The 72089-nt window shown below is 35.9% G+C and overlaps 2 protein-coding genes across 3 annotated transcripts; one reads left to right on the top strand and one right to left on the bottom strand.

Annotated features, from left to right (window-relative positions):
* Positions 1–11196: 11196 nt before the first annotated feature.
* On the top strand, positions 11197–14616 carry LOC145157922 (tubulin alpha-1 chain-like). Of its 2 annotated transcripts, XM_079076899.1 has the most exons (6): positions 11197–11455; positions 11939–12153; positions 12237–12436; positions 12540–13048; positions 14139–14259; positions 14345–14616. In XM_079076899.1, exons 1-6 carry the CDS (start codon positions 11343–11345, stop codon positions 14465–14467), a joined length of 1281 nt encoding a protein of 426 aa, XP_078933025.1. In that variant the 5' UTR covers positions 11197–11342; the 3' UTR covers positions 14468–14616. The 2 variants fall into 2 exon arrangements, with proteins under 2 accessions (XP_078933025.1, XP_078933021.1); XM_079076895.1 differs by having other exon boundaries at positions 11208–11455; positions 14139–14616.
* A 14124-nt stretch (positions 14617–28740) lies between these two features.
* On the bottom strand, positions 28741–34244 carry EMB2734 (ARM repeat superfamily protein). Its single transcript, XM_079076891.1, has 19 exons — positions 32850–34244; positions 32395–32703; positions 32253–32318; positions 31988–32152; positions 31810–31884; positions 31578–31729; positions 31363–31498; positions 31204–31273; positions 30983–31110; positions 30815–30871; positions 30528–30713; positions 30327–30419; positions 30140–30225; positions 30000–30066; positions 29864–29930; positions 29642–29778; positions 29471–29562; positions 29309–29375; positions 28741–29214 (listed from the first exon to the last, which is right to left on the bottom strand). The coding sequence occupies exons 1-19, from the start codon at positions 34068–34070 to the stop codon at positions 29050–29052; spliced, it is 3339 nt and encodes a 1112-aa protein (XP_078933017.1). The 5' UTR covers positions 34071–34244; the 3' UTR covers positions 28741–29049.
* Between the last annotated feature and the right edge of the window lie 37845 nt (positions 34245–72089).

Genomic DNA, 72089 nt, shown 5'->3' with positions numbered 1-72089 from the left:
GGGGAAGGGTTTTACTAGACCGAGTAGCTCACCATGGGGAGCGCCGATCCTTTTTGTCAAGAAAAAGGATGGTTCACACCGGGTGTGCATCGATTACCAGGAGCTGAACAACCTGACGGTCTTTAACCGTTATCAACTACTGAGGATCGACGATTTGTTTAATCAGTTGCAGGGGGCGTCTTGGTTTTCCAAGATTGATTTGAGATCCGGGTATCGTCAGATGAGAGTCTGTGAGGAGGACATTCAGAAGACAACTTTCCGAACTCGTTATGGGCACTACGAGTTTGTGGTGATGCTTTTCGGGTTCACCAATGCACCGACAACGTTCATGGACCTCATGAATCGGGTGTGCAGGCCCACGTTGGATTGGTCGGTGATCGTGTTCATCGACGACATTTTGGTATACTCGAGGTTTAGGGAACAACATGAGGAGCACCTGCGGGAGATTCTTGGAGTATTGAGGATGGAAAGTGTCACAACTAGCATTTTTAGCTAGGAAATTATGTCCTCATGTAAACATCAACTATTGTAAGACTTATACTCTAAGTGGATATCATACTCTATGCTCAATCAAAATCATCCATTTGAATAAAAACTCCTGGGGGAAGTTCAAAATCTAATACAATGCATCTCATATACTTAGCTATGGATCTGAAATCCTAAATATCCCGGTTCGAATCTAGTATGGACTAGGATCCTCTTATTGGGCCTAATGGGCCAGTAAACCTTCTATTTGATGATTTTGGGCCAATGAAACCCATTTGGGCTCTATTTGGACCCACATTCGTCAAACCATAGCAATTGGGCCATGTTGGGCCTAAAATAACTCACTTATTTTCATGGGCCTTTATGGGCCGTGAACCACCCTATTGAACTATGATGGGCCGTAAACCCATCTTCTCATGGTGATTGGGCTGTAAACCCCATCCCTTTACCACCTTTGGTCCGTGAACCCACAAGAAGGGCCCAATGGGCCGAGAACCATCATTATGGGCCTCACAATTTCGAACATAATCAAGAAAAAGGCCCAAACTCCTCTTCTCTTCTCTTCCCCTCTCATTCTCGGCCCAACTTCAAAAAAAAATAATAATAAAATATCAAGATGATAATTAGAGTATTGCCACCTAATTATTGTTTAGTGGATAACTAAGCAAATTATACACCATGTCTCTAGGAAATCTCATGTTTCCATGCAACAATCTTGTCATCTCTCTCTTCCCTCCCTCTTCTTCTTATTCTCGGCCCAAACAACCTACCACCACCTTCATTTTACTCTCAAACCCACTCAAACACTTCTCTCTAAGAACACTCAAAGAAATCTCCTCTATTCTTCCTAGAATTCGTGTGTACTTGTGTGTGTCTCAAGGAAAATCTCTTCAAGCATCATACTTAGGTAAGATCATGTAAACTCAAAGTGATTTATTTCATTTTATGATAGATCCATCCTCATGAGCACATGTTTTCATGATCATGCTCTTAAAACTTCTTAGAATTCGAAGATCTCCTCTCAAGAAGACTTCTAGGGTCGAGATCCTTCTCAACCTTCATCCAAGACCAAAAACAACAACCAAAGTGAGTTCATACCCCCTATTTTCGGTTTTTACTATGTTTTGGGGGAGAATACAAGTTGTTTTGTGTAGATCTATGTGTGTATGCATGATTTTGTGTGTTTTTCATGTTATATATGTGGTTATGTGTTATAAACTCCATGAACTTAAAGATCTACTAAAAGATGAAGCTATTTGTAGAACATAACACTCATTTCAACTTATCTTACAAGGAAATGGTTTTAAAATACATACAAGTTACTTAAAACCAAGAAAAATTGCATAAAAGGGCCAAAAGTGACAAAATGACCAAAAATGGGTATAATTATGTAACTCACGGTTAGTAGGGGTTCAAAAAGGATTATTTTTCCTAAACATGGTTAGTTACGGCATTTGAGACCCTACAATGACTAAAAATGTAAAAAATTTCATAATTGGGCTTTATTTGGGTTTTTCACGGCCTTGGGCCAAAATTGTAACTTTTTGGGCTTTTGTGGGCTTAATTGTCATTTTCAACAGAGTTGTGTCAAAAATGTAAATTTTTGCTAAGAAAAACTAAAAATATGAATTTGTTAGAACTTGGGCCAAAAAGATAAAATTATTTACAAATGGGCCAAGAATTCACATTTTCATAAAAATCAAGCCAAAAATGATATTTTGACAAAAGGGAGTTGAAAATGTTATTTTTACAAAAACTAGCCTTAAATGCAAGTTTCGTTCTTAAAAGGGGCCTAAAATGTTATTTTTACCAAAAATGTGCCTTAACTGTAAATTTTCGGCTTAATGGGCCAAGAATGTCATTTTTACAAAAAGTGAGCCTTTTATGTCATTTTGGTAAATAAATGAGCTAAAACAAGCAATATAATAACAAACGGGCTAATTACGTCATTCTCATGTTTATTGGGCCTTAGTGACCCATTTATATGCTTGATAGGTCTTGTATACTCTTTACATGTTTATTGGGCTTTGTTGACCCATTTACATGCTCGACGGACCTTGGATTCTCTTTACGTGCTTATTGGGCCTGTAAATAATATACATGTTAAATGGGCCTTAGTTGTCCTTTTACATATATATTGGGCCAGGGGCATATATATAATCTCATTCCTTTTGAGCCTAGAAATGATTTACATGCTTAGTGGGCCTTAGTTGTCCACTTACATGTTCATTGGGCCTGGAATGTACCTTATATGTTTCTCTTCGCGTAAATTTCGATTAAGGATCTAGTGAGACGTGTCAGTTGACATCTATTGAGTGTACGATCGTAGCCTATAGTTATAACCAGAGTCTCTTGGAGGGAGAGCGGAGGTTTGTGTATAGATCTATACGACTATACGGGGGTGACACCCCACACCTGAGTTGTTCGCTATAGTTAGACTAGGGGTCCGTTTGATAGTGGAGTGACTAGGTCCGGTCAGCCATTTTGAGTGACTCGGTCCGAGTCAGCCCGTTTGATAAAGCTCAAAAATGACTGACTCGGTCAGTAATAACTGACCAAGCTCCTTATTCGGTCCGCTTAAAAAATATGGCTGACTGAAAAAATAAAACCTTCGCTGCCCTTATCCTTCTCCTTTCCTTGTTCCTTGTTCTTGCCCAACCCCGACATCAGCGACATCATCTGCGTCGCTCTTCCCTCCGACTTCGCCGTCCCCTTCCAGCGCCACCTCCATGAGCTCCGGCCTCTTTCCAAATCATATAAGATTGGGAAAACTTCTTATTATCTTCATCAGGTGAGTGTTTTTTTTAACAAGATGTCTCGCCACTCTGTCCTGATCAGCACTACTAATATATTGTGTTTTTGTATTTTATAAACTCTAAGATAAATTCTATCTCTTAGGTATATCTGTATAATCGAGATGTTTTCAATTGAACTTCCATATATCTCAATCGAATGATATCACTGGTAAGCTTTCGAGTCTCTTCACCTGAAACCTATTTCTTTCTCCAATCATCCCCTGTGTGTTCTGATTTTCTCTCTTTTCCCTGAAAATGATTTCTTTCTCTATAAATCTGATTGGTTGCTGAACTTTGATTATGAATTTCTTAAATCCATTGTTTGATTATGAATTTCTTAAATCCTTATTTATCAAGTGCGGTCTTTAAAAATCTTTACTATCAAGTTGTTTTGCAATATTTTAATAGATTATAGCCATATATTACACTGATTATCTCTTTGTCAAATGTGTTTTAACTTTGATTGATTGGAGTTTTACAATACTTGTCCAGATATAATGGTGACTGATGAACTTACATAAGCTTCAATTAGGGACCATTAAGATATAATCCCATGGTATCCAGTGAGAGTTAAGGGTGTGTTTTACATCAATCAAACTATGATACTGATATTATTTGTAGTGAAATTGATGTTTGTTTTTTTAATAGCACTTGTAGGCTGCCTTCACTGCTGTATTCAACAAAAATATGATTTTTATTTATTTTTTGCAGAAAAAGATTTGTTTTTGGCAAAACAGCGTATTAAGACAAGATTCATCAAGATTCAAGCAGAGAAAATCTTGTTCTTCATAACAGTGTTCTAAAAATCTATTTTGTTTTCTTGATAATAGTGTTTGATCTTGTTGTAAGGGTAGAACTCTACATTGACACATTGTGTAATTGGTAAAACTATATCTATAAGCTGTCAACTTAAACGTGTAGATGCAAGAACTCAATTGTGTAATTTAATTTTTTGTTTGTTATGAGATTGCATTCAGTTTTATTTTTGATTCATGGAACTTGAAAGGTGTTTGCTCTTATGTAATGTTTATAAAAAATGTAATGTTATAAATTAAATGATAAATCAAAAAGGAATTATTATAAAAAATGTTGTTTGAGGGTAAGATAGTCATTTTGCACAGTCAGTCAGATGCAAAATCAAACAACAAGTTTCAGTCAGAAGTTAACTCAGTCAGAACTTCTAACCCAATCAGCTTCTAACCCAGTCGGTTCTAACCCGGTCAGCAACTATCAAACGACCCCTAGACCAGTTTAGGATGACAAAAACCTTATTCTATTCCGTCGTCGTCCAACAACGCCATGACAGGCGAAATTGTCATTATCTAGTATGGTTATAACGACTCACTTAGAGGAATTAACATTATAAAATTTACGGGAACCATTCTCTTTTCTCTTTGGATTACTCGGTAACATACTCGCGCTGGTACTCAACCTCGGGGGTTTATAATACCAACATTCTCTTTCACAGACAACATCGGGTTGTTTGGGGGCATTCTCTTTATATTCTCTTTACATTCTCTTCGTCATTCTCACCATTCTCTTTTTGCATTCTAGTAAACATTAACACACATGCATTAATACAAGATCGGACACAAACATACTAAACTGTTTTCAGAAAATATAGGATTTTCTGGTGGTTACAGAGTTATACTAATCTTTTTCTCAAACATGCTTATGAACTCACCAGCATTTTTATGTTGACCTTTTTAACTTAACTTGTATTCTCAGGAAACCGTTGAGCAGGTTGGGCAAAAAGAATTCATGGATATTTTGTCATATTTTGTTTCATCATACTTTAACTATTTTGGCATGTAATATTGAAATACAATACTGGATGTAAACTATGAATGTTGTTATATTACATGTGTGATGATGATGATGTTATGTTTCAATTATATACTCTGTGATGATACTACAAAAATGAAGTCACACCAAGCCCCCGGACGTTTCCACCGTCTGGTTTGGGGGTGTGACAGAAAGGCTTTATGCCAAATTCTCCAAGTGTGATTTCTGGTTACGATAGGTACAGTTCTTGGGACACCTGGTTAATCAGAATGGGAGGTGTCGAGATCCCCATCTGAGATCAGGAGTTTTCTGGGTTTGGCAGGTTACTATCGGAGGTTTATCAGAGATTTCTCCAAGATTGTCGTTTCTCTCACCAGGTTGACCAGGAAGGGTGTTACTTTTGTCTGGGGGCCCGAGCAGCAGGCCTCATTTGAGACTCTTCGCCAGAGATTGTGCGAAACTCCAGTGTTAGCCCTTCCGGAAGGAGTAGAGGACTTCATAGTCTACTGTGATGCATCCATTTCCGGGTTGGGTGTCGTGTTGATGCAGAGGGGGCACGTGATATCTTATGCATCGAGGTAGCTGAAGCCTCACAAGACGAGATATCCCACCCATGATTTGAAGCTGGGGGCGGTGGTATTCGCCCTCAAGATTTGGCGCCACTATCTCTATGGTGTCCGATGTACCATATACACGGACCATAAAAGCCTGAAGTACCTTATGGATTAGCCCAACCTGAATATGAGACAGAGGAGGTGGCTGGATGTAGTGAAAGACTATGACTGTGAGATTTTGTATCATCCTGGCAAGGCTAATGTGGTAGCTGATGCCCTGAGTCGTAGAGCAGCGAGTGCTCCGATCTGAGACGTGTGCATGAGCATGACGGTGATGACTCCAGTCTTAGATACCATCCGAGAGGCCCAAGCGGTGGCCATGAGACCATAGAACCGTAAGAGAGAGCGAGTGATCGGGCAGATTTCTGAATTTGAGACTGATAGTCGTAGACTTATGACCTTCCGTGGGCGGATATGGGTGCCATATTCGGGTGGAGCTCGACAAATTTTAATGGAGGAGGCCCATAAGTCGAGGTTTTCCATTCACCCTCGGGCCACTAAGATGTATTTGGACTTGAGAAGGGATTATTAGTGGCCCTATATGAAGAAAGATGTGGCATGGGTAGTCGAGAGATGCTTGACCTATCGCCAGGTCAAGGCAGAGCACCAACGTCCTCATGGCAAGTTGCAGCCTTTGGAGGTTTCTCTATGGAAGTGGGAGCAGATTTCCATGGATTTTATTACCAAGTTATCGAGGACTGTACGAGGTATTGATGTGATATGGGTGATTGTAGACCGGTTGACGAAGAGTGCTCACTTTCTGGCTATAAGTGAGAGCTCTTATGCGGAAAAATTGGCCGATATCTACGTTCGAGAGGTGGTGGCACGACATGGGGTGCCAACATCGATAGTGTCAGATCGGGATGTGCCTTTTACTTCCAGGTTCTGGAAGAAATTTTACGAGGAGTTGGGTACCTGGTTGCATTTCAGCACCGCTTACCACCCACAGAAAGACGGGCAAAGCGAGCGGACGATTCAGATGCTCGAGGACATGCTACGCGCATGTGTTATGGACTTCAGTGGAAGTTGGGACACTTACCTGCCCTTGGCTGAGTTTTCATACAACAACATCCATCACTCCAGTATCGGTATGCCTCCCTTTGAGCTTTTATACGGGAGGAGGTGTCAGACTCCCATCTGTTGGGGAAAGGTAGGGCAGAGAGTGATGGGGAGCACTGAGATAGTGCTGAAGATGTCAGAGCAGATCCAGCAGGTCAGACAGAGGTTACTGATGACCCAGAGTCGTCAGAAGAGTTACGCAGACCGGCGACGTTTAGAGCTAGAGTTCCAGGTCGGAGATTATTTCCTCCTGAAGGTATCCCCATGGAAAGGGGTGATCCGATTCAGGAAACGGGGCAAGTTGGGCCCTAGATACATCAGTCACTTCAGAGTGATCGCTCGAGTGGGTAAGGTAGCTTATCGGTTATAGCTGCCTGCAGAGTGGCGTCAGATTCATAACACCTTCCATGTGTCCCAACTAAGGAAGTGTGTAGCTGATGAGACGACAGTGAGCCCTAGATGGCATGCATGAACGTAAAGCTTGTAGCTTTACGTGATACTTCAGCCTTGGAAGGCTAGATCTAGAGTATGGGGCCTTAGTTCTGCTTAAAAACGTCTGAATGAGAAAATGGACTAAAGGGACTCGACGAGTGCATGAGCCAACTCGACGAGTCGGTTAGGGTTTTCCCCAATAGTCTGGACACGCGCAAACTCGACGAGTTGATGAGACAACGCGGCGAGTTGAGTTGAAGTTTTCCCGATTTTTTGAGAATAAGAAGAACTTGACGAGTCACATAGATGCACTTGACGATTTGGGTCAACAAGGACTGTTGACTCGAGTGTTGACTTCCGTTGACTTTTAGGGTTTGGTCAAGTTATGGATATGGAGGCCATGAAGGGGTAAAATGGTCTTTTCACCCTTTCTAAGAGTTAGTGAAGGGGTTAGCTTAACATCTTTAGAGTTGTTATTATAAGTGTTAATTAGAAGTGATTATGACATATGTAGGCGGAGTCGAGACCGATCGTTGAGTACGAGACATACTTGCTTTGCTTACGAGGTGAGTCTTCTCACTATACTTACCTGAGTGGTAATACTGTGTGACCGGAGGGTCTTATATGAGTTATTGACCGGAGGGTCTTATTTGAGTTATTGACCGGAGGGTCTTATTTGAGTTATTGACCGGAGGGTCTTATGTGCTTATACTGAGTTATGTGATATCATGCATTTTGTCTTTGTGATTTATGCTGTATATTATTTATGTGCCTTATTGAGCTAGGACCGGAGGGTCCAAACCGAGTTGTGAGACCGGAGGGTCTTTACTGAGATACCGTACTGGAGGGTCCGACCCGAGTTGTGAGACCGGAGGGTCCTCACCGAGACACATGACCGGAGGGTCCTTATTGAGATTTAGCCATGAGAGGCTAATTATTTGTGCATGGTATTTTGGGGAACTCACTAAGCTTCGTGCTTACAGTGTTGTGTGATATGTGTTTCAAGTACCTCTCAGGATCGCGGGAAGGCGCATGCTTGATTGTACACACCAGCTTGAGATTATGTTTTTGAGGATTCTGGGATATTATCAAACATTTTGTGGTCTTTTGCTTTGAATAATTTGTACATTTGCGTTTTTGAGAAATGTGATATTGGGTTTTATGTGGTTTTAAAAATTAAAAATTTGTTTGAAAATTTCGAACGTTACACCTGTGCTAATTGCTATGAGATTAGGAAGGCGGATGGGGTAGATTTGTATATAGTTTAATGGTATTGTAGGAGGCATTCTCTAGAAAAAAGTTATAAGTAAACCATTATTAGAATAATAAATCCACACCAAATTTTTATCAATTTTATTCTTATCGAGGTCCAGACATACCTTATGAGAGCTAGGACGGTACATTAATGTCGTTGGGAGGCTGATTTGGCACTCATGCAACGTTGTTCCTTGTTGCCTCTCAACGGCAAAAAAAAAAAAAAAACAATGGTCTGTCATCCTTTTTTTTGTTGATGTGAGTTCTTATATTTCTAAAAAAACAAAAAAATTATTGTTTACCTATAAAGTGGTGTGGAATTTATTTCCTAAAAAAATAATGTGATGTGAAGAATGATATGACATATTATATGATATAAATTTGGTTTATTATATGATATAAATTTGGTGTGATGAGATGACTCATACCCATTAACTTGTGGATGTAGGTCTGAATTATGAGTCAACATCAACAAAATTTGATGATCATTTCTTGATTCATCACTCTTATATACATGTTCATTGTAAGCAATATGTGTACTTTTCCATACAGAAATGCATAATTTCCATCTTCTTTTCTCATGTTTTGTACTCTACGTCCATAGTCCCCATAATAAGGAACAACTCACACATTTTATTGCTTAGAGCACCATACCATTTTGTATTAGACCACTTTTCTTCAGCAGATTATTACTAGCCAATTGATTTATGGTTAAAATAAAATATCAATATGTTTGCTACTAGGTTAATCTTATTATTGACAATATGATTAATAACAAACAATATAACAATATAGCTAGCAACACTTACATAATATTTGACATTAGCATCATCAATTTTCTACATAAAACAAACCTTTGTTCTTGGACCTTGTAAAGATAAACAAAAGACAAATCTTAACTTGGAAGCCACCAAGTTAACCAACATATAAAAATTGATATGAGAAGTCAATTTCACATCGTACTATAATCTAATGTGATACTCTACATGACATTACTAATTCATTCACACGACCCGTTTGTGCAAAAAGAGACTAAAAAAACTAGTTAAATGAACTCCATTTTGAACAAAATAAGTATATATCTAAAGTGCTTGAGATAAATTGTTAAAATCCTAACTCGTATATAATAGTAGAACACCCTCTACAAATTCTAATTGTAGTTTGTTTGCAATATGTGGTTAGAAAATTCTGATTGATGGCTATGATAATCGACGTTCAGATAAATGAAAATAAATGTAGTCTGAAATATACGGATCATATTTAATGATTAAAATGTTAACTTTTAGAAATATCTATGTTACATTTCAACTGATTAACTTTTAGAAATACTTATGTTACATCTTCGTAACCATATGACATTCTGAAACAAAATTGATTTAGTTTGAAATCTAATTTTTCAAAGATATAGTATTTGTTTCGGTGTATATAAAAAAGTTATTTACTCTACTTATCCATAATCACATATGGTCATTTTTATAAATATCCCTAAAAAATATCTACCATCAATAATCATTTTATTTCATCGTATTTAAACATCCTTTGTAAAACAACTTAAATTAAGACAGTTTTCTCCGTTTAATAAAACAAATTATTTACTTTTTTCTAAGTTGTAAAACAATTAAACAATTTTCTTCCTCACTACTTAATCCGAATCCATATATTTGCAACCGTACAACTTATTAATAAACTTTAATTGTGATATGCTCATGTATTTTTTTTAATTTAAATTTATAACTAATCGCAAATATATTCAAAAAACATAATATAGTTCAATACATATTGATGGAAGACAAACAGGCAACAAGCTGCGCCGCTAGCCCTTTCTGGATCGCAAAACTAATCCTTTTGAAAACAACATCTGTGGATCTAAGAGATATGACATTAGAGTCCATGATCCGTTGGACTTTGTTGAGGAGCTCCACCGCCTCTGGTGCAAGAATATTTTAAAGGGTGTTTGAGATTGTTTTTAAATAGCTTATTATACTAAGAATATTTTAAAGGGTGTTTGAGATTGTTTATTTGAAATGCTTATTGACTCATTGCGCTTTGATGCTGATAATAAAAAGTTTTAATAGTTTGGATATGAATATTTCATAAGTATTTACTGACTTAAATAATGAGTTTACTTTCTTACTTATTGACTTATTTAAAGAGTTTTTTTATAAGTTATCTTCTAATTCTATATATAATCACAATTTGCCAAATACTAAAAAAATTAACTTATCACTTTATTATGTTTTGCTACTGAATAAACTAAATCAAACGTTTTTCTAAGCTTTGTTTTGACACTTGATAAAATAATAAACATTTTTACTAAAAAAAATATAAGTTGTTTAAATAATCAGTCCCAAACACCATTTTAAGTATCAATTAAAAACTTCTATTAAGTCATATACCAAACCAAAAGTTGCATTTATCAAAATAATTATGTTATTTTCGAAATGGATATCGTATATTTTGGTCGCATTGTCTTTTACTAAATGTCAGATTTTTTAGTAAGTTATGTCAATCAGATAATACATAACATATCTTGAAGGTAAAATATTATTTCTTTTATTATTTTAAGGATTTTTATAATGCATTCGCTTTAAATGATATCAATAATTCAATATAAAAATTTGATGGGCCAACCAATTCATATGGATAAGTGGGCTAGGTGAAAAAATTCGAATATAAGTTTTAGAAATTTAGGGCAAGAGAGAATATTTATTTTGGAAGTTGGAGGGGCAAAACGGTAAATTTGCGTAGCCGGCTGGGGACGGGTGAAAGGCTGGCGGGAGTGGGTGGAGCCACACTTGCTGTCTGTCGAATCTTATCGACTACATTTCCCTCTTTTTACAGTCTCTTCTTAGATCGAAATCAGAGCATAAAACCTCAACTTTTCTTCCAACTGATTCACACACACTCACAGAGAGATATGAGAGAGATCATAAGTATACACATAGGTCAAGCTGGGATTCAGGTTGGAAATTCATGTTGGGAGCTTTATTGCCTCGAACATGGCATTCAGCCCGATGGTTTGATGCCTAGGTTTGTTCTTCCTTTTTCGTTCTTCGATTCCCTTTCATTAATTTTCAGTAAATGTATTTGGTTGAATACATCTACTTTCAGTGTTCGTTGAATTCTGCTGTTTTTGTAGCTTCATTTAACACATCTACTGCTTTACTTGATGTTTCTATCGAATCTCTTTCCTGTTTACCTTTTCTTCTTTCCTACTTTGCTAATGTTCATGATTCGTACTCTGTTTTAGTTCTATGATTTCAATTTCTGATTCTCGATGGATCTGAATTTATGGTAAACTGTTCGTTAGGTCATACATTTAGGGATCTTACTTCTTATGTCATTAGAAATAGAAAATTCTCCGATTAAATGCGTTTGAAGTGATCCAAACTTGGATCTCAAGTTCATAAGCTAAAATTCGATGGATCTATCTCTTGATTTACTCAGATTCCGAATAGATCTTTACAATGCACAATGCAGCTAATAAATCAAACTCGTTCTTTCTTTTTTCAGCGACACCACACCTGGAGTTGCAGATGATGCATTCAACACGTTCTTTAGTGAAACTGGAGCAGGAAAGCATGTTCCAAGAGCAATATTCGTTGATCTTGAGCCAACTGTGATTGATGAAGTTAGAACAGGAACTTATCGCCAACTCTTCCACCCTGAACAACTTATTTCTGGAAAAGAAGATGCTGCTAATAACTTTGCAAGAGGCCATTACACAGGTACTTACGATTCATCCAAATTCTATCTTATATTTATCCAATCATATACAAATACAATGATAAAAACACAACTCTTTTTTCAGTGGGAAAGGAGATTGTTGATCTATGCCTTGATCGAGTAAGAAAGTTAGCAGACAACTGCACTGGTTTACAAGGATTTTTAGCATTCAATGCTGTTGGTGGTGGAACTGGTTCTGGACTCGGGTCTTTATTGTTGGAACGTTTGTCTGTTGACTATGGAAAAAAGTCAAAGCTTGGGTTCACAATTTATCCTTCTCCTCAGGTACCTTATTATCAAAGCATCTTCAACGTGATGTTTTTTTTTTTTTTGAGTTAGTTAAACATAATATTTATGACAACAAGTTGTTGTTATCATCAACTTTCAGGTCTCAACAGCAGTAGTAGAACCCTACAACAGTGTCCTTTCAACACACGCACTACTCGAACACACAGATGTCGCAGTTCTATTAGACAACGAAGCAATCTACGACATATGCAGGAGATCACTAGACATCGAGAGGCCAACATACACGAATTTAAACCGATTAATTTCTCAAATCATATCATCTTTAACAACTTCTCTTCGATTTGATGGAGCAATTAATGTTGATATTACTGAGTTTCAAACAAACCTTGTCCCATACCCTCGGATTCATTTCATGCTTTCCAGTTATGCCCCTGTGATTTCGGTTGAGAAAGCGTATCATGAGCAGCTTTCGGTGCCTGAGATTACAAATGCGGTGTTTGAGCCTGCGAGTATGATGGCCAAGTGTGATCCGAGACATGGGAAGTATATGGCGTGTTGTTTGATGTATCGGGGAGATGTTGTTCCTAAAGATGTTAATGCTGCTGTGGCAACAATCAAAACAAAACGCACTGTGCAATTTGTTGATTGGTAAGAAATTAATTTTATTATTATCATTATTAGGGAAATATACAGAAAAGTCTCAAACTTTTGGGAAAAGTTTCAAAAAAGTCCTAATTTTTTTTTTTGAACAGAAAAGTCCCATTACTTTGAGAAAATCATATAATTTGTCATTTGCTGTTCAAATATAAAACAAGACTTTTTCGTTAATTTGGGCAAAATGTTAAATAATCGGGACTTTTCTGTTAAAAAAAAAACTTTTAGGATTTTATTGAAACTTTTTTCAAAAGTTTGGGATTTTTCTGTAGATTTCCCTTATTATTATATGATGATGATATATCTAGATTGGTTTATTGATTTATGAAATTAAAACTAACTTTTGTTTTTGTTTGGGGTTGATATCGTAAAAGAACTTGTATTTTGGGTTTTTTTACGGATTAAACCTCAACTTTGTTTTTTCTTTCTTAAAAAAGACCTTGCATTTTTTCATTTTTTATATTTTGCACATTTAGCAGGTTTTTGGTAATCTTCCGGTTTTAAACAATTTTTTTTCTGGAAAAACCCTCACTTTTTTTTTCTGAAAAAGAAACCTTCATTTTTTATTTTATTTTTCGAAAAAACCTCACATTTGACTAATTTTTTGGATAAAAAAAGAAAGGGTTTTTTTCGGAAAAAAAAAAAGTTGAAGAGTTTTTTTCCGAAAATTTTGTCTAAAACCGGAAGATTACCAGTAAACCTAGTGAGAGAACCAAATTGGAAAAAATGGAAAAATGGAAGGACTTTTTTAAGAAAAAATAAAGTCGATGTTTAAAAATTTTAAAACTTAAGTTTTTTTTTTTTTTAAGTTTCCAAAAGTAACTTTTTTAATTACAATTTCATGGTATTTAATTATTTAAATTTGTAAAAAAACAATTTTTAGATGCTATATAATTCTTTAAATGAAATATGCAATTTACAACGATATACCTTTATATATCACAAAAGTTCATTTTTCTTCATATATCAATCTAAATTTTTATCTAGTTTCTACTTATACATAACAAAACAACAATCCATTCCATTAATTTTGCTTTAAATGATTTGAAATTTAATATTGTTAATATTTGTTTGACTTTGACAGGTGTCCAACTGGTTTCAAATGTGGTATTAATTACCAGCCGCCATCAGTTGTGCCAGGTGGTGATCTAGCAAAGGTCCAACGAGCGGTTTGCATGATCAGCAACAACACAGCAGTTGCTGAGGTGTTTTCACGCATTGACCATAAGTTTGACTTGATGTATGCAAAGAGAGCATTTGTTCATTGGTATGTTGGTGAAGGGATGGAAGAAGGAGAGTTTTCAGAAGCACGTGAAGATCTTGCAGCTCTTGAGAAAGATTATGAAGAAGTTGGTGCTGAAGGAGTCGATGATGAAGGAGAGGATGAAGAGTATTAACTATTCAAAATGGTAAATGGCGACACTCTTGTTTTGTGGAATAATGGATTGTTGCATTTTTTTAATGTTAGGGTTAATACTCTTTTGTGATGAACCATGTTATGTATGTGTGCTTATATTATATTCTTTCTAATTTGGGAAATATACCAAGTGATTTGCAATGAATTAGGAAAGAAAGAAAGTGTTTATGTTGAGTTTTTCTTTTTGGTAGAAATGCCACATTACCACTTCCTTAACTCAAATAAAGCAAGTAATTAAGTACTCCCCTCTCCACACCAACATTGATGATCTATTACAAATTAAAATCGTAAATAATTATTTACTTATATAATGATATTACTAACGATACCAATGCGACTATATTTAAGAACTGTTTACAAAAATGACCATATATTTACAAAAATGACCATATATTTCAAGAATATATTTTGGGGTAGCCATTATTTTTTGACACTTGACAAAATGACCACGAGGCCCACGAAAAAGAACTTGCAAACCGTGAAGGCAAGACAAAAGTCTTGCTTGCATGTCTCTACTTTTCAAAAGTTTATTTTTGTTAGTTTCCGATCTTTTGCTGCGAAAAATAAGCGAAGGTCGTCATATTGTTTGCGTCCGTGGATAATGGATTGAAAAAAACACTATGCAAATAGGTAATCAATATACCTTCATTTTTTGTTACAATAGTCGTAATTGCTACTTGATCACTCTGCAAAGTGGTTTTAGCGTTTTAAGTTATTTGTTTAGTTACTTGGATTTGATAAGCATATAATACCATTTCCTTTAATGAAATTGCAGTAGTGTAAAGAGGATTGACACCAATGTGAACGATGAAGCTATCATGAATGGTCCATGCAGGTCCGCAAGACCTTCACGACCGTCCACTAACCATGTGCTGAAACTTTAGACATTGACATTCTCGTAACTGTCTGTGCGCAAATGTGTAACTATATTTTTGCTTGTGATTAAATAACATTGTCTAAAATATCATTTGATATAAGGCTATTACCCAACCCAAATTGACCATCAAGTCGAAGGTGCACTCCATGACTGAAATAAGGGAGAGGTTGTCTCCTCCTCCAGCTTAAATGACATTTTATAATCTCTGAAGTCCTCTGATTCTGAGAAATCCTTCAAGACCTGTAGTCAAACTCAACATACCCCGCACTCCCATTGGTCCACGTGGTACATGAGAGATCTTCCGTGGCTTTGATTGGTAAGGACGCAATCTCCGTTAGTGGGACATAATCGCTTCTTTTGCTGACGTCTGTGTTCTACATATCGAGTAATTCTTTCAACATGCTCCACTCACGTGCCAGTGAAGCGTAGGCCCACAAGAGTGTGCTGCCTCGATGATCAGTCAAATCGACACATGACAAAGCTTAGCCTGCGTTGTCTGTTCTGGTCCGTCGCGACGTATCTGAGGGATACATCATTAAGCCCCCTAGTCTAGTAATCATGGAGTTGATGTAGTCTAGCCATGATGTTCTAGACTCTAGCGGCATGTGTCTGCCTTGGGTTCATTTGATGCTTGCTAGGTTATTTTCACGTGACAAAGCTTACCGCTTATATCCTTCCCTTATATACTGATGCTTGCTAGGTTATTTTCACGTCTTTCATTCGCTTCTTCCATCTTGTCTTCTTGTTCTTTATTCACAACTACGCTCCCAATCACCATCGTTTCTTCTTACGTCATCATTCCAACCCCAGAATATGTCGATTCCCTAAGAGAGAGGTATGAATTCTAGCCTGAATATGGAGTTATCATTCCGCTTGAAGGGGCGTTGTTCTCTAATCCTCCGTCGGGCAAGGTGGGTGTGTACGTCAAGATTTTAGATGCTGGTTATCATCTTCCGACGACCAATTTCATGACTGACCTTCTTCAGAAAGATGGCATCAACATCTACGAGTTGATCCCCAATGTTGTTACCAAGGTTGTGGCCTTTGAGATCCTTTATCGATCTCAAGGGTTGGAATCAAATTTCTGGGTTTTCAATAATTACTTTTGTTTTTCGACTACCAACGATAAGTACACCTTTTACTCTCGTAAGAACAACTATGTTCTTGTTCCGGAGGGGAGACCTAGCCTTAAAAACTGGCAAAATCATTAGTTTTGGGTTGATGGATCTCATGTTGGAGGGCCTTACTTTTGTACATAATCCACTTCTGATGGTGCTCCTAAGTTATCACCTCGTAATCAAGAAGTTGTTCGTCTGCTTAACGGCTTCCAAGTTGTTCCTGACGATTTCCCTGAATATGTCTTAGTCGGAGTAGGAATGAGCACCGAGTGGCGTTGTCAAGAAATAATGTTTGAGTTATATGTTGTCAATGGTGGTTAGTTTTCCTTCCTTCCTGTGTAACTTATGTTCTTTGTCTTATTATTTCCTCCTCCCCCTTTTCATATAAATACAACAACTATAGAGGGGTCAAAACCCTTATTGTTTGCTATGGGACTTGCAGGGGTTGAGCATGTTATGAGCTTTGTGGAAGTTTTAGGAAAGAATTTTGAAGGAGATCTTCAGTTCAGGGAGATTGATCTGGTTGAATCTCTCCCTCTGCCTAGTTGTCGGTTGTCTAGGGCTATCTCTGCCGCGGGGCTACCGGGCCATATTGTGAATCCTCTCAACGATCCCTCCTGTATTCTTTTTAACACTCCCGTGACTGGCTTGTGTAAACATGACAAGTCAAATAATATAATTGATAGCTTGATATATAAGAAGGTATTAGATATCCATGTTATGCTAGATTAATTGTCATGATCATTGATAAGAAGTCGCTAGATCAATTCCTTTATAATTTGAATATTTAATTGATTATTTAGTTAGCTAATTGCATGATCATTGTGTTAATAGCTTTATAATTATTTCTATTAGTTCATTGAATCAAGATAACTGGTCGTTATAATACTCGGTAATGAACTTGTTAAATCCATGGCACTCTAATAAATCAGCCATAGGAAAATAGGGGGATTCGGAATCTAAGTGGAAGCACTTTAAAATCAGTGTTTTCAATCACGTTCTTTGCTTTTGTTTGCGTTTATTTAGTAGTTAATCTCGTTTAATCTAATTTAAACACCCCCCCCTTTACTTTTCTGTTTTTAGTTTAATTAATTGATTTATCGTCTAAATTAAATCATGCTCGTTCCCCAATAGTTCGACACCCTTACTTATAAAAACTATACTATACTCGATCAGGTTCACTTCATGTAATGTGTATTAGTTTAGCTGCGATAAATAAGGATTTTGCAAATTTAAAACTAGTGCATTAAAAATACACATCACATACCTTATAATATATGATTTTTTATGCAAAATAAATTATTTTTCTTGTTGAAAATTGTTCATCCCATCAATCACATTTCAGCTCTAATGATGTATTCAGACCTTGGAAGATGCATAAAGAGTTAAAGAAGGATGTAAAGGCCAAAGAAGAAGAACTTAAAAAAAAACACTTTCAGTATTTGAGCATGAAGGTATGTAGTTTACAAAAAGAAGATGAAATCGAAAAAAAAACAGACAAACTAGAAATCAAGAAAAACGAACTGGGTTTTAAAAATATATTATTTGGCAAGAGGGCGGGTTATCACAAAAATATATGAATGGGAAACAAGAATGGGTCAAAATGTGTATTTTATGCTCTACCATCCACAATATTTATGTGAGGTGGTTATCACAAAGGTTTTCTTTCGGTTTAATGAATTACCTAGATTTTAAGTTTAGCAAATGCAAAAAAAAAATAACACACCATATTTTCAAAAACCGCTTGGAATTCTCTATAAAAAAGATGGTCGGAGGAGACAACGATCTACCTTAATTAATGAGTTATTTAGTCTTAACTATGTTTTTAATGTTTATTACTTTGAGATTTTCGCAGGTGAATATCTGAGGAAACCTAGATTTTCATAGGAGATTGATTCCCTATGAAAATCTAGGGTTTGTCAGACCATGGCCTGTGAAAACCTAGGTTTTCTTAGGTAATGAACTACAAAAAATTATGTTTTCCCATGCCACGACTTGCGAAAATCTTAGGTTTTCTCATACTATGACATGCAAAAATCCTGTTATTCTAAGAAAACGTTTATCATATGCGTATGTTTTTTACGGGAAAGGTGCGCAATCGGTGCACGGTGGACGATTATGTCATCTGCTTTTCTCATCTCATGGGGGACATGGATTAGACCAATTGTGCTTCTAGAAATAATAGCTGGCATGATCAAGGAAAAGCATAGTGGGACGTTGATCGGACGAGTTACTTATTACACACTTACACATATTTTATGATTATATATTTACTATATTTTGTATTTTTGTTTGTTGAGCATATACTATTTCATATAAATGTCAAAATAAGAAAGGCGGGTTGTAGCTCGACACCATGAGACAGTCTTCTTTCAAGAGATAGTTTTGGATGGCTTGAAATTCAAGGGAACTTGGAAATTTGAAGCTGAAGTTGCAAAATTTCTAAATGCCATTGACTATTGGACGAATGTAGGATTACCGACATGACATGTAGTTATACATTTTGTCTGGTTACTGAGATGCCTCAACAATCGGGATCATTATGAGATTACAAGGAATTATTTTGTATGTGGTTGGAGCGCTTGGTGTCGGGTTATAATTTGATTATACCAACTACAACATATGCAACTTCTTTGGCATTTCAATATGATATGGATACTATTTATTTGGAATCTTATAAACAAAGGATTTACCATGATAGATAGTTTATTAGGGATCTTATGTATATTTCATTTCTTGGGTATCTTTCGTATATTGGTATAAAATGGCTAATATTTATCGCAAACACATTTCCTTTGGTTTCAAGAAAATGTAGAGCTTCTACCCAATTCTTTTTACATTTTGTGCACACCAAGTGTTTGTTGGAGTGTCACTTGTTAGGGTCTATGCATGATTTAGAGTTGCAACTCGAGGCTTAATGCAATTTTTTTTATGGATTTATCTTCTACATCTTCGAATGGAGCTTGGATGTGCCCATTTTGGGGTTTAATTATTTCCCGAATTGTCAAGTGGGAGCTAAGGGATTTCTTGTTTGATATATCATCTCAATAGGTTACACCTTTCTACCGACGAACGTAGAAGTGTGTTGTGGGAGGCTATTGCTACACACCATGGATTGTTTATGGATTTCGAAGAAACATTAAAGGCGTTTGGTTAATGGATGTGTATGAGGTGTATAAGTATACACGAAGTGAGTCATGCTTGTCGTCATCCTGATGGTCTTGTACGTTTTACTATTCAGAATAATGACATGAGTGGACATACTATTGGCGTTCTAAAACTATCCACTAAGGAGTCTGATACCGATGTAAATGAGAGGTTGGTATTGGAAGTTCAGCTCCTTGTTAGTGGTTTTAAAAGCACCTATCACTACTATTAAAGGTATCCCTCATAGTTGTTGTATGGATTTCTCTTAGATGTTGAAAGTAATTCTATACAAGGTGATTACTCATCCCGGGTCTGTTGAAGCATGGGTTAGGTTGTTATTTCTTCCTCGGTGCACTTTGTAGGTGTCCATGCCCCAGAATACACAAGAAAGTATGTTTATGAATATGAGGTCCTTATAACATCATTATATCCTGAACTTATTGGCTACATGGGGGAATGAGGATGGTATCGGTACGTTAATTAAAATTTGTTCAATCTAGATTAGGGTAATTGTACCAAGAAGGAGATCAAATTCAGAAGGAGAGAACAATAGAAAACATCAACATCAGGAAATGCCTCCTTAAGGTTGCACATGGGCATTTTACAATAGTAGTGAAAGCATTGTTTTCCGAGGGTGTTGCTCCATTTGGTGGTGATACCATGAAGGAATTGGAGGATAAACATCCATACATTCCACCCCCATCCATGTTGAGTAAAAAATTTTCTGAACGTTGCCTTGTAACAAAGATTGACAATGTTCTTGGTTTTAAATCATTTCCTAAAGGAACTTCTTGTGGGAGAGGAGACTTGAGAGCACAATACATATTAGATGCCTTATATTGAGAGGGATATGTCGTACCCATAGATCTCTTACATGCAATCATTGTAATAGTTCATTTGTGGCTAGAGGAAGACGCTCGTCGAATTTGACATAATTTGTTGCGTCTGCTCCTCTTATGTCGCTCCTAAAAGCCAAAACAGAATCAAACCTATTGTATTGGGCACTATATGGAGGCGTTTGGTTTCCAAGGTTGCTAATAAATGACAAAGGACCTATCAAAGGGATTATATCCCATCGGTATTAAGTATATTGGGAAGATGTCTCTCCCTTAGTGGTCGAGGGTTCAAGTCCTGTGGTGGACAAAAGATTTAGATTTGGGAGTATGATTATTGACTGTGTAAGTTAGGCATTATAAAAATGGAAAATTTCCTTAATGATTTTATGTTTGGGGTCAGCGTGTTGGGTGGTGCTAAGGTTGTTTTACATAGTGTCAATAGGGTGCCGAGGGAATATCATGCTAAAGGTCTCCTGCAATACTTATAGTGGTTTTCTCGATTACCTTTAATCTAGTAGATAGATCAACATTACTTCATGGTGTCATGTTAAGGTCCCTTTCTATTTCTTTGTGGATAGATTTGGTATATGGACAGGGAGAGAGGTTGTATTTAAGGGGCATGCATATATGGTCTACCATTACGGTTCATAAATGCGACCCTATGGAACCACTTCTTTTTTGTCTTGTATTGCACCAACTTATTCATAAGATAGAGACGATTGCATGCTTCTTCTTCTTCATGCTTGGTCTTGTGATGATGAAACTTTCATCAGAGGTTCAAAGTAAGTGAATAGAGTATTGGACATCATTTGGGTGACCATTCCGTGATTGAGGCTTGAATTAAATATCAAGAAAACTAAGCTATTTTAGACTTCATGTGATGGTAAGAAGCTTCATGAGGGTTTATTCCTTGTAGACATTAGGAGGTCATTATTGGGTGAAGGTTCTTTGAGGGCGTTTTTAAGTGAGAAAAGGGTTTTTTTATCGGGTTATCTATGAAGAGATCTACCAGTGTTGTTACTTTGATGTGCCTTTGTCACAACTAGGAATTTTAATGCTTTGTAACTACAACAATTATATCAATTATGAGTCAACAATGCGAAAGCAAGTATGATGCTTATTCAATAACAACAAAACTTTCATCAAACACTTCATTCAAGCACTACAAATAGTCAACAAAGGGTTGGAAGCCCTAGAAATCCCGGTTTAAGTCCATTTTGGACTAGGATTTCCTTATTGGGCCTAATGGACCAATAAGCTTCCAATTTAACTATCTTGAACATAGAACTCTCAAATGGGCCCTAATTGGACCCATATACATGAAACTTAATATTTTGGGCCTTATAAGCCTAAAATAAACTAGGTTAACTTTTATGGGCCTTATTGGGACACAACCAATTTAAAATAGTCCTAATGGGTCATAAAAATCATTCTTTGAATTAAATGGGCCGAAAATTTCTTCATTAAATCATAATATGGGCTTAAATACAAGAAGTCCAATATTCTTTCTTTCCCCTCTCCTCTTCTCGGCCCAACAACCCAAAATGGAAGAGGGTTGACTTCCATTTACCACCTCCCTATTATTTGTTGGGTCACCATGCAAAAATCCCATGTTTTCATGCAACCATCTCATCAAGGTCTCTCTCTTCTCCTCTCTCTTTTTCTCTCGGCCGAAACAACACAAACACACACACATTTCACTCAAACTCTCTCAAAGAAACTCTCTTCATCCTTCATCAGATTTTCGAGATTTAGGAGGCTTTTCAAGGAGATTATTCCACAAATTCATCATCTAAGGTAAGTTCATGCTTGGATCTATGATCTAGATTCTTTGTTTTATCAAAAATCTCTTCCTAATCTATTCAAAATCATGATCATCCTCTTAGAAACATCTAAGTTCGAGATTCCCCAAGAAGACTTGCTAGGATCGAATCTTTTTCATTTCTCTCTTCAAAAACCGAACCCACAACTCAAGGTGAGCTTCATACCCCTCTCTTTTCGGTTTTTATATGTTTTATGGGGGAGAATACAAGAAAAATGTGTAGATCTATGTGTATGTGTATGCTATGTGTGATTTTATGCATGTATGTATGATTTTATGTGTTTTTGTGATGAACATGTAACCAAAAAGGGATGATAACTCGAGATCTATGGCATGGGAAAGGAAACAAACATGATCTAAGTTATTTTACACTAAACAAGTCAAGAATAATAACTTATAAGATTATGATAAACATATTTCTACATAAAACCCATTTTTGGGCTTAAATTGTCAAATATACAAAATTTGGGTTAAAGGTTGCCAATTCACTGTTTCTTAAGGGTCAAAAGAGTCAAAACAGTTACAATAATTGTTTTTCTGAATATTAAAACTTTCAAAGGACTTGAAATGTAAATTTTTTAGCTTAATGGGCTAATTTTGGGCTTTTCGGCCCAATAAGCCCAAAAATTGCGAAAAATGACATTTAAAGGGGATGAAATGATACTTTCTTCAAAACAGGGGATAAAAAGTGTAACAAAACTATTTCAAGGGTTAATAATGCTTTTCATTTCCAAAAAGGATCAAAAATGTAAAGTTTTTGGATTTTGGGCCAAAACTGTAAAAATTGCGAAAAATTGGGTTCCAACAGGAAAATACTATTCTAAAAGGGCTGAAACTGTTAACAAAATAAGTTTTGAGTTAAAACTATCATTTCAACAAATTTATGATGCAAAAATGCCAAGAAAATGTTTTAAGGACTAAAAATGTCTTTTCTTTTATATAAAGGACTAAAACTGTTATTTTTATAAAAAGAAAGGTGTTGAAAAGGTCAAACCACTATTTTTAAGCAAATATTTTCATTGAGTCAAAATACAAAACCACGACTTATGAAAAATCGAAAGATGAATACACGTTTAACTCCAAATATCGTTATAAACGAATCGATCGGTCTCGAATCGATATAAAAACAATGATCATTCAATCGAACCCTTCAATAGATACGCGATACCTAAGACGAGTAAATATTCAAACTTTGGGCTTGAAAGTTTCAAATCATGCTTGTTGGACCTTGCAAGTCCAATAACATGATCTTTGGGCCCAAAGGGATAACGCTTATATGTTATTGGGCCTCCTATGGCTCAATTCCATATAAAAGGACTTTCAATGGCTTTTATGTGCTATTGGGCCCTAGTGGTCCATTAGTATTGCTAGTAAGGTCAGAGTAATCAAATGCGAGTTGGGCCAACGTGTCTTTCGCATCCCCGACAGCCTAAGGTACTTACGATAGTAGCAGGACTTCGTACTCCTCTTCTCTTCGTTCGCTAAGGCTCATGAGTAATCAAAGTAGACGGAATTAGGACGTTATTCAACAGTAATCAAGGTGGTTTGGATTAAGTGAGTAACAACGGACGACACCTCTATGGGACGTTCGTAGTTGACTGTTATAACTTGTCTTCACCGGACATCGTTACGACGACTCACTTGGTTTATCCGACACCATCCGAGTATTCAAGGATGAGTAATCAAAAGCCATTCGTTGTGGCGGTATAACAATTTGTAATCACGTATATTTTTCGACATCGGAAAACATCGGGTTTTCCGGGGAAATCAATACTACTCGCTCGGGATTTCTATAACTATAAGACAAAACATCCTTTTTATATATATATGTTTTGAAATCATTCATGCATCAACTTATGGATCTTCACACTTTGTTAAACTATTGTCTTTTCAGAAAATATCGGATTTTCTGGGTTTTACAAACTATACAAATCATTTTATTCACAACCTTGCTTATGAACTCACCAACATTTCATATGTTGACGTTTTTCCAAAATAACTTGTATTCTCAGGTAACAGATAAGCGGAAGGGTAATACCAAGTATGTTAGAATGTTTTGTTTTGAAAACTCTGAAACAATTTGTGTTATGAATGTGTAATATTTGAAACAATGTACGGGATGTAAACAATATCAGTTGTAATGTATTGATGCATGGTGATGTTTATGTTATGATTCATGTATATTCATTGTGATGATATTCAATTTAAGTCACGCGAGCCCCCGGACGTTTCCGCCGTCTGGTTTCGGGGGTGTGACAGCCTTATTCCATAGTTATGCGACCCTATAGTGAGCTCATTTTGCTTCGATGTTATATTGATATTGCCAAACTATTCAATGGTCTGAGGACACGCTAATCCATACACATAGAAGATACATCATTTTTCTTTGATAAAGGATTACATGGGTCGATTGAGGACATGGTGGTTTGTAGAGGTCCTTTTTTTGGAGACATCCAGTGGCAACTTAATTATGTATCCAACAGGTATGGTGATATGTGGTTGTACTCAGTGATATATGTTTCCTCTTATGCTTTTGCAGCCTCAAGTGTCCCAATCTTCAATTTTACAAGACCCAATCTAACGGGATAGTGGAATATATGGTGTGGATTTTATTATGTTTGTGCTTTGACGTGTTTTCGTGATCCAATTATGCTCTTCGACTTTAGCGGTTTCACTAATAAGGATACTGCCCCCCTGAAACCCGACATGCATTATCGAATTACCGTTTTAGTAAAATTGTTCAAGACATTGAAGTACACTTCGACATGACTGTTATACAGAAAACGGTTTTCGAGTTTTTACGAGTACCACATACTCAGGATTTTCTTATGGAAATCCCTATAGATTGTCTTGGCCAATATATGTCACTAGTAGAGTATTGTACTATCCTTATGTAGCACCTCATGATTCCACTATTTCTAGTTGATGAGATATGCCCAGCTTGCTGCACGACATGATTGAACTCTTTTGGGGAGCACGTAGTACATTGTAAAGATTATGGGATTCAAGTACCGACACAATATGGTCAATGGTGTTCTTTTTTACGTACTTATGCATGGTAGGGTTTCTGCCATGAAAGAGGTACCAGTGAACTTCTTGATTTTCCTTTTAGAAGGAAGGTCAACACTTAGACTAGCTGACATTTTGGTTTTTGGATAGGTAGGAGGGAACATGCATATGTGGATCTAACAAGGTTTCCCCTCTTACGGACTTGAGGAGTTGGGTGTTTCATTGTAGGACAGACTACTTTTAAAGTTGTTTCATGCAAAGTGATAAATCATAGGGAAACATGCATCGAGAACCAACATGTATGTGTATCAATTGTGTTTGATACTTTTAGTTTCCTTACGCCAGTTATTGTAGAGCTTCTTAATAGAGTCCAACAAATCATGCATAGTAATGTTATGGGCCTAAGATCTATGAATGTAACTTTTAAAAGAACTAGTTTTGACATCTAGAAATGACTAAGAGCACTTTGATCTATAAGTTTCTTTTAAAAAAACTAATGCGAAAACTATAACCCAAGGTACTTTTAAATTTAATTACCAAATAAAAAACAATTTCCAAATCGAATCATAAATTCTAAAGGTCTAAATCATCGACAGTTTCTTTGCTATTTGTTGAACCTTATCCTCGAGTACCTTAGATCCTTCATCTTGGTGCCAACACATGCAACCATCATGGAGGTGCACCATCATCGTGTTGCAATCGCCCATACCCATCCATTGTGATTTTCAATTTTGCACAAGCCCTCCCTCTATCAAGCAACCCTAAGATGTATCGTGTTTGCTAGCTTAGTGTAACTCTCTTTTTCTTAAACTTAGAAAAAATAATTATAATGAAATAGAACACTATAATATCTCGTAAATAAAACACTATAACTTAGCAATCAAATATCTCATAAAGGAATGCTTTACATCTTTTGTTGTTTCTTGATTTGTTGTAATAAAATTGCAAATGTTAGATGTATTTATAGAGAGGCATTGAGTTTAGAGATTTCTTCTAACTTATATACTAGCAATAACTTTAGGTTGCATTACAACTTTCTAAAATATTCTATCTTAAGCTACTTACTACAAAATTTTAAACAATTATATTACTTTCATGATATTTTAGAAATATATATAAGCTTAGAATATCTCCAGTTAACCTTTAACCTTATAACGATTTATTACTTTTGCCGCATAATATTTTCACTAACTTTTATCTATCAAAAAGCTTTTATTAAATACTATCTTCAATAGTTTTTTTTTTTTTGAACTGACAAATCTAATCTACTCTTAAACTAACAGCACCTATTCCACCTATATCCACGACGGGACTTGAACCATCGACCTCAAAGAGGGAGGACACCTATCTTTAATAGTTAACTCCTTTAAAAGCCTTTTTTATATAAAATTAACTAATGTATCCTTTATCTATATTAAATATTTTATTAAGTCCCCTCATAATTTATCATTTTACTAACATATCTCATATTTTTTGGTATTTATCGGGTAATTTTTCTGAAGAAACTTGTAGGATAATTGTCACATATTTGTCATTTTAATAACATATGTCATTTATCTTTTTAGTCACTTAAAGCCAAAAAAGATAAAACTAAAAAAATAGCTTTGTCGGGTATTTTTTTCAAAACTATAAAGTAATAAAATTCTCACATATATAGTTAGTGAAATACTAAAACGATAAAATATTATATAACCGTAATGTTTTATAATATTTGAAAGTTTTGATGTTTTTAAAAAAATTATATAATGTTTTTATAAAATATATTCATATTTAGTTTGTTGATTAAATCAATTGATTAACTAATAACAAAAACTAATATCTAAATATAATTAAGATATAAAATAAGGTGCTATTAAATGTAGATATCAAATGCGACAAAACCTAAAAGAAAAATTAAAGGGTTAAAGAAAAATAAGTGTTTGAATTGACCTCTCTAAACAATTTTCTTCTCCAATGGTAAAAACTTTTTCAAATAATAAAAAACTTTAGAAATAATCAAATAACCATCATTAAAGATGCTCTAGCCGTTATCACATTATGATCTTAAAAAATTAAGTTTGGCCACCTTAAAGTCCATTTGCATTTATATTAGAGTCAGGGAATGATTAACCAAACCCGCTAATTCAATCTGAACCCAACCCAAAATTAGTGAGTTGGGTTGAGATTTTCAACCCATATAAGTTAAATGGGTCAACCTCTTAACCCGTTTAATTAAAGAAGTTGGGTTGTGTAAAAATTATCAATCCGTTTTCAATCCGTCAACCCATTTAACTTTAATATATATTTAATTTAATAATTATTTGAATATTATCATGTATTAATCAAAGTATTAATTTATAAATAATAATATTGTATTATTATTTATATTTTAAAAAATACAATCATAATTCTCATTCTTTTTTCTAGCACCAACAATACTAGCTACTCTTCAAAATCACTTCGAAACTAAACATTTTTAATATTATTTGAAAATTTTATGTATTTGTGAATTAGGATTGTACTTTAGTCATACTTTGAAACTTTTTTTTTTAACGTTTTGAACTAATTTAAGTGGCGGAATCTTTAGTTAATTTATTTGTTTTTATTTTATTTTAAATAGGTTAACCCAAGTTTAACCAATTTTATATAGTAGGTTGGGTTGGAAACTACATAAACAAGTCAATATGATGACAACCTATTTATCTAAAGAGTTGGGTTGGGCTGAAAATATCGACCTATTTAAATAAACATGTCAACCTGATAACAACCTATTTATCTAAAAAGTTGGGTTGGACTGAAAATATAGACCTATTTAAATAAGCATGTTGGGTAGGTTTGAAAACTTCAATCCAATTAATAAAATGGTTGAACCCGAACCCAACCCAAATCGACTCATTGTCGGCTCTAGTTTATATGCTAAATGCTGATGATAAATTATTTTCGAAGATAAAATCTTTATATACTTTAACAAGAAGTGTCCATAGTGATTAAACTTAAATCTTATAAATATAATTCATCAAATATCATAAGTTGTAAAAGTAAAAATGATTAATAGCAAAAAATGGCAACATATTTTCATTTCTTCCTATTAATCGATTACACCTTAAATTCTAACCAATTCAACCATTTAACATTTTAACTGATTTGTAATCAACATCTTATAGGTTAAGCTTATATTTGACGTACTATCTGCAAGCTTATAAGATAACTAATAAAAAATAATGTTTGGTAAAACTAGCTCGAAGATATAAAATGATATAAAACATCATTTAGAAGAATATATTTTTTATAATTAATTAATGATATATTTGAAAAAATATATATAAAAACTCCTAAAAACCTAGTCAGCTTATAAGTTCATTTTTAGTCTACCAGAACATGACAACATAAAAAATTCTGAAAAATAAATTTGCTCATCAGCTAGCTGTGATCCACAAAACACGGCCTAAATGATATAATGAAGAGGGATTGGACACAATGGTTGACAATAAAACAGCAAATAACAATAACATAAAACGACCAAAACTGTTGTAAGAGTTGCTTTTCTCAAACAACTCCCACCTCTTACAATCACAAAGAAACCCCTTTATTGTAGGGGTATACAATAGTGTACATCAACAAATGAAACTCTAATATACAATTCTAGTATTCTACTCTACCTACACTACACTCAACCGAATAAGCAAACAAACAAACAACCCATCCGAGGTTGTTGCGTATTGTCACGCAGAAAAAATAAATAGCAACTTATGGCAAAGAATATATATTTATATATGACGAAATAATTATGTTAAGATGAAAGGATCGATTGCAATGCAAGTTGTTGCTGTGGCTGCAAGGTTGACCACGTGGATGCCAACGTGGCAGGAGGTAATGTCTGTTGAAGCTGTCTCAGGAGATTAATTATCCGGCTTACAGTTTGCTCTGACGCAAGCTCTTTTCCACCACATAATATCTATATACACCAATACCATAAAAAATTTATATTTTATTATTTAACTCTTAATTTCGATTAAATAAATAAATTCGATATAGGAAAGGAAACTAACCTCAGCAAAAATCGAAACAATTTTAGGAAGACACTGATTATTAGGCCCTAATATTTCCACGTCAGACCTGTACAAAAAAAAAAAAAAAAAAAAAAAAGAGAATGACAATTGAATTTTACCAAAACACATTATAAAACATTAAAAAAAAAAGTATTTAATTACCTTTCTACCATGGAACAAAGAAGGTCATGGACGACTTTAGCCTCGATAAGATCTCCTTTTATTGGCAAACAGCTTAACCATGCGGGTATAACCTAAACGATATTTTCTTTTATAAAAAAATATCTACAAAAATATATATTAAAAAAACAATTTAAAAAAAAAGGAAAATACCTGAGCTGAATCTATAGTGTCGCGATGAAACTGACATACTTTTCCTAAAGCAGAAACCGCATTATCGTATGCCATTATATTATCAGGCTGGAGGGCATTTGGGTGTCTTATTACAAAATTCAGCCTTGAAAGAACCTCTGAAAAAGTCAATAAAAAAGTCAACAAGTCAATAAAAAGTCAAAATAGAATGGAAAGAGAGAGGATTTGCAAGATCTAATTTACCTCCAACAAGAGGTTTAATTACTGAGCCACCATGTTCTGCACACACGCCAAGTCCATATACAGCTGCCTGAAAAAATAGTCAACAAGTCAACAAGGGTAAAATCGTAAATAAGAAATTATATACACAAAGTCTGACCTGTCGGATATCTGGATTCTCATCGTTGCATGCGTCAAGAAGGAAAGGGACATATATATCATAATATCTGGTTTGTAATTAAAAAAAATATATAAAAAAAATCTAAAGGTTAAAATGGTAATTATGGTAAGGTAATGTACTTTAAAGCTGCTTCGCGACACTGCTCTGCCACGTCATCAAAGATGCAAATAGCAATTCGTCTCTCTTCTGTTGTCTTATCCTTGCCCTTGAAAACATTAAAAATAATAAATCTTATTGCTTTAAAAAAATGTATAATCAAAATTTTTAAAAAAAATGAAATTTGGATACTCAATAGTCAATACTTACCCACATGGGCATTATATAAGATGATAACTCATCAAAGAAAGGTAAAAAGGAAGCTTTAAATGTTTTCACCAAAGTTCCCAAAATTTCACCAACCTGTTATAACAAAAAATAGTAAAAAAGATAACGTTTATAAGATTCATGTCAATAGTAAAAATAAAAAAAAAAAGGTTATTTATTGGGGAAAAAGAAAAGTCAACAGACTTGGTCAAAGACTTCTTCTTCTTGCTCATTTTCTTCTTTAAGAAGCTCTCCTTCTTCTGCATCAAAATCTTCAGCATTTGTCCTTTCAGCTCTTTCTTTTTTTCTGCTTGAACTTGCTGTAATCACCTGTTTTATTTCATCAACAATGCTTCTCACTTGATTTTCATCTAAAACTTGTCCAGAAATCTGAAAAAAAAAAAAAACAAACAAACAAACAAATGTCAAAAATTGAAAAAATCATAAATCTAATGTGTAAACAAAATAAAGAAATTGATTATTGACCCAACCTGTAGACATTCATTCAAAGCATCCAACATATTTGCACAAATTTCTGTATCAGGCTCCTGAAAAAAGAATAAGTAAAGTTTGTGAAACTAGTCTATATAAAGTACTTAAAAGGGCATAAATGGAATTAATTTATTTATAGTATAATACTATAAGAAAATAACAATCACCTTATGTAAAGCTTCAACTAAAGCTGGAACTATATAGTCAGAAAGTTGTTTTATATAAGATCCATCACGACCCTGTGCAAGCCCTTTCTCTATTGCTAATTTAGCAGACCTTAAAAGCTCAGGCATTGCTGAAAAATAAAAAAAAGTAAGTATTTTTTTATTAAAATTTGTAATGTTAATTGTGAATTTGTGATTAGTATAGACAATAAACACAATCAAACCTGAAACAGATGCTTTTCGAACTTCTTCATGAAAGTAGAATTTGAGAAGGGGTACTAATGTAGGGGCAACCTGGTCAATTCACACATCAAGAACTCCATAAGCTAAGATAATAGAAAATAAGCAATTACAATTTATAAATATTATGAAAGATGACTAACTTGGTCAATCCATGGGTAAAATCCCTCTTTCAATTCATCTGCATAACAACATAACATATTGCAAGCTGTAGCTTTTTCCTCAAGGACACTAGTTTTTATTCCTATTCTTTTATCACCAAGTGTAATTGTCTCCATACTGCAGAATCATATGGAAAAAACCATAAAATATTAGTCATATGACATTACAAATTTGTTAGATTAATATAATTTGATACCTTTCATCATCAGATTCAATTTCATCATCTGAATCAGCAGATGTGATGATGACATCAGGTTTAAGTTGAGCTGATTGAAGCAATGGAGGCATAACTACACTCATATAAGGAAGAAAATCCTGTCCTAAACACTTGCATAATCTTGCCCATGCCTATTAAATATTAATATTAATATTAAATATATAATATATTGAATGTGTTTGTGTTGGAGAAAAATTCGAATAACATTTACTTGAAGCATGTAACTTGTGGTGGGGTCATCATTTTCCATTTGAGTTCCTTGTAGTGACATGAGAACTTCCATCACCTTGAAACCATTTTCAAGATTATTAGAAACTTTGAAATTACTAAATAGGAGTATTCAGTGGTGTGTATTTTATCATTTATGATGAAAAGTGTGAAAGGTTTACCTGTTTTGCATCATCTCTGAATTTTTCTTTTCCAACAGCCATTCCAACAAGACTAATGCATTCCATAGCTTTGGCTCGAAGCATGCGATTAGCTTTATCATTTGCATTTACTAATATGGCTTTTAAGTAGGGCATAACTGCATCATAGTACTTTTGGAAGTGTTCCTATTAAAAGCAACAAGCACCAGATGAGGGATTTGAAAAGTTTATAGATAAGGGTTGTTGTTATATTTCATTATTTTGATTATCTTGATTCTTGACTTACCTGTGATGAATCAGCAACTGATGCTAGAGCAGTTAAGGCCCCTTCTTGTACCATTTGCTTACCATTCTGCATAAGAAAGAAGAATGAACACTTTGTAAACAGAATGAATAAAAGATATAATAAGGTGTCTGAATTTTGTTACCTGTAGTAGTACAAGCAATTTGCTCACTATTCCATCAAGGTAAGGCGTTAGAATATCAGGTGTGCAATTCTCACTGAAATTTAACACGGCTGAAGCAGCATGGGCTTGAACTCGAGGATTCTGGAAGTCATCCATGGCTGAAGCTAATGCTGGAAGAACACGTTGGTGGTACTGAACTTGCAAGTCTGGGCCTAAATCTGTAGACAACTGCCCAATTGCATTGATAGCAGCCCATCTCACACGTGGGTGAGGATCTTGAAATGAGTTTAGAACCATTGTCACCACTTGTTCCAAGTTTTTTATCATCACCTACAGAACTCAGTAAGAAAGTCAAACTTTGTGGAAGTTGCTTTGGTTTCTAATAAACACAATATTAGAAAACAAGAGCATGTATAGGCATAGAGTTATATTGCATTAATGATCAGACTTGGACTGAGAATCTGTGAGATGACTACCTTTGAGCATCCCTCAGCAATTTGTGCAAGAGCAACAAGAGCAGCATGATGTTTCTGCCACTCAGGTGCAGCCAAGTATGCAGGCAACTGTTCAGATGCAACAGGGACAATGGTATTCCCACCCAAAGCAATAGCCAACCGATCCAAACACTCCTGTCCAACACTATAATTACTAGACTCCCCAGCATCCTCATCCTCATTTTCAGCAGAATGCCAAGCAGGTTCATCTTCAATGTCGAGCAACATTTGCATCAGGATGGCAAACAACCTACTGATAAACTGCGGCAGCTTCCTCATCATCCCGGGTGCCCTTTCTCTCGCCTCTGCAAGTGTGATCACAAACTCAATTGCCAGGTGTCTAGTTCCTTCCTCCAGAGTCTCAGCTTCAGCAATCTGCAACATAGATCCTACCACCTCCACTAACTGCCTCCTCAAGAACCTCGGTTCTATCCCAGCCAATTCAATCAACAACTCCAATGCCTCTTGAGCAGTAGCCTCTTGCCCTCCGTTCAATGCTTCTGTCAGCGTCCGCATCATTGCTGGAAGCAAATCCTGGAACCGATCTCTGTCGCCGGAACTAGACAAGCACTGGATAAAATTAATCACCGCACTCAAAGCAGCAATCCTCACATCTGAGCTCGCTGATGTAGTCAAACACTGCAGAAACACGCCATGAAGGTGCTTTATGTGTGGGACTAAAGTGTCCCCAACGTACTGCGACAACTGCGCAAAGATCAAGAACGCGGACTCCTGAAGCTTCGGCGAATCGGAGGAAACACACTGAAACATAAACGGCAAAAGCTCCGGCCAACCGTTTTCAGGCAGAATACTCGCACCTAATTCCGAAATCGTATCACATAGCTTCTTCATTATCGTCTTCGCTTCCTCATTCTGCACACAAGTCAACAGAATCGATTTAAGTGAAGACTGAGTCGCCGGAGATAACATATTCCACATCAACGAATCATCCTGAGTCAACTGTTTCCGCAATAGAATTGCTGACATAGCACGAGCTTCCATGTGAGGAGATAGCTGTAGCAATTGAGCGAGTTTGAGAACGAGCGTGTTCGGATCCGTTTGTTTGCATAAATTGAATAGAAGTTCAGCTTGCGATCGCTGCTCATTCGATGAAGACATGAGATGAGATATTAGAGTTTCGAAAGGCGCAGGATCCGCCCCAAGGATCGCTGCCAATTGTGCTTGCTGAACCTGAGGATCCATCGGCACAAAACAATCAGAACAACAAAGCGATGACGATGATGAGTGCCGACGGAGATCGGCGGTGGTTTATGCGTGAAAACACACACAAACACACACTCTGTGTATTAATTTGAAGTGGCAATGATGATTGGAATGGGGGCGGGGGAGTTATTAGGGCAATGAGACAGATATAGCAGAAACATTTGAGGCAAGAAAAGAAAAAGTATTTTTTATACTCGAATATCAGAGGGAAAATGTAGGATGACGTAAGCAAAAAGACGTGGATCCATGGCCCAAGAAAGTGCTTTGTCTTTTGGGCTAAACCCGAAAAGATGTGGAATCCGATGGAATCAAAAAAATCAAATAATCAATTATCAATCTAAGAAATCAAACCTAATCTTTGAAAGATGGTTTTTCTTTTTGAAACATGATTTGCTTAAAGTTTAAATCTTTTTGAAGATACTTATGTTAAGATTTTATAATTTTAGTTTATTGTTGCATTCCACCATGAATCGTAAAAGGTGACACAACAAACATAAAGAAGTAAGGATCAATTTGTAGTTTCATATTGTAATAAATAATTTTATTTGTATCTTTCTTTAATCTACAAGATCAATATATTACTAACCTATTGTTGTTATCTCTAAATATTATTAAAAGAGAACCTTTAATTAATCGATGAAGCAATCAGCGTCTTTGATTGTATTTCAATCCTATGATTTCCACCATTAGATCAAATTGCAGACATCATCTTCCCAAAATATAATCCAAACATTTAATTATAAAATCTTTAAATTTAGCAATTATATTTCAAACACAATTACATTTAATTATAAAATCTTTAATTATAGAATCTATCCATACTTTCTAAAATATATTTCACAATTCGAGCACAATTACATTTAATTATAGAATCTTTAAAATCAGCAATTATGTTATCGATTAAAGCATATCATTCTATTTATATATAATATATCAGTTTCTCCATAAATCTGGCCAAAAAAACATGAATAGCCGCCCCATCTTTCTCCTCTATTTTTCTCTCTTAAACCATAATTCTCTAATACTCTTCGTCCTCATGTCAATTGTTGTGCTTCAATTGATGCTTTGTGTGTTCATAACAGAATGTAGCACCATAAGGTGGTTCCTTTTTGCGCATGTATTCTTAGAATTTGTGTATTGCCTCTTCCTTGCATCTTTAATTATCACACCTCTGTTTTGGCTTCACACAAATCTCTATAAAATGAAGCATGCATCTCCTTCAAGACATCTTTTGACAGTCTATGTCATCATTAACCCTAATTAATATTGTCCATAATTTAACTCCCTTATTTATAGCTTTTCGCTTCAAAATTCAAACTCGTTTAGTTTTTTCTTTTTTAAAAAAGTCATTAAATAAGCATACTAATAATTATGTTATCTTTAGTATATATTAAAATAAAAATCTTATGACACCATCTTAAACAATCTGAGCCCTTGATTGTATTTCAATCCTATGTTTTTCACCATTAGATTGCTGACATCATCATTCCAAAATGGAATGTATTTAATTCCAATAAGAGTTTTCCACAAAATTAACTTAAATCCATTGAAATGGATTGTATTTAATTCTAATAAAAGATTCCCAAATTTTAAATATTGAAGTTTTGGTTATCAAGGTTTTAAAATGGTCAACTTTAAAAACATATTACTAAAAATCATTTCAATTAAGGCATGAAATATCAACCATTAATATAAATCCGTTTATATTAGTAAACCATTAATATAAAATCCATTTTTATTAGGAAACCATTAATACCAAAAAATCAGATTCAAATTATCACATTCATTTTCAATCGTTGTTTTTCTTCAAACCTTCTCCTACAACATCATTCTTATTGCTTATAACTTTCATCATCATTCTCTGCTTCAAACCTTCGTTGTTGTGCACTATAAGGTCAGTACCTTCTTTCGCTTTTTTATATTTTTTTTCGATTATTTTTTTGTTCCCGTATCAAATATATGTATTCATATATTTTGATTTTCTTTGTCACAAATTACATGATATCGGTTAACTATTTTTCTGAAACTTTTCAAACAAATATGAAAATATATTACATACCTTTAGTCCAGAAAAAATAATAATGTTATTTGATGGAAACAAGTTAAAACACAATATAGCAAAGTACTTTGATGGAATGACAAATACTTCCCACCCGTTTTCCTGTTCATTGTAATCAATTTTTTTGTGTATTCGTTTAGCTTGATACTTCCATTTTTTATCCGTAAATCATTAATTTAGTATGTACAATGTTCATCAGAATGGTAAATCGGTAATTTAATTTAAACATTGGTCAAATCATGAGCTGCTGCTATTTTTGTTTGTTTGATTACCTCAACCTGGTTACTGTTTTTTATTGTATATAATATCTTAAATTCCTGGCTGAATTACAGGGATTGCAATATTAATATAGAACTCAAATAATCTGTTATGATAAATATATGGTAATACCGAATGGAAAATGGAGGATAATGGTATAATAGGAATAAAGAGATAATAAAAAAAATAATATAAAGTAACATAAAAAAATTAATATCATTAAACAAAATAAAATGATTCTTTTTGCATGATACTTCCAGTTTTTATCCGAATGCTAAATCATTAATTTAATATGGACAATGTTCATCAGAATGGTAAATCGGTAATTTAATTTAAAATGGATCAAATCGGTTGTTGCTACTATTTCTGTTTGTTTGATTATCTCAACTTGGTTACTATTTCTGACTTTATTGTCGAATATAATAATTTCATATTATACCATTTTTAGGAATGTACTTTTAAAGTACATTGTTATATCATTTTTAACAATAACATGTTGCGATTTTTTCATGTTTTAAATGTCTCTTTTAATTTATCTTTTATTCACTATTAAGGGGATGAATTCTATAAAAAAAATTAATCTAGAAAGGGTTAAACTATAATTATTCTAATTTGTATATATTTTTGTACAGTAAATACAACCATTCAAAGATTGTTTTCTATGACTAACAAAATTATGTTTCTATTTTTGAAATCTCATAAAACATTACATAAGGTTTTTTTTGGCTGAACATATTACATCATTCAGTCTAGATTAAGTCGACAAAACAACAATGTATAACTTTTAATATTAGATGTGTAACCTATTAACTTGGACTCGATACTCAACAATCTCTACAAACTGCAATAACTATGTAGTTTTTTTTTACAAATTATAGCAACATATATACTTACCATGAAAAAAAACTTTTAAATTTAAAATAAAACTTAGTTTTTACCGATAACAACAATATACAACACTTAATATCAACATCCTTACCAGTTTCTCTAAATATTAATACATTAACTATATCAAAAGTAGGCTAAGAAGTTATAATCTAAATTAAGAATGATCTTATTTCCTTGAATATCAAATTTACGGTATTATAGACAAATTTTTTATTTGATTCTTAAATTTTATATGTGGTCGTATTTATATGGTAGAATCAAATTGTATAATTACAATTAACATTTGTTTATTAAACTCTGTATGTAGGTATGAAACAATAATAAGTATATTTTTGAAGGAACATTGTTCAAAATAATTTACATAATCTAAATACATGTTAATTTAGTTCATTTCCTACACTTTCCTGTAAGATTGGATTTTTTTTTTTTGTCATGTTACATTCAAAAGATGAGTTATTAGAACAGGCACTTTAGGTGTTTGACGAAATGTCTCAAAGAATCTGACACAAGTTCTTTACACTCACCTCACAACCTTGTATAAATTTTGGTTTTTTTTTCTAGATTTTTAGCATCATATGTTTTTGTTGTTTGCAACTTTGTAGTGTTACATGTTTTTTTGTCTTGTCCTCAGGTTTTATTATCTCTGATATGATTCATTTTTTATATTTATTGTAAACTATCAATTCAATTTATTGCACTTTGTTATGACTTTTATCAACGTTATACGATTCTAATTAATTGTCCATTTCTTGATCTTTTAGAAAAAGATATTCTAATTGTATTACCATCTACGACTGTGGTATTCTATTTTGTTGATTAAGCGATCTATGATTTGGCTATGATGGTTTTTACGGATTATGTTTGGCCTGATAATTGTTTCTGTCATCAAAAAATACATCCAACAAAAAATGAAAGACGATTTTTTTTAATTAATACAATCATCTAACTATAAATGATATTTTTTCAACTTTGATGGCATGTAACAGAGTTTTGGTTGAAAATTTTAATTTTTCGGCGTATAACAGGTTATGACTTAAATAATGATATTAGATATTTTGGCAATAAGGTTTTCTTCGGTTCTTAAATTATTTTTGTAGAAAGTAGTCCAATTTGGTATTATTGATCTCACAAAAGGCAAGTCTCATGTCTTTTTTAGCGTATCCATTGAGTTTAGAAGTTTCTTGTCTATATTTGTTTTAAAAAAATGTTAAATCTTGATTTAATGAATGTAAGTCAGCAAATAGTAAATGTGCAAGAAGAGCAAAGTATTAAATATGAGATGATCATGGCTATGTCAAGCCAAAATAAAATTCTAAAGTAAGAAGTGATAAATTCAAAAGGTAAGAACTTGTAATGCAGAATACATATTATGCTTCCCAAATAAATAACCAAAAACTAACCTCTTCGTATCATAATAACAAGTACGTTATGTGCCAATTATGTATTTTGACATTTTCAATGAGTCACGGGTAATATATAAATCAAGCAAACATAACTGTTTTTATATTTATTGGTTGGAGTTTCTTTATATTTAATATTGGGGGGGGGGGGGGGGTTATGTGGCTCATTTCAAATGAACATAAATAAGTTGCTATTTTTTGAAATAAACAATTATATTTCACAATATAACCATAAAATAACAATGTATTTTGAAAGTACATTGTCAAATGTTGGATTATACTTGCGTAGACCCGTTTTCGGGCATGGTCAACTATATGTAGTTGTTTCCCGTGTCACAAGTAAAAAAGGTTTGAAGTTACTTTGTGACGAGGAAGGTCGTTCAACTAATAAAAAAATATTGTCTACAAAGAGGTTCTTCAATGACTATATATATTTGTCCATTTCAGTGTATGTGGCTCATTTCAAATGAACATAAATAAGTTGCTATTTTTTGAAATAAACAAGTATATTTCACAATATAACCATAAAATAACAATGTATTTTGAAAGTACATTGTCAAAAGTTGGATTATACTTGCGTAGACCCGTTTTCGTGCATGGTCAACTATATGTAGTTGTTTCCCTTGTCACAAGTAAAAAAAGTTTGAAGTTACTTTGTGACGAGGAAGATCGTTCAACTAATAATAAAAAATGTCTACAAAGAGGTTCTTCAACGACTATGTATATTTGTCGATTTCAGTCGATTTCAATGTCTACAAAGAGGTTCTTCAACGCGCAGGTTCCGAGGTCCAACTTCCCTAACATAGAGTTGCATCTGATTAGTCTGCGCGACCTAACTCCACCCTCGCAGATGCTTGCGCGCCCAAGAACAAACTGCCACCTTCCTTGCGCGGCCGACCCATTTTACCCACAACTCACCCGCCCCACCCGGTAACCCGCTCCAAACCCACTCATTACCCGGATCCGACCCTAGTTTCAACCCGATAACCCGACCCATTCCACCTTAACCCACCCTTATACCCCCTTAACCCGGCGGACCTCCCTTTCCCCCTCATTCCTCCCGTCTGCAGCGAACACCACCGCCACCTTTACTCCTCCGGCCGACGCAAACCGTCGATCCCAACTAGTCGCCGACGTCCAGCCGCTCCATTGTCACCACCGGTCGGCGCGGTCCGCTCCACCGCCGTCTGTCGCCGCCAGCAGCCCCGTTCGCCAGCACCCCCTTCGTCGCCAGAAAAGCGCAACCAGCCCTTGCAGCCTCCCCACTCGCTGCTACCGCCGGTGCTACCCTCCCACCTTCATCCTCACTCGATTCCGACTAAACCCCAACCTTTTACCGCCGGGAATAGCTGCTCCGCCACCACCCTACCTTCACTCGCCGGAAAAACGTCAAAACCTCCTATCTCCGTCAAATCTCAGTCAAATTCAAAATTTCTTGGGGAATTATTCACCAAACACTATACCACACGCCAATCTACTGTTAATTCGGGAAAATCTACTCGCCGGAAACCCTAGCTCCGCCGCAGGCCGCCGTCTGTCGCCGCCGCCTGCCGCCGCCACTAGTTTTGACCAAAATTTTCAAAAATTTTTGTTTCTCACTGGAGTTTCAAAAGATTCAACCTTACGGGTTCAATTCAAGCTTGGGGTGCGGTTTTTACGAATTTATTTGCGGGTTTCAACATTCTTGCATTCAACTTCTACTTTCAATAGGCTTGTGTTATGCATTAGATTGATTTGAATTAGACTTAGTTTACTTTGAATTGATTGGATTGCATTGAATTGTGCCAAATTGCAAGTTTGGAATTTTCCCCGATTTATATTTTTGCTATTTGGTTCGATTGGATTGGTGTGAGGCGAGTGTGAGGGATAATTTTGGCCAAGTTTTTGTGTTTGCTAGGTTTATTAACAGGTACAATGGCAAGGGACAAAACCATTCACGCCTCTCATGGTTCTTCCCGTGAGGCTTCATCCTCGCAATCCACAAAAAAAGTGTCAACCGAGAATACCGATCGTGCGGGTAACCTTGTCCTCACGAGTGCACAAATCAAACAATTCAGGTCAAACCTCCAAAAACGTGCAATTCGAGCCACCAAATTTTACCACCAAGACTCAATGACGCACCTTGGCCTTGACGATTGCCTGCAGCAACTGTTCTTCAACATCGGTTGGCACAAATTCCTCGCTCTTTCCGCAAAAACATACCAACAACCCACACTAGAGTTCCTCTCCACTTATGCACGGGATGACGCAGTAGGGGTGCTCACATTTAAACTCCAGGGTCGGCAGCACCGACTTACATACGACACCCTCAACACCATCATGGGCATACACAGTCCCTTCAACACCGACATCTATAGCCATCACTGGACTCGATTCAAACGCGTGCCTAATGTAGAGTTTTGGACTCAAATAACAAGTCTTCCAAACTTCAATCCAAGTCGACAAAAAGATACTTACATTATCCATCCTTGTTGGAGAATCGCCCACCGAATCCTTTCAACTTCCATCTTTGCTCGTCATGATCCGGGACAAATAAACACAATCGAGCTCTATTTCCTCTATTGCATGAGCCATCTACATTGGTCTTGCCCCGGTTTCGCCACCTTTTTCTTGGATAAGTGTGACAGCATCCGCATGAAGACCACTGGCGATATTTGCATCAGAGGCTTCATTACCCTAATTGGTTTGGGTGTGGTCCTTCAATTTCCCGAGTCTGAGTATGTGCTAGTGGATGACCCACCTCTCTACCTCCTTGACTGCATAGCCCTCACCCGGATGGAATTACTGATACCTCACCCTACCCGTCATAACCATTTTTCTTGGCTCAATCATGTCAAGGAACCAGTTTACATATTGCCTAATCTTAGCATCTCCGCATTTTCCACCAACGAGCCTAAAACTTGGTTCTTACCTGAAGAGTTACATGATGATGATGATGAAATGCAAGTCGACAATTCCAATGATGGTAATCCATTTGAGGCCGAAGACCATTATGACTTCCCGATCCAATAATTGCCACCACCTTATGATCAGCCCTCGGGCTCACACTTTCAGCCGCAACATGAGTACCACTCCTATCAGCAACACAATGAGCCCGATCCCGAGCACGAATTCCCTCTTGATATCTACAGTCAGCTTGCCTCATTGTGCCTCCAGGGAAACCGGAACACAACAGCCATTCGCCGCATCGAGGAGCAGCAAGCCCGCGCCAACAACTACATGGAGGATCTTTGGTATCATTTTCAGCCCGAAGACGGTTACCCCCCTCGTGGGCCTCATCCACCTTGATCCCGGTATGATCCTTCCTTACTCTCATCGTAAGCATTGAGGACAATGCTTCATTTTAAGCTTGGGGTGAGGTATTCTTATATTTTATTTTTATTGCATTTAGGTTGTATATAGTTGCATTTAGAGTAAGTCATTTAGGACATTCATAAAAATTGCATAAAAAGTTCAAAAATATTGCATATTTTATTTCTTTCTTTTCTAATTTTCATACTTTTCAGATGCATTCTAGTTTAAGTTCATGCATTTTTGTTCTCTCTTGTCTTCTCATCCCTACAGGTACTAGAGCACCGAGTCATAAGTATTGAATCATAGATTGGTCTCGGGTCTTGATATGGAATTCCTTGTATTAGATAAATGGGACACGTTTTGAGCCTCACGGACCATTTTAAGACCGCTTGTGTGGGGGTCAGATGTGTAACGCCCCGTTCTAAAAGTATTTATTTATGAATTTCCGAGATCAAGAGTAAGGGCGTTTCGGTCTTTTATGGGCAATGGGTTTTATTCGAGAAGGTTTCGAACCGGGGTGTGTTGCTAGAAGCGTGGGGCTTCTCGCCACCTTTACGTGGATATAAAGTTCGTCGGGAACAGACTTAGGATAGAGGAGATATTGTAAATTAAAGATATTGGCATCAATGGTCCCTTAGGGGGGGAAGTTTGGCAAAGGGGTCCCATGCATGCTAAGCATGCATGCATGTGTTTGGTTGGGTACGCCCAGCGTAAGTTGGATATACGCCCAGCGTAATGGAGTAAATGAACGCGGGAGTCCCTCGACGTACGCCCAACGTATTGGATGTACGCCCAGCGTACGTCTATCATCCAGAAACCCTAATATTTCGGGTATGGAGGCTATTTAAACAACTTTAAGAGCTCATAACCCTCCCTTACCCTAGCCTCCACTGTTTAGAGCCGTTTTCCCCAAACCCTAGCCAACTTCTTGAGTGTGTGAACTTTGGAAGTGAATTTGGAGTGTTTTGAGAAGAAGGTGTTGCATCTAGTGAGTAGAGGAAGAAGGCCAGCGTGTAGATCTGAAGTTTTTTGGTGGTTCAAGAGCTCCTAAAGGTATAAAGCTTCTTGCTTGACATCTATTTTGTGTAGATCTAAGTGTGGTGAAGTTTTGACACCATTCTTGTCCCAAAAACCCCCCATTATGATGCATGATGTGTTTTGGTTAAGATGAGTTGTCCTTTCAGACCATTGGAGAGGTCTTGAGTAAGAAAAATGAGGTCCCAATGGCTTTGGTTGTCCCATGTAAGAAGTAGGAAGGTCTTAATGGGTTAAGACCTTGAGTTAAGAGCTTTATGGACGTCCAAAAGGATAAAGATTGAGACTTTATGAGTCCTAGGCCCTTTTTGTCACTAGATCTGGCATATGGGCTTAAGTGCTTAAGCCATTAAGCACATGGAAGGATTTTTGGTGCAGACGTGCGTACGCCCCGCGTACCAGAGGAGTACGCCCAGCGTACGCCCTCTGTTGGGTTTTTAATTTTGGGCCTTGAGTAATTGGGCTGTTTATGGGCTAGTTGGGCTTGGGCCGTGACTGAATAGTATGGATGGAGTAAATTGGACCCAATAATTATTATGGACCTTGGATCTAGGCCCGTTTGGAAAGGTGGGCCCAATTTAGTAAATTGGGCCAATATTGGGCTTTGCATGAGGATTTGGTTTTGGGTCTTGGCCCAATAAGAGGATAATGGACTTAATGAGTGTTGTGGGCCCTTGGCCTAGAAAGTCATGTTGGATTCTAACTTGGTGATTATCATGTGATAGTTGGGGGTCCCGGTGAGTCAGCGGTCAGAGATTTGCAGGATTTCGGCAGTTGCAAGGTGAGTTATCCTCACTATATCGACAGGGTCTACGGCACCAAGGCCGGCCCTTTATCGGATGGAAATTCGGGTATTGTTTGTTATGTTATTGTTTTGCTAGATCTGCATCCTGGTATTTAGGATGGTGTTATGTTAGTGACCTGGTTAAGGTCGGTACCCGTGATATAGGGTAATGTTATGCTAGTGACCGGTTAGGTCGGAATCCTGGTTAGGATGTTGATATGCTATGTGGTCTGTTAGACTGTTTGTCTGGTTGAGGATTGTTATGTGATTAATTGTTGTATGTGCACATGGTTGTTTGATGGGGGTTGGGTTGAGGTGGGTCCTGCTTTGTGCTGTAGGCCAACATACCCAGGGCGGACCGGATGTTCCGAAGGCCCAGCGAGCGGTCCGGATAGGCTGAAGGCCCCAAGAGGGCGGACCAGACGTGCCGCGGCTCGGAGAGTGGACCAGGCCGACTGAAGGCCCGGTGCGGGCGGACCAGTCATACTGTAGATTCAGAGAGTGGACCAGGTGGATTGAAGGCCCGGTGCGGGCGGACCAATCACACTGTAGACTCGACGTACATGGCTAGACTCGGAGGGTGGACCAGGTGGACTGAAGGCCCGGTGCGGGCGGACCAGTTACACAGTAGACCCGATGTGCATGGTTGTTCTATTTATGATATGTCACGAGTATGATATGTGTGGTTGGTATTTTGGGGGTAACTCACTAAGCTTTCGGGCTTACAGTTTCAGTGTATTGTTTCAGGTACTTCAGGAGATCGTGGCAAGGCGAAGGCGTGATCGTACCGCTCCTCATGTTTTATGATTTATATGATATGGTTCTGGGGGATACTCTGATGTTTAAACTATTTTGAAAACGAGTTGTATGAACGTAATGGTTTTTGAATGATTAAAATGTTTTAATTTGGCTCAAATTTTATGGGTGTTACAAGATGCAGGTAGCTTGATTGGTCTAGGTGCGGAGGGAAGTGTTGGTCAAGCCAATGTGTGCGAGCAAAGATTAGACTGGTAAGGTATTATGAAGACATTGAAGACTCGCATCTTGGTTTTGGAGGGAGTACCCTTTAGTACTCCCGAGTCTCGTCCGATCCTTACTTATTTAGATTCTCACCACCTTTTTAGGATAGGTTATCATTTTTCTAGGGGTCTATAGTAGATAGTTAGATAGATTTTGTTTATCACACCTTGCATTGAGGTGCTTGATGAACTTTGAAGTGGGTCCCCCAATTCACATCTTTTGGGACCAAGTTTTTTCGGTAACACCCATTTTTGAGTCATATCCCACCCTTTTTAGTAGATCTTGGCACATTGTCAATGATCATTAGGTGTTCATGTTAGCCTCCATCCTATGTTACATGGTGAAATTCCTTAGACATTCCAAGAAGAAAACACAAAAAAATGAAGAAATTGGAAAAGTGAAGACAAAAAGAAACAATGAAGAGAATTAAAGAAAAGCAACAAAAACAAAGAAGAAAAATGAAGAAAATGAGCAACACAAAAAGAAGAACAAGAATCCAAGTTCAAGGCTTTAGTTCAAAAAAAAATGAGAGAAATAAGAATGTTGAATATCAAGCAACAAGGAGGCTGAAGACCAAATAACAGAAGTTCAAGATTGAAGATTTAAGTTGTTAGGTTTAAGATTTAGGTTAAGTAGAATTTTTATTTTATTTTATTTTATTTTTGATTTTTGGTGAGAAAAGGCCTTGATGATGAGATGGTAAACTGTAAAGGACAGTACAAGGGAGAAGCCTCTGAAACCGGATGTTTGCCCGGAGGCCGCGATGCAAAACCCTATTTTGTACTATACACTTTAGCCTGACAAATGTAGGAATCATAGTGTGTGAAGAGGCGCCTTTCCTTCGTGCACTATGGTCTGCATTGGTGATTTAAAGTGCCCCCACTGGGCGCATCTCTGTTTCCTTTGTCTTGCACACCGCGACTGCATCCAACCGTGATCTATTCGCCCATTAAGTAGTTGAGAATGTGGTTTATGGCTCTAAAGCGGGGAACATTTTGAGGATGCGTAGGGTCCATGAAGGACTAATTCTGACCATGTTGACTGATGTTGACCAAGTTCTATGGTACCTTTCTTTTTCCTTTTTAGTTTTAGCTCATCCCGAGCTCATATTAGTCTTGTTCTAACTTGAGGACAAGTTAGGTTTAAGCTTAGGGTGATTTGATAGCTTATTTTATTTCCTTATTTTTATTAGTTTATTTTAGTTTTTTAGCTCTTTTTATCATTATTGCATTGTATTTTATTTATTTTCTTTATTATGGATCATATCGGGGACTTTTTATTTTGCATAAGGAATTTTGCATGGTTTTGGAGCTTATCGCGATTGTGGATTAGAGTGAAATCGGACTTGTGGGCTCTCGAGGCGCTATTGGGCTTGGCGGATCCATAAAAGAAGACTTGGGCCTTAAAGAATTGAAGACTTGGATATTTTGGACTTGTGAAGATGGGTCATAAACTTCTATTTTTGGGCTTGGAGCATCCACTTTTGTAGCTAAATGATGATTGGTTGGTTTAAATCACATGGATATGGAGGGGACCAAAGGAATCTTTGGTAGTGGAAGGGTGGAGTGGAGGAATGAAGGACCAATAGCATTACAGCAACATTTGCGCGGGTAGAATTTTCGTCGCGCAGGTACCCGCGCAACTGCCCAGTTTGGGCATTTTGGTCATTTGGCACACCATAACCTTGGGGGTTGAGATCTAACAGCCATAACTTTGATTTTACACCATTGGAGACCTGGAGGAGGCGATTTTGAAGCTCAAGACTCATTTCTCTTCATCTTTTCAAGTTATTTGGTAATTTCTTTATGCAATTAGACTTTTGTGATTGTTGTTCTATTGCCATGAGTGGCTAAACTCTCTATATTGGTTAACTTTGGTTAAAACCTTTGGATGTTTGTGGGTTTTTGAAGGATTCATGCTAGATTATCAATTATCTTATGTTTATGGTTCTAGATCATATTTCTTATGCTTGTTTAATGCTTTGATCATGAGCTTGGCACTTGAATGAGCTATTGTTAGTTTATTTCTTTGGTTTTGCATTGAATCATTAAATTACCTTAGAACAAGGGCTTTATGATGGTAAAAATCATCTCTAGTTTATGAATCATAGCTCCTTTATGGATGTGTAAGCATTGACATCCTCTAGGAATTGGGGATTCCTTCTTTCTTAAGGCTAATTGACTTCTTGGGTTCAATTGCTTCAATTAAACCCTTGATCTTGATTAAGAAGGTGTGTTGTGGGCTTCCCCAACCTCCATACTACCTAAGAGGAATCTTGGCATATCATGCTTCATGATTGCTATAACCAATTTGGGATGAATGATAAGCTTCATGTTGAATCCTAATGATAAACACACAAATGTTCATTGTGTTAAATTGCCTTGGTTAACCAATTGTTCCCAACATTTGAGCATCTCACTATCTTTCTTAATTGCAAGTTTTTAGTTATTCAAGTCTTTTAGTTTTCAAGCAATTATAACACCCCTCCCCCCCTTTTAGATTAATTGTAGTTAGTTAGTTTATTTACAATAGTTCTTTTAGATTGCATTGGTGATTGAATACAACCATTTCCTCGAGGATCGATACCCCTTTTTACCATTATATTACGTTTTATTTGCAAACAAAGGGTGTAATTTGCTTGGTGGACTTGACATCCGACCAGTTTTATAGTCCAAAAGAAAGTAGCAGGATAAGGCGAAGCAGGAAGTCATTTATCGTATTTGTGAAAATCTTGGAATTTATCGGAGAGGGTGCAGCGGGTCTTTGACCCAGTAGGCTGAACATGTTTTTAGGGTTTTGGGGATATTTAAGGTGCATTAACTCCAAGGGTTTGTCATTTCTGAACCTATATTAAACCAAAAACATCCCTTAAGAGAAACCCTAGCCTCCTTTAAGTGTTGTGAGCTTATCATCTCTCCTTGAACCACTTTTGGTGCTCATTTAAGGTGTTTTGGTGAATGAATAAAGAAAAGTGCTACTCGGAATTTTGGAGCTTGAAGATCCTTGCATTCTCCATACTTATAGAACTTTGTAAGCTGCAAATATCATTGCTATATTACAATTTACTTTGGATCTAAGAGCATTTAGAGTTTTAGTCAAAGTATTTGGTGTTTTGGTCCCTTCCATGGTATTTGAGTAATGTTTTACATCATATCTGGCATGTTGGTGGAGTAGAGAGTGCAAGCAAGGGCTCTATTTACTCCATGTAGAGAGAAAAATGCAATTATAACATCCGTTTTCCTGAATAAATCAAATTAGGGTTTCGAGGAGTCAAAAGGTTGTATTTTTGAAGAAAATAAGCCTCACGACGTGAGACATACAGGCTCACGACGTGAGATGGGTTTATATGAAAACTTTTTTTCGGGACTGGTCTCACGACGTAAGACATAGAGGCTCACGACGTGAGAACTGGTGCAGCCGAAGCCCATGATCTTTTGGGGTTTCATTCGTATTTAAGCACCTCTAAACCTATTTTAGTGTTCAATATTAGCCTCCAAACTCTATTGCACCTAAGAAAACTCTAGACTTCATCTCTTGCTTGATTCTTGGCCATTTTAGAGCATTTCTGGGTTTGAAGAAAAAGGTGATCTTTTGAAGAAGCTTGCAAGGAATCAACATCATCATCACTTCACATTGCTTCTGGATCCTTGTAAGTGTCAAAGCTTCCACCTTTATTGTTATTTGTGGCTAGATCTAAGTTTTATCCCACTTTTCTCATTGGTTGAGCAAGTTTAAATGAATGGAAACCATAAAGTTGGCAACTTTATAGGTTATAAGGTCTTTAGAGTGTCTTGAAGTTCAGGTCTAGTGAATGGATGGGATTGGGAACCTTGCATGAAAGTCGAAATGAGTGAATCGGATCGAGTGAGCTCTCACGACATAACCAAGGGTTGGCCACGACGCGAGGATGGATAGTTGACATTGTGAGTTGTTGACTTTGAATTTTGACCTAGGTTGACTTTTAGTCAAAATTTATTTTTAGACAGTAGACGTATGGTTTACCTTTTGTGGATTGATATGAGGTGTTAGGCACCCATCATTTGGCAAGAGAGCAGTTAGATGTGGTCGACGCAGTATTGAGCGGAGTGTTAGTCGATTTTGTGATTCAGGTGAGTCTCCCCACTATACCTGTGGGTCGAAGGCACCGATGCTAGCCCACTAGGATATGTTATGTAGGAAGACCAGGTGGTGGCACCTGACAATTACATGAAAGACCTGGATCCGGTTCCTGAAAATTATATGCAAGACAATAGTATGGACCTTGGTAGTTATATGTAATATGCTAGTTGTCTTTGTGATACTTGCATGGAAGACCAGGAGGTGGCTCTTGGCACTTGTCTGTAAGACACATGGTTTTGACCCCCGGCCTAGCAAGGAAAGACCATGATACGACTTGTGGAATAATGACAATACAATGGTTGACACATAACAATCTCTATTGTATGGAATGTATGTGGTATCTTGGGACACTCACTAAGATTTGTGCTTACGGTTTCATATTTATGGTTTCAGGTATTTCCGGTTCGAAAGGAAGGGTCCAATATGACTGCACAACATCCCCCAAAGTTTTCTGCATTGGCAATTAATGATATTACTTTGATGTTTAAATAATATATTCACTTTGATCAGTTTTGGAACAACTCATTTGTATGTTTTATTGTTTTGAAAATGAAAATTTTACTACGAATATTTGGGACGTTACAAGTTGGTATCAGAGTCTTGTACCCTCCAAACAATTAATCTTCCCCGGAAATTATCAAAATCTCGCAATTAATTATGAAAATGTCATATTATCTCGCGAGATTTTGGCGATAAATAAAGGGAAATCTCCAGAAAAGTCCTAAAATTTTACCCTAATTTACGAAAAAGTCCCAAACTAAATTTTGTTTACGAAAAAGCATGAAATACCGGTAAAAATCGCGATTTGACCCCTTTTTTCCGGTTTTATTACTTACCTGTTTCACTAAAGTCCCATTATTTTACCATAATTTGCGAATAAGTCCCAAAATAAAATTTACTGATGATTTGACCCTCTTCTTCATGTAATATACATTTTATCGGTTTCATTGATGACTTAGCCACCTAGTCATTAAATTAGTTGATAAGATGGATACGATTAATTATATAATGCTACATTTACTGTAAAATTTGATATCCATCTCATCGGCTCATTTATGACTATCTATCTACGTCAACAATGAAACAAATAAAATGTGTGTTTCAAAGAAAAAATGGCAGAAAATGAGTTGATGTTTGATGAGTTGGGTTACATAAGATTAGATAAACAATTTGATATTTCTTATAAACGTAAAAAATAACGTAGTTGTTGTTAGTTTATTGAATTATTATAGTCTTCATCAGATGCATTTTATGTTCCAAAAAAATACACAATACATCAGGATATCATGTTTTATGCTAAACATAACATTATATAACTCAACATATCCATCTCATCATCTCATTTAACGACTAGGCGTCCGGATCAACAATGAAACCAGTAAAATATATGTTACATAGAGAAAATGGCAAAATCATCAGTAAATTTTATTTTGGGGCTTATTCGCAAATTATGGTAAAATAACAGGACTTTAGTGAAAAAGGTAAGTAATAAAACCGGTAAACCGGAAAAAAAGGGTCAAATCACCATTTTTACCGGTAATTCATGCTTTTTCGTAAACAAAATTTATTTTGAGACTTTTTCGTAAATTAAGGTAAAATTTTAGGACTTTTCTAGAGATTTCCCATAAATAAAATCAAAACCTGACCATTTATTTTCTCAATCTAAAGGCCAAAAATTGTCCTTACGGTTCATACTATTTTTTGAGTTCCTACTTAATCATATATATATATATATATATATATATATATATATATATATATAATAATTATAAAAAAATATCAAAATTCATGGTTTTAATTCGTATGAATAGAGCATAATATTGATATATTATTTATATATGTTTAAAATTAAATGAAAGTGTGATAATGTATGGTATGACATCAATCAGTTTTGTAGGGTGAGATAAAAAATGGCGTGACAATGCAAAAGTATGGTAAGTGCGGTATGACACTAGCAACTTAATGAGATGAAAGAATGTTGAGTGTTTTGGTGGCGGTTATGGGTGGGTAATTGCTCCTACATAAGAAAAAAAATGACTTGAATGTTATATGGGTAAATAGCACAAAAAACACTCAGTTTACACCAAAATTCTAATTTGACACTGTGTTTTTTTGTCTCAAATTTGACACTGTTTTCCAATTTGTTACAATTCTGACCACTTGACCGGTCAACCAGGTTACATGCTGACGTGGCATGACGACGTGTCAGTTTTGATGATGTGGCATGCTGACATGATATGCTGACGTGTCAAATTTGAATTTTTTTCCACAAAAAACACTAAGTTTTCACCTTTTTTAATTTTGACACTAAGTTTAATTTTTTTCTTTCAATTTGGACACTATATTTTTTTTGTTCCAAATCGAACATCATTTATCAAATTTTGTTCAATTTTGATAATTTTCCATTAGACCATATAAATATATTTTTTTTATTACATTTTAAACCGTATTTATACGGTTTCAAATAGAAATTGTCAACACTGAACAAAATTGGAAAAAATAATGTACGATTTGGAACAAAAAAAACATAGTATCAAAATTGAAAGAAAAAATTAAACTTAGTGTCAAAATCGAAAAAAAGTGAAAACTTAGTATTTTTTGTGGAAAAAAATTCAATTTTGACACGTTAGCATATCATGTCAGCATGTCACGTCATCAAAAGTGACACGTCATCATGTCACGTCAACATGTAACCTGGTTAACCGGTCAAGTGGTCAGAATTGTAACAAACTGGAAAACACAGTGTCAAATTTGAGAAAAAAAAAACACAGTGTCAAATTAGAATTTTGGTGTAAACTGAGTGTCCTTTGTGCTATTTACCCATGTTATATCTATATAAGTATATAACAGTTTATTGATCAATCTTCGTTCATCTAAAATAATAAGAAATTAGTTTTCAAAGTTTGTTATTTTGATTTTAAAATACGTTGCTTAACAGAATTTTATCCAAAGTCAAGTACTTGATTTGTGTATTAAATCCAAAAAGGTATACAATATATAGTAAAAAAAATTATATTTCTTTTTGGAAACCAAACGAATCATTTATTTTGGCAACGACATAACAGATATTTGAGACAATGATTCTGAGAGGCAACGTTGAATAACTAGAAATTGACAATTTGGGCACCTATAATTTCAAATATTGGGACATGATGGTCAAAATTATTTATGATGATGTGTAAAGAAAAAAAATACATGCATTATTGATAGCACCCTGTCTACTTTTTCAACCAATCTTCATCTTTAATTCTTTATATTCTGATATAAGAAAAAACCTTAAAATTTTATAGTATGATTGCAAAATTGTTCGAAATAATTCTAATAAGTTACTTATACGTTACGTTACGGTAGTGTCCTTGTAATTTCAAAATAAGGATTTATAAAAGTTATGTTTTTCTAACATTTCAATAAGGATTTATAAAAGTTATGTTTTTCTAACATTTAGAGGTTTTGTTGTTTTAGTTTTAATTTTTTAATACGGACGCAAATTGAAAGCAAAGTAGAGGAGGTAGAACGATATTTTATAGAACTTTCTCTTTTTCTTTTTCTCTTTTATGAGAGAGAGAGAGGGGGGGGGGGTGTTTTCCAAAGATAAGAATTACAAAACAATACCGGAGGGATGCAACAGTAGTAGATTCTGGAAGATTTTCAAAGAGTTCGGGAACATCGTAGATGCGTATGTGGCGGGGAAAAAGGATAGGTCTGGATCATTGTTTGCTTTTGTTAGATTCATCAAAGTGGCAGATGTAAGAGCAATGGAAAGAATGCTTAACAATGTGATGGATAATGGGTATAAAGTAAAGGTGAATGTGGCAAAATATGGAAGAACAAACTAGGGATAAAGAGTAATGGCGGATTCAATCAGGAAGAGAATAATGGAAAATGGGAGCGGGATTATGTGAAGGGGGTTGTTAAATCCATATAAAACCTTTAAGGAGGCATTGAATAGTTGATGTTTAAAACAAAATAAACATGAGGATACACGCAAAAAGGTGGAATGTATTGTTATTCCGGAGGCAATGAGCATTGCATCAAACTCATGGCTGGAGAATTGTCTAGTAGGGGAAGCAAAAGATATAGAGCTGCTCTCAAATTTAGTAGCGGTGTTCTAAGCATCCGGATTTGGTGAATGTTCAATTAGATATATAGGAGGTCTGTTGATTCTGCTTGACTTTGGTTCATCTTTGGTGGCTGATGTATTTCTTACTGGGCATAGGGACACATGGAGTCGATGGTTTTCCTAGTTACGTATGTGGGATGGATCAGTATTTTATAAACAAAGGGTGACATGGGTGAAGATTTGCGGGATTCCTGTGCAGTTTTGGGATGAGAATGTCATATCAGTCATTGTCGAAAAGTTTGGACATGTGTTGATTCCAGCTAATTGTTCCAATGATGCGAAAAATTTGTCCTCTGCAAGAGTTTGTATTTTAACCACCAATCAGGATTATTGTATAAATCAATGGGTAGAAGTTCAGTGGAAAAAGGTGTCATTCAATGTTAAAATTCAAGAAGATGGAGACTGGAATCCGAAGATAAATCTTTCTGAGGAGGATTCCGATTCCGATAATGATTTAGAAGAAGGTGAAATGGTGGATTCATATGACGATGATGATGCTTGTGATCGGAAGGGTGGTGAGAGATGTGTTGATGAAGATGATGTAATGGCGGTTACCGGAGTGAAATCGTTGGTGGTGGTCGGACAGACGCCGGAGGCAGGGGAATACTCTAGATCGGATGACACGGAAGTTGAAGAGACGATTGGTGATTATTTTGACAGGAATTTTAATGTAGTCGGCGCACATGAGGGGGAAAGGTCGAGGATAATCTATTGAATAATATGGTAAAGTCTTGTGGTCCAAGTAATACTGGGCTGCAAAATTCTGGTGGCCCAAGACCAAGTGGTAGGGAGTTTGGGCCAACCGAAAACTATGATGATTATATCCAAACTTAAATAATTCCTTTTCTGAAGCTTCTTTTTTAAAAGCGTCCTTTTCATCGCAGCCTGGGAGAAAACTGAAGTTGGGTGGAAAAAAGAAAGTAAAATCAGTAAAATTTAAGGATATTATTAGAGACTCAATGAATAAAAAAGGAAAAATGAAAGGAGCCAGATATCAGAAGGAGTCGAGTCTTAGATCAAATTCGTTGGAGGAGATTACTAAGTCGACAGAGGCGGACTCTACATCGGCCGAGGTACGTAAAACCATCGATTTGGGAGTGGCTATCGGATATAAGATGGAGGGAGTTGAGGTTGCTATGCGATCAGTTGTAGAAGGTGAAGGTGTTAAAAATATTATCCAATGAATTGTTTATCTTTAAATATTAGAGGAGCTGGGGAGGTTGGAAAGCAGGATTGGGTACGTGATTTAAAATCGAAGTTTCAAATTAATTTTGTGAGCTGTCAAGAAACGCAAATGAAAGATGAATTCGTTGATATTAAGCAATTCTGGGATCATTCTGAATTCAGATTTGAGATTGTGGACTCTTGTGGCAGATCAGGTGGGTTGTTTTGTGTTTGGAATCCGATGATTTTTGAGGTGGTTGAAACTATAAAAAATAATTATTTTATTGTTGTGTCGGGTTATTGGAAAGGTATTACTGAAAGAGTTAATGTTGTTATTGTTTATGCTCCGGTGGATGCGGTTGATAGATCGTTGTTATGGGCCGACTTAAAGCAAGTGAAGTGTATGGGAAATGGTATATGGCTATTTATGGGAGATTTTAACGAGGTTAGATGTAAAGAAGATAGATTTTCATTGATGGCGTGTGATTCTAGCATGGAGGAGTTCAATTGGTTCAATTAGGACTGTGAACTTTTTGATTTTAACATGGGGGGGGAGAGATAATTCACTTGGATGAGCCCGGATGGTCGAAGTCTCAGCAAAATTGACCGTTTTCTAGCAAATGAGGAGTTTCTAAACAGATGGGCTTCTGTTGCGGTCACTATTCTTCCAAGACTGCATTCGGATCACTGCCCAATTATTTTAATCAGCGAGGTATTTGATTATGGTCCTATACCCTTCAAGTTTTTTAATTCATGGTTAAATCTGGATAGGGTTTCTGAAGTAGTGTTGTCTTCTTGGGGAAAAAAATTAACTTTGGAAAAGCATATTTACAGCTGTTAAAGAAATTTCAGAAACTGAAAAAAGACATTAGATGTTGGAGGATAGATTTGAGGGAGAAAGAGAATAGTTGTTGGAGTGATTTGGTTGCCAAAATTGATGTTTTAGAGTTGCAAGCGAGTATCGTGCTCTTTCTTCACCTGAGAGATTGCAAAGGAAAGAATGGAAAAACAAGATAAATGAAATTGAGGCAATCACAAAGCTTGACTTAAAACAAAAAGCTAGAATTAGATGGGAGGTGGAGGTGGAGGGAGACGAAAACAATAGATTTTTCCATGGAATTCTCAATAATAACCTGAAGCGTAATAGAATTAATGGATTAACCATTAATGGTAGCTAGGAGACGGATCCGGGAATTATAATGGAGAAAGTTTGGCAATTTTTTTCGTGTAAATTTAATGAAGTGGAGATTGTTAGGCCGAAAATTGTTAGCAACAGGTTCTTGAAGATTTCGAACACTGATAGAGTTGATTTGGAGAGTCCTTTTTCCATGTTGGAGATTAAAAATGCGGTTTGGGCATGTGGAAATGATAAGGCCCCGGGACTGGACGGTTTTACCTTCAAGTTCTTGAAGGAGTACTGGGATGTGTTCAAAGATGATATTTTTGCATTTATTAAAGAGTTTGAAGCCTCGGGTACGATTATCAATGGCTGCAATGCTTCTTTCATTTTGTTGATTCCAAAGAAGTCTGATCTGTTTGTTCTTAGTGATTATAGACCGGTTACAGAATTCTATCCAAAGTACTTGCTCTTAGATTAAAGAAGTTTATAGGGAAAGTCATTGGTTTGGAGCAATCGGCTTATGTGGAAGGTAGGAGTATTCTAGATGGCCCGCTTGTAGTAAATGAGCTCTTATCTTGGGCAAAGAGGATTAAAAAACAAGTGCTTATTTTCAAAGTTGACTTTGACAAAGCATTTGACTCGTCAAATTGGTGCTATTTGGATTCTATTTTGGAGCAAATGAATTTTGGCGTTAAATGGAGAACTTGGATTCGTGGATGTCTTTCCTCGGGAAAGGCTTCCATTTTGGTGAATGGTTCCCCCATTAAAGAGTTTGTTATAAAGCGGGGTGTGAGGCAAGGAGATCCTTTATCGCCTTTCTTATTCATTATTGCCATGGAGGGGCTTGGTATTTCTATGAAAGAAGCTTGTGACCGTCATATCTTTCAAGGTATTTCCTTACCTCATGGTGGGCCTATCTTGTCTCATCTCATGTATGCGGACGATTTATGTTTGTGGGAGAGTGGTCCGAAATTAATTTCTTGAATTTAAATCGAATCCTTAGATTCTTTTTTCTTGCTTCGGGTTTGAAGGTGAATCTTTGTAAAAGTAAGGTCTTTGGCATCGGGGTGGATGATATTGATACCGCTAGACTTGCTAGTATTTTGCATTGTGAACCCGCTTCTTTCCCATTTTCCTATCTTGGTCTTCCTATTGGGGCTAATATGAAGCTTACTAGGAATTGGAATCCCATTGTGGATAAATTTAAAGCCAAGCTATCATTATGGAAGGCTAGATCTCTCTCGTTTGGAGGAAGACTCACTCTTGTGAAATATGTTTTAAGTAGTTTGCCCTTGTACTATTTCTCAATTTTTAGAGCTCCAAAGAAGATTATTGAGTTGCTAGAAGGTATACGGAGGAGGTTTTTGTGGGGAGGTAATGAGAATAGAAGGAAAATTCATTAGGTGGCTTGGGATGTGGTTACTAAACCCAAGAACTTGGGAGGTTTTGGAGTGGGGTGCCTTAGATCGATGAATCTTGCTCTTCTTGCGAAATGGTTGTGGAGGTTAAAAAAGGAATATAATACTCTTTGGTCCTCTTCTATTAGAGCTATTCACAACATAAACTGTATTTATGGAAAACCTTTGGCTAAATGTGGTATTCCCGGGACGTGGCTTACGATATATCGTAGCACTTGGGAGTTGGAGGAGTGGAATATTTGTCTGGATGATCTTTTTTTTGCAGGAAATTAGAGGATGGAAATTGTACTCATTTCTGGAAAGACAAATGGTGCGGAGATATAACTTTAAAATATACTTTTCCGGAGTTATACAAAATTGAGTCAAACACAAATTGCAAGGTTTCAGACAGGTTGGAGGGTAGAGACGAATCTGTTTTGCGTACAGATTGGAAGAGGTTACCGAGGAGGGGTAAAGAGATGGCTAAGCTTGAGGGTTTAGAAGCTGCTATGGAAGGTACAACTCTGTTTGTTTCTGATGATACGTGGGTGTGGAAAGGTAGTTCTTCGGGGCTGTTCTCGGTTTCTTCTCTTAGAGGTTTGATGACGTTAAATCAAGGTGCAAATTGTAGCATGGCTGAATTTCAATGGGTGAGTTGGGTACCTATCAAAGTTAATTGTTTCGTTTGGAGGATACTTTGTAACAAGATCCCGGTTGCTTATAATTTATTGCTTAGAGGGGTTGTGCTTACTGAGTTGTCCTTCAAATGGTGTGGAAGTGAAACGGAGTCCATAAAGCATATTTTTTTAATTGCTCTTTTTCTACGCATATTTGGATTTGGTTTGGAGCTTGGAGTGGCCTGTTTGTTATTGCTCTAACCTGTATTGAGGACTTGATCTCTATATTAAAGATCTCGGTGGTAAGTAAAAAGAGGAAAAAACTGGAGTTGACGCTTTTATACTCGGTGGTGTGGGTAATTTGGAAAACTTGCAATGCTTTGGTGTTCAACAATAGGAAAAATTCCTCTCTCAAGGTGGCAGATGAAATTCAGTTGTTATCCTTTAATTGGTTTAAGAATAGATCGATGTTTAGTAATAGTTGTTGGTCGGATTGGTCTATTTCTTCGTTTCTTGCTTGTACTTTGTAATTTGTGCTAGCTTCTTACTAGTTCTTTTTTAATATATGTATCGTTCAAAAAAAAAACAATAATGTGAAAAGTGTGATTCTGAAAACACTGAAAAACTAGACATATAATGATAAAACAATTATTCTAGTTAATTTTGGTGGGAAAGTCACATATATTGGGAACATACATGTATGATGGATTTAACAATGCTAAACGAATATATTTATTGTTGGGGCTCTACCTGTTGGCAATTGTTGGACACCGCTAGGAGATATGTCCTTTGAAACCTTGTCAAGGGCGCTCCACTCGACCCCAGTGCTCTTAAGATAAAACCACTTTATTCGAGTTTGCATTTTGCACCTTCCGTTTTGAATGATGTCAGTAGAAATTTGGGTTGGGTGGATTTTGCCAAAAATTATGGTGGATTTAGATTGGGTCCTAATCTATCTTCAAACCGGCTTGATCCGATTTTGGGTGGATTTGACTAAATTTTAGGGTGGAATTGGATTTTAATTTTGGCAAATTTGATTTTTAATTCGGGATCAAATCTAGTTAGGGTCAAAGTATATATATCTTGTCCTAATCACATGGATTGGATTAATCCAATCTGGATTTGCAAACTTTGGTGTAACATCCTGTTTTTTGTCATTTCTTATTTCAGGGCCGTGGGCCGAAAGTCGATTGTGTAAAGGTTGTGGGTCTTAAGGAGGCAAAGTTTAGTCCTTGTGGAAGAAGGTAATGATGGTTAAGAGATTTAATCCTTAAATTGTGTTTTGGGACGAAGGGTAGAAAGGAAAAAGTCATAGGCCGGGTTCTCTCATGATATATGGATTTTTGTTTGAGTAGTTTTTAGTCCAAGATATTTAGATAATATTGTGGGGCTCTTCAATACCTTTCCGTGGATGTAAAGATCGTCAAAAACGGAGTTGGAACGAAGAAGTTATGACTGTTAGAAGTTAGGGGGTTTTGGGTTTAGCCTAGTACGCTGGGCGTACTAGGCAAGGACGATCGCGAAGAATCAACCTAGTATGCTGGGAGTACCAGGAGTACGTTGGGCGTACGTGATTAGAACCCAAACCCTAATTTCGGGGTTTTGAGCCCTATTTAAGCCCCTTAACTTCCCCAAAACCTTTCGATTCTCAACCTCCACCTCTCCAACGTCCTCCCGTGAAACCCTAACCCTAGTTTGAGCCTTGTGAGCAAAATAATGTGTTTTTAAGTGATTTTGAGTGTTCTTGGTGCATCTTGGAGAAGAAGGAGCTCATCGGAAAAGTGTTGGTTGCATTGGAGCTTGTAGATCCAGACCTTTTTCACCTTGATCTTTCTTTTGGAGGTATAAAGCTTGAATCTTGATGATGCATTTGTTAGATCTAGCTAGTTTTGGGTGTTACGAGCTTTTGGTTACTTTAGTGCATAAAGTTTAGATGTTGAATGTTTGTGACCTTGTTATGAATAAAGTTGGAAACTTTATCCATCTAAACATCATAATGATTCAGATCTGAAGGTTGGAGACTTAGGCTTAGTGGATTAAGTTGAGAGAGATCTTGGTTGTTTAGACCATCCTAATAGATAAAGTTGGAAACTTTATCCATTATGGAGCTAGTGGGAACCATAAAAATGTGATCTTTGTCCTTTTATCCCTTTCATGCAAGAGTTATCATGTCTTAATGGATTAATAAGTTAGGGTTTCAGCTTTTGGACCTTTTCTAGCCATGGAAAGTCATAAAGGTGGAAACTTTATGACTTAAGTCGATGTTCTGAGTGTAGATCTGAGCTTTGGACAAAATTCCTTAATGGATAAAGTGCTTAATAGAGGAGTGAGGACATGTAGCGTACGATGGGCGTACGTTGAGTATGTTAGGCGTATTCAACAACCTTGTACTTTGACTTTCATTGACTTCTGTTGACCGTTGACTTTTGACCAAGTTTGACTTTAGATCAAAGTTGAGGATTTTGGGGTATTAATTAAGGTTATATCTGGCTCTGGTGTTAGTGAATTCCCAGGTGCAAACAGTGCAGAAAATGGATATAAAGAACACCCAAAACGGAGCTCGTATGCGAAAGATATGAATTTCTGAAGTTCGGGGCACGAACTTCAACCTATGTCAGAACTCACGATGTGAACATAGAGTTCACGACGTGAACTCAGTGATTGACACCTTCAGAGCCTGACAGACTGATGTCGCAACTACGCACCTGATGACGACCAAGTTCACGACGTGAACAAGCGTAGTTCACGACGTGAATAGCGAAATTCAACCCTATAAATAGAAATCGAAGGCAGCCGATTTTGGTTGCTAATTTCTCAACCTCTCTCCTACTTTTCTCATCATTAAGCCTACTTTTAGCCCCACGAAGTCCCGATATCATCCCCGACACCGAAGCAAGTCTCGAAGCCTCGAAGATCCCGAGAAAAAGAGTTTTCGAGCCGAAACTTTGCCCGCGTGAAGCCCGGTTTTTGAAGATATCGCGGTTTCATTGAAGAATATTACTTTATAGAGTCGTAGTGTTGTCCGATCATCGTCTTATCAAGTGAGTGCATAGTCCCTTTCATGAACATGATTTTAATACAAGTATTGTCTGAATGTATTAAATATAAGTTTTGTGTGAGTTATTTGATGATGTCTGAATTAAGTGTTAAAGAACATACCTGATTGTTTATGATAACTTAGGTTAAAGAGTAAACCTAAGGTTTGTTATAATGGTTATGGGGTAGTATCTCTTTATGAGTACGAGTGAAATATATACGGAGAATAGAACTTTAAAATATGTCATTGATCCGGAAGCATGGATTAGACATAGTTATTCGTCCCTAGTCCGAGAGTATGGATTGGACTTAGTTAATTATCATTAATCCGGGAGTATAGATTAAGACTTAGTCAGTTGTCATTAATCCGGGAGTATGGATTAAGACATAGTCAGTTGTCCTTAGTCTGGGAGTATGGACAGGACATAGAATCTGTCATTAGTCTGGGAGTATGGATTTAGACGTAGACCAATTGTCCCTTATCCGGGAGTATGGAATGGTCACAATCATGGACTCGAGAATATGGGTTCGATCTGGGAGTAAGAGTTAAAATTTAAGGTCCAAGGGTATGGATAGTCTCGTTGAGAGGATTGACGGGGTGGGGTAAGAGTTGGTTATATATATATATATATATATATATATATATATATATATATATATAGAGAGAGAGAGAGAGAGAGAGAGAAAATTTTATATTGTGTGAATTCTAAATTATATATATGTTATAACATTGTGGGATTGAAATCCCTATGTACTCACCAGGTTTTCCAAACCTGACCCACTCAATATTTTTGTATCATAGGTATCGATACAAAGACACATTACACTGAGAGATTAAAGAGATGTATATCATTAGTGTAGATGAATGTAAGTTCGGTTTATGCTTATGTGTCCGTATTGACCAGGACATCCCAAATGTTTTAAAACGAATAAAATACATCTCTTCGGATATGCTTGGATAAAGTATTTATCATGTTTTCTGGGAACAAATTCCGCAACAGTTTTCTTTAAAAGATTACTCTGATTTTAAAACAAAGCATAAACAAATCGGTCTTTTCTGGCCGTGAAATTTGGGGATGTCACAACTAGTTTATGTATCCTGGTATATAGGATGTTGTTATTCTGTGGTGATCTGTTAGATTTGTATCCTGGTATGTAGGATGTTGCTGTACTACTAGTGATCTGCAAGATCTTTGTATATATCCTTATATGATAGGATGTTGTAGCAGTGGTATACTGGTTATCATCTAGTGGAGTGCACTAGGGGGTTGTATGTAGTCATGTAGGATAGCCTGAGAACTCTTGATCTAGGCTTTCTTGAATGTTACTTTTTTGGTTGTGGCTCTAGAGTAGGATTATTTGTTCGGGTGGCTATCTCACATCTGGTTACTTATGGCTACGCATTTCATGGAGGTTAATTGGTAGCGGGACAATATGATGTGAGAGGACTTATAGGAAGTAGTGAGTTGTATGATTGATTTTTTTCCTGTATTATATTCCTACTTGATTCTTGATTGTTTATATGTCGACATGTGGTGGTAGTGGATTGAGACAGTCCTGCTTTGTGTGTGAGCCAACAGACCGAGGGTAATTCATCCCGACGGCTGGGACCCGAGGGTATACTAGTCTGATGACTGATTGGGCCCATTATATATTGGCATTCCAGTCTGATGACTGATTGGGGCGGGGGTAATCCAACCCGATGGCTGTGGACCCGATGGTATTCCAGCCCAATGGTTGATTGGACCCGTTGCATGTTGGCATTCTAGTATGAGGACTGATTGGGCTTGGGCATTCCAATCTGATTATTGTGGGCCGTTATGCATGCTTGTATGTTTATCGTATTGGGTATTTTGGGGAAACTCACGAAGCTTTGTGCTTACCCAATTGTTAATGTTTTTTTTTTTTTCAGGTATCATCGGTTATCATGGGAAGGCGAAGGCATGACTGTACACATTCATCAGCAGCAATGAAGATTCCGCGCTTTAATATTACTCTAATTTTCAATAAATGTATGTTAGAATAAACAGTTTTTTAATAATGGATTTATAATTGGGAAGTTTTACTCTAATAAAAATCAAAATTTTTGGTTGTGAAATTGGGATGTTACAAGTTTGTATCAGAGTCCTGGTTTGAGCGAATTGGAGGAACACTTGTGTGAATCCAGTCTCAAACTAGGATTCGAGAATTTTCACATAAACGTTTTTAAAAAAAGAACTTATAATAAAAGGGTTGAGTTAAGGACATGGGCTTGGTCTCTTGTCATGTTCTTGTTTGATTGTTGGCTTGGGATCAGGAACGTGGACCTTGACTTAACTTTGGTTTTACAGGAAGATGTGGTGTGTACAGTCAGCCAAAGCCCGAACAGGAGAGTGGTTCCCAAAATACCCATACTTGTTATATGTGTTGAGTTCTGAATTTGTTGATATGTGAACTGTTAGAAAAGCATGCTAGTGGATAATTAAGGTTCTTATAAGGACCGTTGGATAGAAGTGCCTAATTTCGGTGATGCCTTATGATATAGATAATTGCTTGCTATATATTACTTAATTGTGTGATTGTTGTGTGTATGTTGCTTAGTTGTATATGTTTGAGATTAAATAGCCTTAGATTTATCGAATTAGCTTTATTTCTGGTTCCTTGTTTGGTTGTGGACTTAGCACATAGTTGATTATTTGGTAGTCTATCCGACCCCATATTGTGTACAACAAGCATGCACAAAAGCAACCAGTGGTACATAAGTGAGGATAATCCTAGGAAGAGTGCCTAGTAATTTAGTTGTATCTCGTAGGAGAAATGGGTGTTAGCACACCTAAGAGTGGTCTAGTGCGGTGACTTAGGACCTTGGGATGAATTCTGAATCGACTACGGATAGGTATGGAATGTAGTATAAGCTTGTACTACTGAAAGCACAAGATTCGTATGAGATTCGGGAGGAATTTAGAGGCTACCAAGGAACTAATAGGAGGGTAGCCTGGTGTGTTGAGCACTTTGTTTGATTTCTAATCTTTCCATGGTGTATTTTTAGTATGTCAGTCGTTGAAGGTTCATGATCCGGAGCTGTTGGCATTGGGTAAGCAGGTCTGAGTGAAGAGGAGATCCGCGAGATCATTGTTGCCAGTGTGGCTGAGGCGAGTGTGCTCAAGACAGAGATTCGCGATACTTGAGTGTGCTCAATACGGAGATTCACGATACTGGAGCGGTCCTGTTTTGTGTGCGAGCCAGTAGACTGGGGGTAATCCAGCCCGATGGCTGTGGACCCGTGGGTATACCAGTCCGATGACTGATTGGGCCCTTTGCATATTGGCATTCCATTCCGATGACTGATTGGGCCGATGGTAATCCAACTCGATGGTTGTGGACCGAAAGGTATTCTAGCCTGATGGTTGATTGGACCCGTTGCATGTTGGTATTCCAGTCCGAGGACTGATTGGGCATGGGCATTCCAATCTGATGATTGTGGGTTGTTATGCATGCTTGTATGTTTATCGTATGGGGTATTTTGGGGGAACTCACTAAGTTTTGTGTTTACCCAGTTGTTTATGACTTTTTTCTAGGTATCATCGATTATCATGGGAAGGCGAATGCGTGACTGTACACATTCATCATCAACAATGAAGATTTTGCACTTTAATATCACTCTGATTTTCAATAAATGTATGTTGGAATAACGGTTTTCTTAATAATGAATTTATACTTGGAAAGTTTTACTCAAATAAAAATCAAAATTTTTGTTGTGAAATTAGGACGTTACATTTGATTTCGATTCAATAAGATTTTACAGATCATATCACCTTTTTTTTTTTTGCAATATTGGGTTTTTTTCCGTGTATCTCTAATCACCGACAATATAATATAAAAATAATTTTTATGATCATTTCATTTATATTTATTTTATATCTTACCACCTCCTAAATGTGTGACAACCCGAAATTTCTATTTTGTACAACCATTCACTTCAATAGAAGTCATTTTTATCACTTTTTCACCTTTTCAAGACTAGAACTCAAGATCCTCTCAAGTATCATCCGATTTTCCTTCTTGATCTTCAACTTTGTAAGTGTTTCTTGCCCTAATAAGTTGATATCTTACTTAATCTAGTGATCTTACATGATTGCATCCGTGAAATCATTCCATTTGTGTAGATCTTCAAGTGTTCTTAGTTTCACCAAGAACACACACTAGTGTTTTTGGACTTTTAACACCCTTTCAAGCTTCTACATAGTAAGTACTCTTACCTTGGCTTGTTATAAGGCTTGTTACACTTCTTAATCATCTAGAAAACACAACAAATCACAAGATCAAAGGTGTTTATGGTCCAAACATGTTCTTGGACCGTAAACCCTAATGAAGGGGCCATTGTGTGCCCTAGTCCCTTACCAAGCCTTGGATACTAGTCTAGATCCCATCCTTGATGTGCTTAGGACCTTAAACATGAAAAGACCATGAACCATTAGAGTTTACGGCCGTAAACACATGGAGAAATGGTCCATGGGCCGTAAACTCTACAAAGGGGTGAAATGATGCCACAATCACTTCCTAAGGCTTAGACTTGAAGTAGGAATGCTTCATTATGACTTTTAGGACTTCAAAACACAAAATGGTGGAGTTACCATGAGTTTACGGCCGTAAACTCCAAGGGAGTTGGTCCCAAAACCGTAAACTCCAAAAGAGTTTACCCTTGGACCCTAAACTCAAATGCAAGGCCCTACAACCCTTAGATGCAATCCTTAGTACTTGTAACACTTGAATCAAGGTGTTTCCTAGTCCCGGAAGGTGTTTCCTTTCATATAGTTGTTTATAAACACTATATTCATGTCAATATGTGTCCTTATATGTCATTTAGGACCTATTGTGTCTCGGGACTTCATTCGTGGAACTTCTAATCCTTACACGCATACCCGTTTGAATCACCCACATCAGGTGAGTTCATACCCCGTAATGAATCTTTTAACTGTTTTAACTGTTTAAGGGGGGGGGATACAAGTTGAACACACTGATAATTGTGTAAATGTTTGTTATAAACATCTTTCAAAATGTTACTTATGTTATTTATAAGTTGTCAAAACATTTCAAAAAAACTCTTTTAAAAGTTATGTTGCTTTATAGTTATACAAAACTCTGTTTTTAAAGTACAAGCATAACTTAGTAGATAAACGAGTCTTTTCAGTAACAGTTCAAGTAGAACATTAGTAAACTATAATAGGTATAGTTTAGGAGAATGCTATTCATTACTTCCAGTACAATGAAGCACATAAAGAGTTAGTTCTTACATAAATCAAACAATACCATACAGAACATATAGTGAAGAGAATCAAACAATACCATATAGAGAGAACGTACAATATACAGTACAAAACAATCAAGTTAGGTTGCTATAGCATGAGAACACATACAGGATCTAATTATACCAATGAATCACTAACTCATTGTTTTAAACAAAAGGTGATAGTTATATTGGGTATACATGATCATATACTTTAATGTGAATTACATGGCTTGAAAGAATTTGCAGAGGTCGTGTTTAGTTCCCCTAATCTCCTGACAGGGAGAGCGTTTAGTAAGGGTTCTAGCCTTCACATTATAACCGTAATAAAACAAATATGTTTTTAGGTTATTAGTACATCCGCATGTCATTATAAACGACAACTGTGTACTTACACTTCCCTTTCTTTCATAAAGTGACAGTACTACTTGAAAGTCCAATTCAAACTATTTTCGAGTCAAGATAGTTATAAACTAGGGAAAATATACATTCTTACAAACGACAAACGGAACAGTCGAGTCTAGCACGTAACAGAAGATGCCTTGGTAGAAGGATACGATTAAAAGATAGGACCATAATGCTAGCCTTATGATTCCTTAATGTATACACCACAGGATATATATATACTAATAGGGTCCAACAGGTAATAGGATGTGTGCTCTCCGCTTCATTTCCTGTTCCTTGTTTGGTTGTGGGCTTGGAACGAATTCACCCAACCTATTTTCTATCTGATTCTATATATATGTATGCTTAGTATACATTAAGTCATCATAAGGGTACCAGGTATGGGTCAGGTTATAGGACACAGAGTCAAAGCACAGTTTTTCTAGTACAAAACATACTTTCAGTACTTTTGGTATACAAAACTAGAAACTTCCCAGTAAAGGGTTTAATCCATTTTATTAAACCATTTCAATTTAAAAGACCTTAGGTGAGTAACTCTGTAATACCTTAGTTTATACATCATGTTTATATATAAAACTAATACCCAATAGGTAGTTGGATGTGTGCTTTCCGCCTTACTTCCTGTTCCTTGTTTGGTTGTGGGCTTAGGGCAGATTCGCTCAATTAACTTTCTATCCGATATTAGATTATATATAGCAGTATAAACTAAGCTATTATAAAAGTAGTCACTGTGGTCACTATTTTTCTATAAGAAATAAGGGTTTTCTTAAAGAACTTCTTCATTAGATATAAAGGAAACATTACAATTAACTCCATGAGTAACAAGTGATTACACCAAGGTTATATATGACGATGATCTAACAACCAATGGAATGTGTGCTATCCGCCTTAATTTCTGTTCCTCGTTTGGTTGTGAGCTTGAGGCAGATGCGCATAATCGATTGTTTGTTTACTCTGAGTCTTATATAACTTGTACCCACTTAGTACCCATAGAATGGGTTGTAGTGTCATTTTACTTAAACTTCCATCAAAGTAGGAAATATATGATTTTCTAGAGGAACATGCGAACTTTTCAAAACAGAACTACAACTTACACCATTTTTATATATACATTTTCAACAACACCTTACAACTTACTCACATCACTAAAATCTTATGAACTCACCAGCTTAATTGCTGATCAACTCTTTCAAATAACTTGTATTTTCAGGAGACTATTAGACAGGTGCTCGTGCTGGGGATTCAGAAGATGAAGCATTATAGCTTCAAGTCTTGTTTTGTTATTTGTTTATGAATTCTATGTTTTGTGAACACACGCATTGTAAACACTTTCTTTCGAAATGAAATGGTTGTTCATTACTTGATTACCATATACATATCTCGTGATGCTAAACATGACGTCCTCCACCCCTGAGCGATTCCGTCGTTCCGGTTTTGGGGTGTGACAAAATGTGTCAACACATTTAGGTTTATTCCACAAAATCCATTATATATACAATGTTGTTCTGTTATAGCCCTGATTTTATTTTTTGTTCCTCATTTGTCATTATATTTTTGAAAACGTTTTATTTTTGGGCCATTGGTCGGCCACCAACGGGTCATGATGACGTGTCGGTTTTGTATTTTTTCTCAGTTTGAATTTAGCTCCAACATTTACATATGAGTTTGCATTTTGCATTAATATCTATGTATGTGTTTGCATTTATCCCTAACATTTTTTGGTCCCCATTTGCCACTATTTTTTTTAGAAAAAATTTCATTTTAGTCATTGGCCAGTCATGAATAAGTATTTTAAAACGTATAACTTAAAATGAAAAAAGAAAAAACAAAGGCAAGAATCGAAACCATGACTTCTCCTTGAGGATGGGGCGTGTTAGATAGTAAGCCAATGAATCATTTTTTTTGTATTATCAGTGTTTGTTGTATTTAATCTACACATATATTTTAAAATAAAGGAAAATGACCTAGACAAGTGTTGATTCCGAGACATCTAATAAACGATGTGACAAGTTAATCTTTGAGACAATAAAAATTGTCATTTCTTTGGTTTCTCAATAAATATGTCATTAGAAACATTTGGTTTCTCAATAAATATGTCACCAGAAATAACCAATTGTTTCTTAGATGAGTTACGAATGAATTAACAATTTTGATTTGCTTAAAGATTAGTGTGTTATAATGTTTATTATATGTCACAGACTCAAGCCTTACACTAGGTCTTTTTTCCTTCGTTTCAAAATACATGTGTACATTAAATACAAAAAAACACTAATAATACAAAGAAAAAAAAAGTCATTAACTTACTAGCTAACACGCCCCGCCCCTCCAAGAGAAGTCTTAGTTTTGACTCTTTAAAAGTATTTGGTTTTTCAACAAATATGTTATTATAAATTGCTAATTGTTTTTTAGATGACTTATGAATGAATTAACAATTTTGATTGACTCAAAGATTAACATGTCATATTTTTTATTAGATGTCACAAACTCATGACTCACACTAGGACTTTTTCATCATTTTAAAATACATGTGTAGATTAAATACAACAAACATTGATACTACAAAAAAAAAGAGTCATTGACTTAGTAGCTAACACGCCCCACCATTCAAAGAGAAGTCGTAATTTCGACTCCTGCCTTCGTTTTTTTTTATCATTTTAAGTTATTACGTTTTAAAATATCTATTTGCGACTGACCGGTGGCTAAAATAAAAAAATTTCAAAAAAATAATGGCAAATGAGGAACAAAAAAATGTTGGGGATAAATGCAAACCCATATGTAAATATTATGGCTAAATGGAAACTCATACGTAAATATTGAGACTAAATGCAAACTGAGAAAAATATGAAACCGACACGTCATCATGACATGTTGGTGACCGACCAAGGGCCAAAAAATAAAACATTTTATAAAATATAATTGCAAATAAGGAACAAAAAATAAAGTTGAGGCTAAATCAGAATAAGATTGTATATATAATGGTTTTTGTGGAATAAACTCACATATTTATATTTTGATGTACAATAGAAATATAAATATTTTTAGATTTTTATCTTAAAGTTTAAAGATTACATATCACAAAAATGACCATCGGAATATTTTTATATTGTGACATAACCTTCTTTTGATGAATTTTAAAAAATAACCACCCCATCCTTAAGAAGGGGACAAAGTGATATGAAATTCAACATATCATATAAAGATGCATTTAATTCTAACTTTTTGAAAAATTCCAACAATACTTGATTTCAGAATGATTTTTATGGATTTTATTTTATGTTATATGGGTTTAGAGTTTTACTAACTCAATACTCAATTATGTTATTCCAAATGAGCTTGTATAACTACTTTTTTAGAGATGGTCGTGGGAGTGAAACAAAGACATAATGTAGTAAATAACGCTAGCTTACACATGTTTGATGTTATGGTAAGGATTTAATTAACTTGTGTTATCAACTTTTATAAGTTGGTTAACTTGTTGGCTTTCAAGTCAACATTGTATATAAATCATATTCGCCGGCCTTACGACATAATGGCCATAAATTAATTTGAGTATTGATACTTCTTATGGTGAGGTTGCTTAAGAGGGGTATGTTGTTTAGTGGACATTTCAAAGCAAAGTAATTATTCTTCATTGGTATATGGTTCTAAAGAAATTCGTCATTGCCTTTTTGGATTGTGTAATTGTCTACTAAATCTCTGATCAGGACGAAACAAAAATAGTCAAATGAAGTATCCGAACCATTTTCAACTATCTTTTATTGAAGATATTTTTTATGATTTAAGAAGACACATCAGTTCGTCGAATTCCTTGGCCTCCATGCCCCTTATAGGGTGCCTTTTCCATCCCCACACTCGTTGTGATGGGTTCAAATTAGAGTATATTGTCTTTATGAAATTATCTAATGCTTAGCAATAGTTCAGTCACCAATTTTGGTGCTTAGAAAATTGAGAAGTACAAAGATAGGTTTCTAAAAACATCTAAGGGGGTGTTTGGTTTGTCTTTTTGAGAGACAAAAGTCATTTTTGGAAAAGTTACAAAAAGTCAGGTTTTCCTAACTTTTCCAAAAAGTTATTTTTCCTTATATCTAAAATCCAAAAATAGCTTTTAAAATGTTTTTACCAAACATCTTTTACCGTTCATCTTTTTCAAAATTGACTTTTGCCGCTCAAAAAGACAAGCAAAACACCCCCTAAATATCCTAAGACACGTTAAAAATATTTATTTTGGAGGACTAACCCAAGTTGGTACTAGATAGCAACAACACATTTTCGGTTTATTAATTAATCAGGTGGATAAGGAGACATTTAATTCGTAAAATGTGTCCCATTTGATTGCAAAATTGTACACAAAACAATGATACCCACATATTATAATCACATGTGCATTGCATTTAAAAAAAAAAGTCAAAGGTCATGGCGGCTATGAGCATGGTTTGCAGAAATAACAAAAATTTATAATTTTTGTTATAATTTATAAACGAAGTATTGGTCATCAAACGTAAATGTTTCATACTCGGTAAAGTTGAGGTTGTCACATAATTTATTTGGGGCAACAAATTAAGTAATCAAGGAAGCTTATAAAAAAGCTAAAGTATCATATGATCTGTATAAATATAAATTTTAGTTGATAAACATAATTAATTTCTTATAACACTTGTACTACTGAAAGTTGAAACATTAAAACATGCCAAAAATCACATTCTAAGTTTTCTAGACCATATTTGAGACTTGTTCAACCAAAATAGCATTATTGATATCTTTTGTTTCAGTTGTTTTAGTTACACCAAATCATTCTACCAATATGATTAAAAATGACATGAATATTGACTTTTTCAAAATAAATATTTTCTAATAAAAACCATCGTGAGGTCCTCAGTCCTTACCATATTTTATATGTATGTATAGCATATATTTATATTAAATAAATAATTATTAAATTATGTATTAATCATAAGAGCATCTTTATATATATATATATATATATATATATATATATATATATATATATATATATATATATATATAAGGAAGTAAAGCGGATAACTAGCAAAACTATAAGCACACAAGACAAAATATTTACGTGGTTCGGTCAAGGTGACTTACGTTCACGAGCAAGAGGGGAGTATTTTTTTATTTCAGAACTCTCAAACAGAGATTACAAGTATAATTACACAAAGATTCGCCTATCACTATAGAATTCAAGATACAAAATGACCTAGCATGCATCCCTATTTATACTTGAGGGATCAGACCTAAAACCCTAATGAGCCAAACCCATTGACTCATATGCCCATGAATGGTGACAACCAGTCATATTCCGCCATGCAACATCTTCTGGAACATTCTTACATGTCATACAAACCATGAGCATCAACAACACACATGATGGAGCACATTGTGCCATAGTGGAGCATCATGGTGTACAAGTGGCGCATCATGAACATTAATGGCCCAAAATCCATCATGGTGGCATAACATGGTGTAATCCTTGAGCAATACCAACTTCTGAGCATCCTTGGACGATCTTGAGCATCATAGAGGACTTCATAGCATACGTGGCTCATCAGGGACCAAGATGGTCCATCTTGCGCCACGATGGCGTAATAGGAACGTGGATGGCACAAGTGGCTTCAAGTGTGGCACAAGAACTTCTAGGTTGGAGCAACATCACCATCTTGGCGCGATAAGAACATGCATGGTGCAACAAGGCCATGCTTGGCGCAACAACATACTCCATGGCGCAACATGAGTACCCCATGGCACAACAGGGAGTAGCTTGGTGCAAGAAGAAATGTCATTGGCGCAACAACATCCTTATTAGCCCAATCCTTTATCAGATGGCGCAACAAGGTTGTTGGCTAAGGTGTCTAAGTCCATAACTATTTCTGGTATGTACTTGACCCGACCCGGCATGGTCCATTTGGGTTGCATGGCACCATGCAATTGGATAAACTAAAATGAGAGAAATAACACTTATGGTTTGTTAATATATTATAAGTTCTAATATATTAATAAT

The sequence above is a fragment of the Lactuca virosa genome, chromosome 1, assembly GCF_052849685.1.
Source record: "Lactuca virosa cultivar CGN04683 chromosome 1, Lactuca_virosa_CGN04683_v6, whole genome shotgun sequence".
NCBI classification, from domain to species: Eukaryota; Viridiplantae; Streptophyta; class Magnoliopsida; order Asterales; family Asteraceae; genus Lactuca; species Lactuca virosa.
Note: the sequence above shows the minus strand (reverse complement) of the source record. Positions and strands in the feature narration are given on the sequence as shown.

Excerpts from the sequence above, each read along its gene's own strand:
- LOC145157922 (XM_079076895.1), top strand. The coding sequence starts at position 11,343 with ATGAGAGAGATCATAAGTATACACATAGGTCAAGCTGGGATTCAGGTT. Across the intron at positions 12,154-12,236 it reads TGCAAGAGGCCATTACACAG|TGGGAAAGGAGATTGTTGAT; the intron begins GTACTTACGATT and ends CTCTTTTTTCAG. Across the intron at positions 12,437-12,539 it reads CAATTTATCCTTCTCCTCAG|GTCTCAACAGCAGTAGTAGA; the intron begins GTACCTTATTAT and ends ATCAACTTTCAG.
- EMB2734 (XM_079076891.1), bottom strand. The coding sequence starts at position 34,070 with ATGGATCCTCAGGTTCAGCAAGCACAATTGGCAGCGATCCTTGGGGCG. Across the intron at positions 31,499-31,577 it reads ATTGAATCTGATGATGAAAG|TATGGAGACAATTACACTTG; the intron begins GTATCAAATTAT and ends ATGATTCTGCAG. Across the intron at positions 29,931-29,999 it reads AGAATCCAGATATCCGACAG|GCAGCTGTATATGGACTTGG; the intron begins GTCAGACTTTGT and ends CTATTTTTTCAG.